Source organism: Prunus dulcis, chromosome 4, assembly GCF_902201215.1.
Source record: "Prunus dulcis chromosome 4, ALMONDv2, whole genome shotgun sequence".
Lineage (NCBI taxonomy): Eukaryota > Viridiplantae > Streptophyta > Magnoliopsida > Rosales > Rosaceae > Prunus > Prunus dulcis.
In genome coordinates, this window is record NC_047653.1 from 6,048,051 (window position 1) to 6,117,590 (window position 69,540).

At 36.5% G+C, this 69,540-nt stretch overlaps 9 protein-coding genes and 1 long non-coding RNA gene across 13 annotated transcripts in view; 3 read left to right on the forward strand and 7 right to left on the reverse strand.

Annotated features, from left to right (window-relative positions):
- Positions 1–3,605: 3,605 nt before the first annotated feature.
- On the reverse strand, positions 3,606–5,038 carry LOC117626268 (fe(2+) transport protein 1-like). Its single transcript, XM_034357940.1, has 3 exons — positions 4,418–5,038; positions 4,018–4,167; positions 3,606–3,911 (listed from the first exon to the last, which is right to left on the reverse strand). Exons 1-3 carry the CDS (start codon positions 5,036–5,038, stop codon positions 3,606–3,608), a joined length of 1,077 nt encoding a protein of 358 aa, XP_034213831.1.
- An 8,919-nt stretch (positions 5,039–13,957) lies between these two features.
- LOC117626429 (BOI-related E3 ubiquitin-protein ligase 1-like) lies at positions 13,958–15,664 on the reverse strand. Its single transcript, XM_034358121.1, has 3 exons — positions 15,367–15,664; positions 14,929–15,277; positions 13,958–14,632 (listed from the first exon to the last, which is right to left on the reverse strand). Exons 1-3 carry the CDS (start codon positions 15,429–15,431, stop codon positions 14,057–14,059), a joined length of 990 nt encoding a protein of 329 aa, XP_034214012.1. The 5' UTR covers positions 15,432–15,664; the 3' UTR covers positions 13,958–14,056.
- A 16,201-nt stretch (positions 15,665–31,865) lies between these two features.
- Positions 31,866–33,114, forward strand: LOC117625701. The gene has a single exon (XM_034357235.1). The coding sequence runs from the start codon at positions 31,991–31,993 to the stop codon at positions 32,873–32,875; it is 885 nt and encodes a 294-aa protein (XP_034213126.1). The 5' UTR covers positions 31,866–31,990; the 3' UTR covers positions 32,876–33,114.
- A 172-nt stretch (positions 33,115–33,286) lies between these two features.
- Positions 33,287–36,319, reverse strand: LOC117624507 (vesicle-associated membrane protein 721-like). The gene is made up of 5 exons (XM_034355799.1): positions 35,898–36,319; positions 35,082–35,223; positions 34,872–34,992; positions 33,964–34,026; positions 33,287–33,669 (listed from the first exon to the last, which is right to left on the reverse strand). The coding sequence occupies exons 1-5, from the start codon at positions 36,085–36,087 to the stop codon at positions 33,520–33,522; spliced, it is 666 nt and encodes a 221-aa protein (XP_034211690.1). The 5' UTR covers positions 36,088–36,319; the 3' UTR covers positions 33,287–33,519.
- Positions 36,320–38,250: 1,931 nt separating this feature from the next.
- LOC117626779 (protein OSB4, chloroplastic-like) lies at positions 38,251–42,239 on the reverse strand. 3 transcript variants are annotated; one of them, XM_034358623.1, is made up of 9 exons: positions 41,748–42,239; positions 41,520–41,658; positions 40,965–41,061; positions 39,635–39,735; positions 39,364–39,502; positions 39,130–39,233; positions 38,904–39,051; positions 38,683–38,747; positions 38,251–38,570 (listed from the first exon to the last, which is right to left on the reverse strand). In XM_034358623.1, the coding sequence occupies exons 1-9, from the start codon at positions 42,089–42,091 to the stop codon at positions 38,427–38,429; spliced, it is 1,281 nt and encodes a 426-aa protein (XP_034214514.1). In that variant the 5' UTR covers positions 42,092–42,239; the 3' UTR covers positions 38,251–38,426. The 3 variants fall into 3 exon arrangements, with proteins under 3 accessions (XP_034214514.1, XP_034214513.1, XP_034214512.1); XM_034358622.1 differs by having other exon boundaries at positions 39,635–39,738; XM_034358621.1 differs by having other exon boundaries at positions 39,635–39,741; positions 41,748–42,237.
- A 315-nt stretch (positions 42,240–42,554) lies between these two features.
- Positions 42,555–43,651, reverse strand: LOC117626780. Its single transcript, XR_004585629.1, has 4 exons — positions 43,452–43,651; positions 43,270–43,322; positions 42,996–43,166; positions 42,555–42,852 (listed from the first exon to the last, which is right to left on the reverse strand). It is a non-coding gene; the product is annotated as an uncharacterized LOC117626780 (long non-coding RNA).
- A 5,279-nt stretch (positions 43,652–48,930) lies between these two features.
- LOC117625185 (probable disease resistance protein At1g15890) lies at positions 48,931–51,464 on the reverse strand. The gene is made up of 2 exons (XM_034356792.1): positions 51,407–51,464; positions 48,931–51,281 (listed from the first exon to the last, which is right to left on the reverse strand). Exons 1-2 carry the CDS (start codon positions 51,462–51,464, stop codon positions 48,931–48,933), a joined length of 2,409 nt encoding a protein of 802 aa, XP_034212683.1.
- A 3,589-nt stretch (positions 51,465–55,053) lies between these two features.
- Positions 55,054–61,799, forward strand: LOC117625914 (zinc finger protein ZPR1 homolog). 2 transcript variants are annotated; one of them, XM_034357505.1, is made up of 16 exons: positions 55,054–55,333; positions 55,440–55,484; positions 55,572–55,612; positions 55,710–55,791; positions 56,233–56,277; positions 57,118–57,174; positions 57,854–57,913; positions 58,001–58,128; positions 58,489–58,753; positions 58,845–58,911; positions 59,193–59,263; positions 59,335–59,424; positions 59,867–59,975; positions 60,125–60,216; positions 60,573–60,678; positions 61,471–61,799. In XM_034357505.1, exons 1-16 carry the CDS (start codon positions 55,190–55,192, stop codon positions 61,584–61,586), a joined length of 1,518 nt encoding a protein of 505 aa, XP_034213396.1. In that variant the 5' UTR covers positions 55,054–55,189; the 3' UTR covers positions 61,587–61,799. The 2 variants fall into 2 exon arrangements, with proteins under 2 accessions (XP_034213396.1, XP_034213397.1); XM_034357506.1 differs by lacking the exon at positions 57,118–57,174 and having other exon boundaries at positions 55,067–55,333.
- A 502-nt stretch (positions 61,800–62,301) lies between these two features.
- On the reverse strand, positions 62,302–65,313 carry LOC117625064 (FT-interacting protein 7-like). Its single transcript, XM_034356634.1, has one exon. The coding sequence runs from the start codon at positions 65,299–65,301 to the stop codon at positions 62,302–62,304; it is 3,000 nt and encodes a 999-aa protein (XP_034212525.1). The 5' UTR covers positions 65,302–65,313.
- Positions 65,314–67,119: 1,806 nt separating this feature from the next.
- LOC117625186 overlaps positions 67,120–69,540 on the forward strand; it is a 2,543-nt gene continuing 122 nt past the window's right edge. Inside the window, exons 1-2 of the mRNA XM_034356793.1 lie at positions 67,120–67,258; positions 67,440–69,540. The exon at positions 67,440–69,540 is cut by the window's right edge and continues 122 nt beyond it. Of these exons, the coding sequence (XP_034212684.1) occupies positions 67,246–67,258; positions 67,440–69,538 (2,112 nt within the window). The 5' untranslated portion in view covers positions 67,120–67,245 and the 3' untranslated portion in view covers positions 69,539–69,540. The remainder of the gene's footprint in view (positions 67,259–67,439) is intronic.

The following is a 69,540-nucleotide window of genomic DNA, read 5'->3' on the forward strand; positions in this document are numbered from 1 at the left end:
TTTCAGCTTCCTGACAATCAGTTATATATATATATATATATATATATATATATATTATTAGAGTTAAACAATCCCTGTAAAAGTGGATTAAAAAAATGAGAATTTAATGATTACCAACCCTATCTTCTTATATTTAATTTGTGAAATTGACTTCCAAGTTCCAAGCATGTTTTTTTGTTTACCCATTTCTTTTGACTGAGATTGGAAATTTAAACCCCTCTCCCAGTCATCATCAGTCTGCAGCCAGCTCAAATCTGAAAACTAGATCCATATATGGAAGGGCGGAATTAGAAATTTTTCAACGGATAGGTTAGCTAAAGTTATTAGCTTAAAATTTAATTATTATTATTTTTTGGTACTTACAATTTTTATAGTCTTTCTAGAAATAAAAGTAAACAATAAATTATATAAACCAAATTAGTTCATAGCTCCATAGACTAATTTTCAATAAGTTTTAACATAAACCAAATAGGTTTAACTCTATAGTGGATTGAACATTTAAGACTTTTTACTTAGATTGACCTTAGGTTCCTTCATGCATTATGAAAAGTTGTTTTACATAAAAATATTGACCAAGTATGAAAAATGGGTTTTTGAAATAATCATTTCCTCAAAATAATTTTTGGCGGCTTTTATTCCTCACACATCAAATAAGAAAACTTGATTTTATGGGATTTTAGTATGAATTGTATATTGACTTAATAAGCCATCATTTTTAGAATCGTATTTTGCACTAAAATCAATTTTTTATATTTTGATTTGGTGGGAATTTGATTTTCTAGTATTTTTATTTGAATCCAAATAGAGGGTACTTCCTTATCTATATTGTAAACTTAAGTAAATGTAAATATATAAATTTTATATACTTTTTTCTTAAAAAATCATACTGGGCTACAGCCCACTGTAGCCATTAGTGTGGTTCCGCAAAAACCAGGAGTTAATTAACAAAAGTTTAATGACTAATTTAAGAAATCTGGAAACTATTTACCACAAAATTCAAATGGTGGCAATGTGAATGCAATGTACCTCTTTGCAGTTTGTACCTAATCGCTTTTCTTGCACAGCTTTACACTTTACAGGTTGACAATCAATCATCAATCATGCTATTAAAAAAATCATCATGTTGCTTATAGAGTTTGGTTTAAGGTGGGGTACTCTTTACCTATAGAGGAAAGGGACTTGACTCTATGATTGCCTTCAAATAGTGACTTGCTCAAAAACGATGTGTCGTTACATTTAAGTAAGGAGGGTCACGAAAAAAGAAGAAGAAGAAACTAACTAATTTATAATAGAGAAATATTCACAAATTATGACATTGGTGATTCATGGTATAATAAAATGTTGTCAAACTGTCTATTTGAAGAAGTGAAGGTAATTTTTGTTTAAATGTAATTTTTTTTTACCAATAAAAAGTGTACATATTTAAGATTTACAGTCTAATTTGGTTACGTAACATTTTTAGATTTTAAAAAAAAAAAGAGAATATTAATGAATAATTAAGAATATGCTCTAAGAAGACATCAAATGAAATATAATACTCAAGTTGGATTAAATTATGGACGGTTCAATTTTGTTTTCTCTTTTTGGAAAATATTAGTTCCAAAATGACAAACCCTTTTGTTAATAAAAGTTCCATGAAGTAGGAATTAGTCGTGTCCATGAGGAAGAGGAATCAAAGCAGTCAACTGCGGTGCATAGTGTATGACTTGTCTTTAGGGTTAATGTTCATCCATTCTATGCTCATCATTTGTCCTGCAATTTTATTCTGTCAAAAATGGGTCCTTTAAGTTTTGACTGGTGCAACAAAACGACAAGTAGCTGGTAGAGATTGGAACTTTCGGTGTTCCAAACGTGGCACTATGTTCTAGTTGACTTATTAGCTTTTTTTTTTTTTTTTGTTTGTTTTTTTTTTAATGGCACCTAACGCAGTGGAAAATATCCTTAATTTGCAGATGAGAAATATTAAGTTCGAACCCCCTCACTTGTATTTTTTAAAAAAATTATTTTGATTTTTTCCCATTTACATTTTCAAGCACATTCTATAAAGTTAAAATGTAAAACCAAATTTACACTTCTTTTGGATGAGTCCAATTTTCCTGTTACCATTTTCCATGTGGCCCCTTGTTACTTATCTAAACTCTGAAACATGTCTCTACACTTAACCTCTAAGTTAACAATGTTAACTTTTAATAAAATTAAAAGTAAAGACAAAAACAAAAACAAATTATTAAACAGCAACCAAAGCTTTGCACCCACTCAACCCCTGCTGCCGACAACTCCTCACCTTCTCTCTGGCAGTGGCCTTGGCCCCCCCAATTTTTTTTTAATTTTTTTATCTCTCCTCTATTATATTATATATAACATATAGAATTTGTAATAAACCACTTATAATTTAAGTTAAAGTTCCCTCTAAAACAAATTAGACATGACTAAATTAGAAATATTTAGCTCTAAATATATAATTATTGAATACTTAGATATTTTATATACTTGTATTTTCTACTTCGACCCGCCTAACTTTACAATTCTAGCTCCACCCTTGTCCCAGTCATGCTTGCCAGAAACACATCTTTTTTCCTTCTCTCTCGCCACTTTTATCATTTTGCTTCCCAAACCCAAAACCCCAACAACATAGTTAAGATCAGGTTTAGAATAGAATAGTTGTGAACATGTCTTCCAAATCCAAAACCCCATCATTCCGTTTTCCAACTTAGAGTCAATCTCGGCCAAGGGAAGAGCCAACATATAAGATGCACATTTGGGGGCTTCGGTAGCTGTTCTGTTGCGTCATTTGATTTTTCTTTAACAATTTGCTTTTGTTTTTGTTTGTAATTTTATTAAAAAGTTAACAATATAGGGATATGTAAGAGTTTAGATAAGTACCAGGAAGGCACAGGGAAAATGATAACAGGAAAATTGAACATCTTTTAGATGTGCCACCATGATGAAGGAAGTAATACAAGCGAGTGAATAGTATTTATTTTCCCTTATATTTTTTATAAAAAATGGTTCAAAGAAGAATGCTCCAAAAAGAAAAAGAAAAAAGTTTCTTAATCCTCTCTATTCCCTTATATTTATATAATACTTTTATAACGGGCCAACAGACTCTCAACAAAAAGATAGAAATTTATCTTTATGAATTATTCATAGCATTTATACGATTTTACGTCATTTCTATCGCGCCTGAATTTTAAGGGTGTTGGGTTATCCAGAACCCAAAATCTACTGCTCCTGCAATTCTAGGGTTTTTCTTTAGCATCCAATAGGCTGTGGCTTTGGGCCTAATTTCCTAATCCATGGAAAACCCATGAGAAATTGAGAAAGCAAAACCACCGTTCAAAAGTTTGAATAAACTTCTCCTTTTCTTTCATATTTCAATTTCCTTTTGTTTATTTATCTGCTCATGAAACTTGAAACAAGGAAGTTTGGCTATTTATAGCACTTGAGGGAATCACAATACAAAAGTGACAACACAAAAAGATCGACCTGTGGAAACATATAACGATCATAAACCTGAAACTAGAGGAAATCAAAACACATATTATAAGTGCAATATATAACATTGCTTTTCAGATCATGGCATCAATAATTTATTGGTCTTATAATTAAGCCCATTTTGCCAATACAGACATGCCACCTGCACCCAAAAGGACCGCCATGTAAGATTTGATCTGGAGCTTGATGCTACGCTGCAACTTTGGACCCATGAAGTCAGCAGCAAGAAGATCAACCAGAGCCATGTAGATAAGAAGGCCAGCTGAGGATGCATTGAGCAGCCCTACTGTGATTAGCGACCTTGGACTATTTTCCTTGTACGATTTTGTAAGGGCCATTCCGATTGCAATTCCGAATGGGGTTGTTGTTGAGAAGAAGAACACCATGATTGCCTTCTTCATGAACTTGTACTCAGCCTGCATGAAATTATATTTGTTCATGAGCTAATTGAAGTTTGAAGTCATTAAGTATATATTAATGGAATATATATATATATATATATATATATATATATATATATACCTGGAGAATGCAACCACCAAGACCCATGCCTTCAAACATTTGATGGAAGCAAAGGGCAGCTACAAGACCTTTAATTGTGCAAGTGTTGTTTGATGCTCCAAGAGAGAGCCCAATAACAACTGAGTGAACAATGATACCCAGTTCTAATACCTGCAACAATACACAAGTAATTATATTTATCCATGTACTATGTTATCTAACTGTCAATCTGGTCAACTACACGTTGAATCGAAAATTCACCTCATCTATAGTTCCGATTAACATTTTCTGAAACTATAGGTTATAACAAACTATGCATAACAAAATTCAGGAAGAAAAAAATTCACTTCACTAATGATTTAAGTTAACAATATATATGGGGCGTCAGACAGTCAGACAAGATAAAAAATTTATTTCTCACCATGGCAACAACGCGATAACGGGGAAGCTGTGAGTCTTCATTTCCTCCCTTGACTATGTCATGACTGTGAGCATGAAAATGACCATGCCCAGCACCCACTGCAGCCATCTCTTGGTCCACCTCAACGGCTGCAACCGTCCCATTATCTGGGATAACTCCAGTTCTGCATCTCTTGCTATAAATACTAGTGGCCATAGAATCCACCATCAAAGTCACAATTGCAGAAAGCATAGCCACAAACCCTGAGAAAGGAAACTTGTGCCACGGGTTTTCTTTCAAACAGTTGGATGATAACATGTCAAAAGAATCAGGCAAGACGTGCATGAACCCCGTGGCAAGGATGATGCCGGCTGCAAAGCACTTGACAATCACAAACAGGTTTCGATCGGGGTGCAACGCGGGTATCGAACGAGTAACAAGAGGCAAGGACACCCCGATCATGCTCGTGACCAAAATTGTGGTGATGGCTATGACTTTGAGCGGCACAGCTCCAGACTTGTCATTGCAGGAGTTGGTTTCTGAGCCGCATTCATCAGACTCTGAATGGACTTGGGGAGTGAGAATGGAGATGAAGATGATGAAGATAATTGGGGTGAGCTTCAAATGTGACTTGGTGGCCATTTTTTTACTCTGACTTTAGCTCACTTAAATAAGTTTTGGGCTCAATGATTTGGAGTGACCTTGGATCATGTTTATATAGAGGGGTCTGAGATTGAGCAATCAATAGTGCCATGCGAACAGAATAAATAAATAATAAGGTGATTAATATTGTTTTAAACGATAATTTCTTGTTTTATACCAACCTGACAAAAGAAAAAGCTCTGTTGATGTGTTCAACGATAAAGGTTTTGCTACCTTCTCAAAAGAAAATTCAGTCTATTGGAGAATTGACATACGTAACAGTTTTATTCTTCATGAATATATTATGCAAGCAGCCGTACATGGAGCTGGTACAGTTGGATAAGGCTTCCAACATTCCAGTTTAATTTCTCAGGTCAACCAATTCTGTGAGATGCCAAGGGTTCAATTATATATATGTGATACTGATTTCCAAGCATAATTTCCATATAATTAGGCTTTCATCATCAAATTAGTTTTTACAGATCAAATTGAGACGGTTTAATTTCTAGATGAAAAGGTCACTCTTATTTTTCTTTTCTCTTCATTCAACCCTGTGAACTTTTGAGTTATACACCAAATATGTATCGTCTGTGTGATTCGACCACCTTCAACAAAGCGAAGACAAACTTCACCGAATCAAAGAGTAATTTGCATTTGCAAATTTCTCACTCTTAATTAGTTGATGTCACAAAATTAATCCTGTAGATAATGATGTCAAACTGAGGAAAAAAAAAAAACAAAAGAAAAAGTCAAAAGATACAGAAAGAGGATTTGTAGGATATCTAATCCAGAAGTAAACGAAGTATATTATGCATAGATTCCATTGTAAGTCGCATATAAATATTTAGGATTGTGTTAAGTAAACGGAGGAGGCATGCTGCATGCCCTAGTTTGTCAGTGAATGAGTAGAGCTCGTGGGGGCTTGTGTTTAGGCTTCTTCAAGTACACGTGGCTAAGGCCACCTAATTGCAAATGTCATAATAGTTTCATGATGAAAATAAAAATGCTAAAGTTAACCACAAGATGTGATGCGGTTGGCAAACTGTCATCTCCAGCTGGCGAGCTACCTAGTGCCTCAATGGCAGGGGTTCGAAACTCATTGGAAGCACTTTGTGGTCATGAGCAAGCCGAATCCAAAGTGGGCATTAATCTCACTCTTCAAATATGAGGACACCTTGTGGTATTTACCAAAAAAAAAGCCAAAGTTCATTAAGGTGTATCATTTTTTAAGTTAGATTTCTGATAAGATTTGTTGGTTTATCATTATTCTCATAAGCTCAAGTATTAAGGAATGTGATTTAACACTTGTTTTATGTTGTAAAAGGATATCTTGATGTACATTTATGCTTTTGAAATCAAATAATTTCATCTGGACAACCAAATGATAGGTATCGAGCATAAGGGATTTGTATAACTCAAGTGGTTAAGAGTGTTTATCCTTACACCCAAGGTCATAGGTTCGATTCCCCCTCACCTAATATTGTTTTATAAAAAAATAAAAAAAATAGCTAATGCCAACTTTTGTACAATTTAAAGTTTTATTAGTGAGATATATTTTAGACATCCTCATTGTTTAATAGCTGTACTTCTTCGTACCGTCTGGAAATGATTAGTTCTTAAGTCCTTTTCTATGAGAAATAGTTTGATTAGAGGCATTAATAATGCCGAATTTTTTTTTCTTTAGTAAACTCCGATCGCTTTCTTCATCTTTAAACAATAATCTGTGACTTGGAAAGTCAAATATATGTGGTCTGCAAGGACTGTAATTTATTCATTCTCTCTTTGTATTCTCTCTAACAAATGTAATTAACTTAGTAATTAAACTAATAGCCAATGCTTATCTTGCAAAATGATGATATCAAAACGTTGAATCAAGTTCAAAAGTAAGACTAATAGAAAACAAATATGGTAAAAGTGATGTCAATTGACACCAATTAGTTTTATTTTTTTACGAAAGAAGTTCTAATTCAATTGCTCTTCACAATGTTGAAAAATGTTCGAAATTTGAATCCTGATTCAGCGTCGATAAAAAAACATGCAGGCTGCAGCTACTGTACAGTGTGGTTTCCCTTTAAGGCCATTTAGCCACAAGGACGTGCCTATGTCACCTGAGAGGACTGACACATAAGCCCACATATGAAGTTTGATGCTGCCTTGCAACTGGGCCCTCATGAAATCAGATGAAGCAGGCTCAGCCCAAATTGGTTTCTAACTGCAAAGGCTTTGTTGGGGGTGGACCGAGCCGGCAAATTGAGTTTAAAATATCCCCTTACTTTTCATTTCCACGCATGTTCATAAACTAGGTGAAGCAAAATTCTTTTTCTTCTTCAAAATCCATGGAGTTATTTTCACATTACATTGTAACCATTCTCTAAAGGATACTGCTTGCCTCTTTTTTTGTAAAGAGATATTCTTCATTCATGTGAATCACAGTTTGACACATATGCAAAAATAATTGATCAAAAATACAAAATAAAAAACTTATGCACACATGTCACACTGCTATTAACAGGAATGCAAAAACTCCTACTTACATGGTAAAGAGGAAAGTATTTTCATTCTCTAAAAAACCTACGATAAATAAATAATTCTTAACCTAAAAGCTAGAACACTTACTTGTACCAAAAGCAAATAAAAAATGTCTACATTTTTTGAACTCTCTCTTCCCCACCAAGGGAAAACTATGTGCCACTAAAATTTTCCTACTTTTTTTTGTTGTGGTTTTTCTTTTTTTCTTTTGCATATTAAAATCTTCCTATGTAGGGTAGTTGAGTTATGGTATGAGCACTTCCAACATGAAGGTTCAAATCAAAAGCAAAGAGTGCTGCCACCAAAGACACAATCATTCAAGTTAAGATGAGATTTGGTCATCTGCACTGACTATATATACCCTAATCACATGCAACTCTTCTTTTCTCTCTGTCCAAATATCATATAATTCAAGTACCCCACATACGACAGTGAGGGTTTCTTCTTGCTTTGCTTGTTTATTTTAATACCTTTTCCAACAGCTCACATTGTCATTGGGTTTTGATAAGCGCGAAGCAAATGATCACTAGCATATTACCGTTGGCTTTTGGAATTGCAGGGATACTGTTTCTCCCACTAAGCCTTTTAAATTGAACACATGGCAGAGTCATTAAGCATTAAATAAAAAATCCCCCCTTTCTAATCTATCTCTAAAAGTTGTCATGCACACATAATTGTTGGCCCCATTTTTATAAAGAAAAATGTGTTGGAGAAGAAAGGAAGCATCCATTAAATCTAAAGACGATGGACCACATTTAGCAGGTGGACAAAAAAGTCAATTCAAAAACCCTCCCATTGGATCCACATATTATAGTATTATTGCATATCGTTTTGTCCACCGCCTCATCTTTAAACACCACAAAACAATTAACTTCACAAAATTAATACCACCTGCAGATTAATCAGGTGGATAAGTAAATCAAATCAAACATTGAAGCACATTTCCATTCATCTTTATAAAAAATAAAAAAAACCCATTAACTTGCAATTTACAGGGACCATATAGGCCCTAGGGTTGTGTGTTCTCTGTCAGATACACAGTTGGCATGTCTATGTCGATGTGGCCATATGTTGCCCTAGAATTGAGCTTATTATAATTGTCACGATGATGCTGTCATAGCATCCACCGCAACCTGTTGGAAAGTAAATAAACAACAGAATAATTAACTTCTCCAAATTTTCAATTCAATTATTTGAATGGGAAAAAGAGTACAAAGTAAAGCGAGTCATCTCAATAGTAATATGATATACATGAGTAAAAACTTCCAGTAACTTGACTTAACCGACAAATTAAAACGATATACATGATTCTTAGAATATGTATGGATAGCCTTCAATGACATTGGCTAAATATTCTATAAAGCAACCAAAACTTGAACATCAAGCGAGGAAAACTTGGTAGCATGCTTACCCTTAGAAATGGTTCAAATACAAGTTGGGTTTTGATGTTGTTTTGACCATTAGCTATTGTGGGACAGGATTGTGAAAGGACCAACATGAGTACATGTGTGAAAAAGCAAAGACAACCACATCTAACATTAGCAAGTTTTTGACCCCACAACAAGATATATGCACATCTTCTTCTTCATATAACGCGGGGATTGAGATTGAGAGCAAGTTTTCAAAGAATAATATCTTTTTGCGAGGAGGAAGAGACAACCCTAAACCAAACAAATACCCCACTTCCTCCCCAAATCTTCCCAATTTAGCACATTATTGTAATCTTGCGTTTGTTGGGGCCTTGTCCACTGCCACTTGCGCTTTTGGATATCTAGCATCAACCAACGTAACGATCACGTGTCACTCAGAAATTAAACGCAATAATTTATATTATTGTTATATTGTTGCTGTGGTCACAATAACAACAACAACAAAAATAGGAAAAAAGAAAAGCTAGGCCTAGGTTCTCTCTCTCAGTCGGTGGCAGACGATAACTCCTAAATTTCACTATGGTTGAGTTACCAATTAGACCACACCACAGTAGCACTGCCAATCCTAATTTTGTCGGTATTGTACCCTCCAGCTTTGCAGGACCCTCTGCTTCATCTGATCTGATCCAAACCCTAAATCATCAGAAAATCCAGTGGTGCCCAACTATGTGGCTCGTACACGTTTTCACCAAAGCAGAGACCTAGCATATATATATATATATATATATATATATATATATATATATATATATGCTAGCTAGCCTGACACAAAGCCATTAACGTACGCTTTCTGCTAGTCTCTTCTCTTTGGCGTATTTTTAGGGTTCTTCTTTTGCACTCTATTTTTTTTCTCTCTCTTTTTCTGAGAGAGTTCACAGAACCCCAAGACCCACGAGAGTAAAAGCTGGTGGGGGCAATCTCACATGTTATTTACAACCTCAAGGCTCTTGCTTTATTTTGTGCACCTAACCTAACATAACATCATCTTTTCTGTTTTTTGTTTCTTCTGATCCATTTGCTGGAAATGTCATAAGTGGTTGCCCAAATGGAGTTGCAGATACCTAATATTCAAGTGAAAAGTTATTTTCCTGTATAACTGTCATTTTTCCCTTTATAAAACATTATTATTGCTCTCGTAAAATTAAAGTAACAAACAATTCTATTTATTTATTTTTTTAAAAACAAGGTAATAACTCAAAGTTTGCAAAAGTAAGAAAATAAATTATGTACGTCGACATAGATAGATCGGGTGCATGGTGCATGCATTATTATTGTTTGTACTATACGTTAGTACAATAATAGAGAAGAACTCATTCAGCGATGTGTAGGTAAAAAAGAACACTGATGTGACCTGATCAATGTAAATTGGAAAGTGAATAATCCAAATTTACAGCCTCAATAAAATTTCAAAGAAGGAATATCTATAATCAATAAATAAGATGAAGTTACAACGTGCTCGTTGCTTTAAATTTGAATTCGATTCCTCTTCTCATACATTATAGTAATTTTCAATTTCTCTCGTTGTAAAAAATTAAATACAAAGGCTTATATGGTTTTCGATCCTATCTATAATCAATAAAATTAGAAACATGTCATACTTTTCGAAATTATATATATGGTACCTAGTCGTACTCGTAGACTGCCATTCACTATCTACCATTTTAAATACACCTGATTTATTTTTAGTATAGTTTCATTCATGGGTTGGCGTGCCGGTGCCACAATGTATTACAATAGCTACAAGACAGAGAAAAATAATATAAATTTAATTTATTTATTTATTTATTTATTTTCTCTTTGCTTGTTCTTGTTTTATGCTTTGGATAGTCAAATCCTTTATGGATAGGCAGTTGCAACATTTGCTGATGAAGCTGCTGTTTCTGAATGATGGATGCTGCTCTGAAACCAAGCAATATTTAACAAATAATAGAGGCCATCCATTTTATGGGTCCCACTAATGTTAATAAGCATCAGTCTGACGTGTCAGGGGGGCATTTGCACTTGCCACATGTCCACGTCATTGCTAAACAACACTCCCCACCCACCCCTAGTTTTGGACACTTGTGAATTCTGAGTGAGCGAAGAAGCCCACTATTTATCCACGTCTCTTTTTCTTGTTTTTTCTTCGTGCATGGATGGAGTGATGGTGGTGGTAAAAAATAAACACACTGTAAAATTTGGGACAAATTATTATTTCTCTGTAGAAAAAGAAAGAGAAAAGTAACTAAGTAAAAACATTATCATTAAAGAGGATCTCAATCTCGTTTTTGTTTTTGTTTTTGTGCTTTTGGGTTGATGGAGAATCAAACGTAAGATCTACTTTTCATCTCACACCACTTACTCATAATGTCAGCATTTTTGTGAATTCAATTGAATGCGATCATTCAAATTTGTTGTTGTAAGTAGATAGAGAATGAATTTTCTCTTGGTGCATGGATTTTGAATTATGAGAAAGCACTTTTCTTCTACAGCTTGTTTAGAAACTAATTCAAAAAATTTTGAATTATGATTTACCTTTCATCTCACCTAGTCTCATATCATGCCATGCCACTTGAGTTGTAAGGTTCATGGTCATTTCAAAACTTCAAAACTAGCTATTGATGGATTTGTTGTTTGTTATTGAACGCTTTCTTTTAATGGTATGCAGTGTTTCAAGAAGCGAGTTTCAAGGCATAAATGACGTTATTTTAATTGTCAGAATTATGGTCATTTGAATTGAATGTCGTCATTTAATTTTTATTATTGTAAGTGGTCAAAGAATGAATGCGTACTTTAAGCATGAGTTACGTGTGGTTGTGAATTGAGATCTGTATTTATTATTATGAAAAAATAAAGTAGTTGCAACAATACATAAATTATTTTGACGCAATATTTTCTTTTTCAAAATTATATAGACTCTGCGATTAATTACGTACGTGATCTGATGTAAATACTCACTAGTCATTTTACCATCAACTTTTTCTTATGTACAAACTGATATGCATTATATATCCCCCTCCATTGTCAATCAAATTCATCTTTATTTGCCATTTGTGCGACTCTCCAATTGTTTATACACAGAGAAAGATGAAACTGCACAGAATCACATGCAAACTGTTCCATAATAGATCCTTTGTTCCGGGGCAGCCGGATGCAAAATATGAGAATGTACTTGTAGATTTTTATATTTGAAGTAAGTATCATTCAAACTGTTTGACTTGCCCTCTGATTGCATCCAGACATAATCTTAATGGCATCACCAAAAGCATTTCTGAGTACTGGTAATAAAATTTTGAGATACCAAACCATTAGTTTTATGAGTCTAGGTTCCTGCTCCTGCTCCCCCGATTTTAATATTTGGGTTCACATTAAACGTATAAAATACCTTCCAGATAACATAGTGACCACAATACAGAGAGAGAGAGAGAGAGAGAGAGAGAGAGAGAGAGAAGTTGGTGTCAATTGATTAGACAAATGAGTAATATGGTGGATACGGGTCGCTTTTTAAGTATAGTTCCTTTGCTTTGCAAGAAATCTGAGACATTGAATGGAAAGAAAGAAGTCACATATATATAAAGAATCAAAAGCAAACATGGAAAAGTTAAAAAGGAAAGGGGTAGAGGATCTGATCAAACATTATCATTTCATTTCATCTGGATTGACAAGTACAACAATATCATGCTTTTTTCCATATCCTATTGCGCATGTTTGATGATTGTCTAATTACTTACACTTCTTTTTAAGCAGAAAGAAGAAAAGCAAATAATAATGTGGTTTGTGATGTTCCCATAAGCATTCCATAAGTGAGGTGTGGATTTTGCCACTAAGACGCATGAGTAAACAAGTCCATAAAAGCTATAGGTTTTATGGGATGAATGATTGCACAAAGTTCTCTCTTATCAAGCAAAGGATTCAAACTTGGCAAATATGCAAGGTGACATATAGCTTGGATTAAGCAAAGTTGGGTTAATTGTAGGTTAAGATTGAGTGATTCGGATTGAGTTCAGTTTGCCAACAATCTTGATTCGTGTTAAATTCAATCTCGATCAAGTTAAGAGATGGTAAACACATACTTAACTTGACTTCTAACCAAATCCACTGTCATTACTGATCTAAATGAATTCGAATTTCGAGTGAACTTCGAATTAGATCATTGTAAACCAACCCAAATTAAATCATTTAATTAAGAGGCATAAACGTGCATGTGAAACCGATTAACAACGTGGAACAAAAACCAAAGGTTATGATGTACTAGTTGAATATGGAGGTCCCCAAGAAAAAAGAACGAAAAACCCTCATAAAAGTATTGAACTCTCTCCCCAAGAAAGAAATGAAAAACTGGTAAAAGTTACCCTACGAAAAATTGGGAAAGCTACAAAGGAAGGAGAGCAATTGAAATAATAATAATAATGGAGGTCCCCACATTGGCGAAGACGATATGATGCTAATTTTGACGTCTCACGATTGTTGGCATACACATTTTTAACCTGCTGCTTTTTTTTATGACATTTTGAGCTCTCTGTCCAAACCCAACAACTCGAAAGGCTTTGGCATTGCTGCATAATGCATGAACAAGACCCCAACAAGAAGAGATAAGAGATGCCCACCATATGCATCTTGTTCTTCACAAAATTCAACCCACCGCCCAAGAAACTTTCCAAAGCTGTGGATGGATGCCTTGCCACACCAGATGGGAAAAGTTAAATTCTGATTAAAAAGAAAAGGAAGATCCAAGTTTTAAAAAAATGGGGGTAGGTATACCGCAATTGTAAAGTGTTTGACAATTTCTTTTTGCCTCTGCTTTTGGTTAACAACTCAGTATCTCTCAATGCAGCCCAAAAAAAGAAGAAAAACCGATTTCCCTTAAATTGCTTTTCTTAAAGCAGTGAGACCAATTAGGTATGAAACTCATCATGCACATTGCTCAAATGGAAAGAAAATAAAAAGTTAAAAAAATGATGGAAATTAAATATACCCAATAGAAACAAAATTTGTAATCCTACTCTTTTTTTTTTTCCCTTTTTGTCCAAAAAGTATTTGACAATATTTTTCTGTTCAATTTCTGAGGACTAAAAAAATCCTAAGAGAAATTAACATGCACACTGGCATTCATGACAGAGTTACATACAGGGCAATTGAGAAGGGTGGACCCACACATTGTACACAGGCACAAATGCCTGCATGGCAGTAACAACACCCTTGACTCCCTCACCCCACACCTCTTACACATCCTATCGCCACCACCACAACCACCGTTTCCGCCGCCTCCAACCACCGCATCACCACCATCAACCGCCTCTTCATCCCGCCCGTAATCGTTGCTGCCGCAGCTCGATTGCGCATCGTCTGCCACCGCGGCGGCTGGGGGGCCGCCACCAGCTTGGTGCTCCTCGCTAACGTGCGCCAGGACTTGCTCTAAATTGGTGCGTAGAGAATTGGCTGCGGCTTCGTTTGTCTGCGCCATGTCCCTCCATATTTGGTTCTCAACGAATAGGCTTTTGACTCGCTCTTGAAGGACCCAATTGAGCTTCCCCATCCTCTGTATCTCCTCGTCTTTCTCCTTCAGTTTCTTCACGATTCTCTCCTGGATTGCCGACACTAACAATCTCGATTGCTGCTTTCTTTGCTCTTCGAGTTCCATTCTCACTTTCTCAGTCTGTCAAAATAGCCATAGAAACCAAAATCAATAGAGGAATAAAATTTTTTTTCTAAATTTCATGACAATGCTCTGTCTCATGGCCAAGAAAACAGAAGGAGATAACAAAAAAAAAATGAAAATCCGGGTTTTTGGATTTTTCATTCATTATGGTGAATGGCACAAGGCTTTATAGAAAACATGAGTGAAAATTTACTACAAGCTTGGCCTAAAACAGGGGAGAGAAACAGAGGAATATTGAAGAAAGAGAAAAAAGAAGGGGAAGATATAAAAGATGGTAGAGGAATCAAACTTACATGTTGGGCGATGAAGCGATCGATCTCAGATTGCTGTTGTTGGATCTGAAAGGCAATGTCTTGGTCCATAAAAGATGAGGCACCAACGGACATTTTGGTCTTCTGAGGGACTGAGAAATTGTTGAAGTCGTTGATTAATTGGTCTCTAGGCCGCTTTCTAGGAGCAGATATGTTGTTGTATGTGAGACCACTCTCCGCCTGCTTGTTCATCGAAGCTTTATTTGCTTCACAGAAAGGCGATTGGTACATGGGAAGCAGATTTTCAGGCATTGTTGCGGACAAAAGCAGGCCAGAGTCCATCTGTGTACTGTAAATATTGGCGTTTCCTTGGTTGGTTTTGATGAAATCTCTGCAAAAATAAAACACAACCCACGTAAGAAAATTGAAAACCAGAGAAAACCCATGTAGAAGAAGGTGATTTGAAGGGCTGGCATGTACCTATTTGGGATTAACTGAGATGGGATAAGAGCCGCATGGTGGAGGTGCTGAGCTTCAACTGCCATGAAGAAGAAAGGTTGGTTGGTTCTGCTATGCTTTTCTTGTGATTCTTCTAGCTCTTCTTGCTCTGTTGTTGTTGTTGTTGTTCGAGAGAAAATATAAAGAGAAATGGAATGAGAGCTTCAAGAGAATGAAGATGAGATGAGGCAGAAAGCACGCAATAGAGGTGGCGACTACAGAGCCTGAATCAATTTATTAGGCTGAGGCAGAGAGAGAGAAAGAGAGAGAGCAAAAGTTAAAGGTGTTCCCAACAAAGAAAAATCCCATTTTTATACAATAAAAAATTTATAACTTTTTTAATTTGAAAAAAGAAATAAAACTTAAAAAAGAATCCCAAACAAAATTAATTGTAAAACATGGAAGTGACAGATTTTGTCAGATTTGGTCCAATTTAAGTTTTGTTGATTTTTCCTTATCCAGAGAAAAAACCTCCCTTCACATTGCATTTACACATGGATTTCCTCTGGTCTTTCCGTAATTAGATCAAACTTCCAGGGATAGTAACGGAACTTCAGGAAGCTGACTGGGTTTTTTATTATCAAAACGCTGTGATTTTTTGCAGTTAATGGCGTTGCAGCATATCCGCCACGTATCCGATTGGCGTGGTGCCCTCCGCAGAAGGCTGCCACGTCACCAAAATGGAGCCAAAGGACTTTTCCTGAAACCAGCACAGCACAGGCACAGGCACAGCAGCGGGGCACTCGTTGTGTACGTGACTTTTTTATCATGGGATTTTGAGGAGAGTGGGGCCCATTGGGCACTGTCCCACGTGTGACGGTGTGTGCGTGTGAGGACAATAAAGCTGACCCACTAGCCACGTCTGGATGGGGCCCCCACTCTGTCCTTTGGAATGGAGGTGGGGACAGACATTGTGGGGTCAACATTTCCGTTTCGCAGCGGTTTCCCCGTTTTGCTACCTTGTCCCCTTCCTTTAACTGGCGGTCTCCGTGTACGGACAAATCAAGGGTGGAGGGTGAGTGATCCGGTGCGGCACGGGTCCACACAGTACTGTGCGCCTTCATTCACTGTCAACAAATTAATGATCGCTTCCAAACTTTTTTAAAGTGTGGTGTTGGGGGTGTGTTTTGTGATTTGTCTGTCTCTTAGTCAAACTGTGCACATAATAATAATAATCTTTGATTAGTAAAATAATTAATTCATAAACATTTGCGTATTAATAGGAAATTAGATCGCATCATGTTTACTTTGAACCACTTAATTAAGAAGTACAGCTACGGATGAACAAATTAGGTTGAATTATGTGCATGCCAATTGAAATTAATTATTGCTTAACCCATAAGCACATGTGATTTCTTTTGGCTAAGGGCCCTATAATCTTTTTCCTAGCTGTTTTATTACCCTTTCAGATACCAAATCCTTAGGGTGGTTAAGGTATGTAACACTCAATAGACTTTTTTTAATTTCTCCAATTGCCAATTAGGGTTAATATATATATATTTTACATTTTTTTAATCTATAAAAAACTTTTATTATGATTTGAACCATTTGTTCAAGTGAAAGTAACTTGAGCCAAAACTCATGGGTTGGGTTAGTTTTTATTTTTATTTTCTAATTATGGGTTAATTTTTATTAACCGAAAAAGAGAAAGAACAAATTAGACTTGCCATAAAAAGATTCCATGCAATGAGATGATGAGACCATTCTGAGTTGTATGCTTATCTCTTGTATTGTAAAACACAACTTGTCCCATGTGAATACTTTTCTTTTTTGTTTTTGTGTTTTTGAGGGTGTAGATCCAAACGAGTGATTAGAAGAAAACTAAACTCTTCCTAAAATGGATTAAAAAAAGTTTGGCTTCTTCTTTCCCATTAAACAAGCATCAAATTCAGTTTATATTGAGTAGGTTATACCTTCTAAGATTCCCTCAAATTAAGAGTAAAACATGAATCAAACATGCCATTAATATAACTTGTAATTAATTTTAATCTCCAAACAATCCGACAGTTAATGGTATGAAATTTTTTATGAATGCAATCTCCCTTCCATTTGACAAATAATGCATATACATATCACATTGTCTATTTTCAATTTTACATGAAATGCAAATTCTTCTCCAATTTTTAGAATTTAGGTCACTCGTAAGGAATGCATCATATGGAGTAATTTTCTAATTACTCCCAAATAATGTCACAGCATTACATTTTTGTTTTATAGTCAAAATCAAGTATATGTTTTTAATTCTCCCATTAAGTTCTTTCCTAACAAGTACAAGAAATATTGAAGTCCTACCAATTTGCACAACCTGCAGTACCAAAAATATAGAGAACATTAACTTAGAGTCAAAGTCAATGGTGAAGTTGCAGCAGATAAAATGACCAGCAATGAAATGAAATTATTGGCATCTAAATTTCTCAGGCACCAAAATTGAATTTGGGGGGGCCAAAATGTGCAACCAAATTATGGGGTATTGACCAAATTGAATTTGAGAGAACAGTAACCCCACCTTGTCTGAAACTATCTAACATCTTCTTTAATTCCCTCACAAACACGCACAATCGAATAGGAAAGAAAAGGAGAGCATAAAGAAAAGGAAGGAAAAGAAAAGCATTTGCCACCAAAAGAAGATAGTAAATGTAAATGTAGACAGATGGATTCCCATATCCACTATCTCTCATCTCTCTCTCTCTCTCTCTCTCTCTCTCTCTCTCTCTCTCTCTCCTTCCTTGTATTATTGCTTTGCATTCATCATCCCATTTGGGCTCATAACGTATGCTTCACTTTAACCACCTCAAAAGAAAAATAAGGGTAAAATACAAACCAAAGAAAAAAGGCATGCAAACACGAAACAAGGAGATAGAAGGAAAACCAAATCATGCATTGACTATTGCATGTTGCACTGTTAAGAATGCTTACATATATTAGTAGTAAAATATCGGCTTAGAATTCTTTCTTTATACAAGCGATATTAAGAGAGGAGAAATTCGAATACAGAATTTTTGAATATATGCATTGGCTTGGAATTGAATATGTAAAAAATTAAAGGCACTAAAAATAAAAAAAGATAAAGTTTATGGTTATGCTTATCTTATCAGATTTGTTTTCCATTTGACAAATACAAAACATACTAATAATAAACCCCTCCTAGCACATGACAGAAAAAGCTTAACGTACATATTATTGTTTAAAAAAAAAAGAGAGGAACATAATGGCATATTTTAGCTTTGTGTTTGTTTTACGAGTTATGATTCTTAGGTGGAGTTTTTATTTTTATTTTTAAATGACATTTTTTATTGAACGGGATGATAACATATTGAACTCACACACACTATACAGATGTTAGAACTCGAACCTAAGATCTTTTTTTAGAAGAGCATTTGATCCAAATTACTACACTAATGGGTCATTTGCCCTATGTGGAGTCTTAATAGTGGCTTAAAACCCACTATTTATTTTCCTTAATTGATTTATAGCTGGTTCAAATTTAGATTTATTTTAGAAGTTTCCAATGAAGTTCCTAGAATTGCATCTACCTTTTCACTTCACATCTAGTGTTGCAAGCATCAATGGCCACTAGCCAGCCATGCCGGCCCTTTATTTCTCCTTTTATATCCGCAGAGGTCGGTTTTATATGCCAACCACTTGGAAGATCCCATGATGATTCTAAAAGTTTTCAAATGTGGGAACCACACAAGTAGGAAAAAAAAAAAATATCATGATGCAAAAGCATCTAGATATGTGTAGTGGTTCTGATAACCAAGAAGCATATCTCCTTGTTTAATGTTATAAGCACTATGATTACTTTCCACTTGGATTATCTTGTTCGAAAAGCTAAAAACTAAATGATAAAAGTAAGAATAACAATGAATTGACGTTTTCATTTGGCTTTATATGGAAAATATGATGGCTTTCACATATGAATTTGAATCATTTCAACAAAAAATAAACAAGAATTAAAATTATTAATTAAGTAGATTCTTGTTTAGTATGTTATTTCTTGATAATTTTGCATTGTGACTATGAATTTGAACTATTGGATATAGTAACTCTTGTTTGAATGCCATGTGTTTGGATTCATAATTGGACAACATGATGTGTAAGATTGCCCGGTAAAAAAAACGTAGTTATTATAGTGAAGTTTTCAAATAACACTATCACTATAGCAGGTAGTTTCATTATATCGATATCATCTCCATATTATGTCGATACTGTCGATAATAAAGTATTATGTTGACATCTAACATTTTTAAAGGGTATATAAATAAAGTATCAATATGCTGTTGGTGCTGTCGATTTGATAGAGTAATGATGTTATTTGAGAATTTTGTAATAGTAAGTGATATTTGAGAGTATTTTCCTTAACTTAATGAAGTAAATATAATCTTGCAAGGAAGAGGTGAAGTAGGATTGGGGAGCTTTTCTGAAGTGGGTAGCTAAATGATCAAAGCTAGTGAAATGGAAGTCATGATAAAGTCATCATGCTTTTATGCTAAAGCAAAAACGAGCACTTGGTCCCTCCAAAAGTCCAAAGATCCGTAATTTGAGGACATATGCTTAATTAAATGTGATTATTGATTTAATTGACAATGAAACCAACCCAATTAGTGAAAATTAGGTCAGTCATTGAGATCAGATGATTCGACACCACTATGTCGTGTTCATGAATGCCGCCGTCTCAATTGTTAATCAAATGCTTAATGTGGAACTTTCCCTAAATTAGCTGAATTTAATATCCTCGGTTGTTTCAGATGATATGCATATGTATGGCCAATACAGCACGCACTTTTCAAGTATTGATGTACTAATACAAACAAGTAAAACCACAATTTATACATTTAAATTATAAATATCTCATTCTTCGATTGTTGATGAATAAATAAAGTTTCTCTCGTGTTGTCGAATTCGTGAATTACTTTATTATAGAGAAAAATAAGAAATTAGTCCGGACGAAGATTCCTATGTTCTCACCTAAAGGCACTTTCAAACACTGTTGAAATAAAGAACTCATTCTACCCATGTTTTAAATAATTAGATTTGGTTGAACTGTTTAATCATGATTCCCATAATGATGGTTTGTTTGAATTTGATCAGTCTAGAATGCAAGAAAAAATTAGTTGAAAAATCATTGTATCCAACGAATTTGATTCCCAACTTTAGACGCACCATAACATGTTTTGTCAAAGAAATAGTTGAAATCTCCCACTCATCCTTGTTCCCTTCACAAGATGAGATGAAGTCTATATAAAGAAAAGGACATCGACAGTCCATATTTTGCCATCTTTTTCCTCCTCCGAGTAATCGACTTTGTATTTGGCATTAATAGGGTTAATATTATTCTTGGCCGCAACTTCGTGCACCGCAGGCTTCCACTCAAATCTATTCTTGGATTTCTGCCTAATTGACAAACAATGCAGCTAAGTAAAATAATTTGAATTCTCTTTGACAACGCAAACAAACACCAAAATGGAACCAAATTGATGGAGACGTGAGGAGGAGAGGTCGTTTTCTTGGAATTTCTCTCCATTGGAAGCTGCAGGACAAAACAACAGGGATTGATAGAGAAAATTTGTGCATATATTATATAGGGCCACAGTGTGGTCACTGGTCACGTACTTTAATCAAAATTATATGCTGCCCTGAAATTGTGGGCCAAAATCTTTTGCTTTCAATCTCTCAATGATATGATTGAATAATGGGGTTATGTTCCTTTTTGAATAGGGTTGATTCCATCTTGGGTTCTAGTCAAAAATTGATGTCTCTCTGTCTTGTCCAAATGAAAACCCCAGAATAATTATATTATACAGTTTTTGTTTATTTATATTGGTATTTTTCAAGCAAAAACTCAATCTTTTTTTTTTTTTGGTCAAGCAAAAACTCAATCTAAATGTCTCTTTCTTTGACTAAGAAAGCCTTAATTTGTAATGACAAGCAATTTTTTGTTTGTTTAAACGAATGTGCTTAATGGGTCCCCATGCCTTTGCTATTTAAAGCCAAAGCACAGCATTATCCCTTTTAATTCAACTTCCAACCACATTCTGCTACGCATCAAAAACCTAGAAAAATAAGTTTGCAATTTTGTTTCTTCTACAAATCTCACTTGCACCCCATTATACAGCAAAACTTATATGAAATGAAAAGGGGATAGCATTGTTTCACTTATTATTTTTAGTCAATCACACTATGTTAAGTGAAAAAATATCACTTGTGGCATAGCGTGATTGAACGAGAATAGTAAAATAATGACATCCCGTTGCACACAAGTGTTTCTCTCTATTATGACAATGTGTCATTGTTAATCGATTATGTATTCGCAATTGAAGGAGGAGCTTGTTAATTAAGATGATATTATACTAAATGAGAAATGAATATATTTATTTACTGTTAGAGCATATATTACAAAAATTACCACTGTGTGGGGTTGAGTTTTTGAGAGATAAAGCTGAAAGCAATTTCACAACTTTGGATTTGATGACTTTTGAAGGCGTGAGGCACGTCAGGAATGATGCATAGAGATATGTATGCTGCTGGAGAAAGCGACCAAAGCTTATCATCCTTTTCTATGTCCACTTTGATGGATTGGGTCTACCTATCCATTATGATTCTTGTGACACACCAACGGTAAAATTAAAAGTTGCACAACCTTGCTGTTAATTAATTCAGAGGATGACTTATTCTACTTTATTAGATTTTTTTATTTTTTATTTTTTTTATTTTTACAATACGATAAACTATTCTAATGTAAGAGGAAGGGAATCGAACTCGGGTTTAAAAGGACGGACATATTTTCCTTGTCCAACTGACATAATTCACATATGCTTAAGTTATTGATAAGCAGGTGACAGAGATTACCTACTTAAATATAGAAATTGATACATTATTAAGCTTTTAATCACGGACTCTTCTTGGTGAAGTGGTATGTGTATATATTCGCCTTTATGACGCCTTTGAGGCCACAATAATCACAAAGTTGATTTTGGCTTTTGATGAGGTGTGCAACATAAAAACAAAACAAAGTCGTACTCACAAAACAAACTTATTTATTTATTTATTTCAATTATTTATTTATATCACATCGTGCTTTCTACATTACCCAAGTATGCATTCGTAGAACTTACAGAAAAAACGAAACAAAACAAAGGTGACGAGAGATTGGACCAATTTTCTATATTTTGTCCTCTTTTTACGTTACTATATTTGTATATTTTATAAATTGTTTTTGGGAATTTCAGAATTGATGAAGTTGAGGGTGGTGGTGGAGGTGGAGTGGAGAAGACGTGGGTGCTATTAATGTTTGACAACAAGATGAGAAAAAAAGTAGATACATAGTTGGCGTCCATACATGGAGTTCAAAGACTTATTGCTTTGGCACAAGCTGAAGGCTAACAGAAAACAAAATTGTCGGCCCAAGATGGATCCCCAATGTCAAGTCAATGTGGTCATGCTCATACCCATTTCTTTAACATGCAATAAGATGGAAGACTACTGTTTGTGTTTGGGGTTGAAATAGAACGCCTACATTATTGTTAATTAGGGTACGACTAACTACTGATTTGTTATTGAATTCTGTACTAACAAATATTATACATGAGAAGAGTCGAAAAAGTGGTGTCAAATTTGATTCTTTTGAAGTTACGATTAAAGGTGTTATTAAATGAACCTTAAAATTAATTGAGGACAGTCTATTATTGAACTTTTTATTGAATTACTAATTTATTCTAATATAAAATTACCACAAATGATATATTGAATTGTGAAATAAATATAATTTTAATAAATGCATCATACTCACCATATTCAACCCTAATCAAACATAAAACCGAAAAACTCTACTTCCAAAATCCTTAGTATTACTTAAATAATTTGTTTCATCGTTATTTAGTAATTGATTGATGCAAACAAGTCTCATGGATGCTTCATACATATCGAGGAAGTCATCAAAAAGAGGTATTAACATCGGTATTTTTGGTTTAGGTTGAAAAAAAATAAATTAAAATTTAGGTTTGTCAAGTGAAGCATCAAGTTCGGCAACAAGGTGAGTTTTGTAGTCTGATGGAGTGTTATGCAGTAAGGTGAGTTTGGTGGTCTGATAGTGTTTGGCAGCGAGCTCTCAAATGAGTTTGGTGTTGTGTGAGATGAGTACGGTCAGATTTAAACGTCAAGTTCAAATAGAGTAGGGATCAGTTTTTCCAAACCAAACCAACCCAAACTAAATTAATTGCAGTTTGATTCTCCTCATATTAATTTGATTTGAGCGGTGTAAACGGGACAAACAGTTTTTACCAATTTCTAAAAATATGTGTGTAGCTAATGTAACGAGTCACTTATTGAAACACAGAGCTCTCTCGAGATAGCAAACATAGCACTAGGTTTTACTTTTGCAAAAGGCTAGTCTCCAAATATGCATAAAAAGCTATATACTTTGCGTTGTCCATATATGCATAAACGACTATAGCAGCGGGCTACGCATTTAGCTGGAAATTTGGATATATAATTGTCTACTTTATTAAGAAGATACCAAAGTTTAGAAATAAAGTGATGTGCAAGATTTCCCAAGTAGAAGAAATGTGAATTCCGAAATCTTCATTGGGATTGAATGAGGCGAGAAGCTTCGATTCCACTGTATTATTTCCTGAAAGCATAATTTGCAGGACATAACTAATTCGTGCATCATGGAATTAGTTGAGAAAATGATATGCCATTATATATGCATGCCTCATGAACAGCAAGCAGTCAGTTCATGTCTGTCTGCTTACATAAATTCAGTACTATATATGCTCCAGGAAAAACCTAATCACATGCACCGGCTGCCTAGCTACTTCACTCTAAATCAAATCCCAATATTTTCAAACCTCCGTACATTGCACATGCGCCATTAACTTAGGAGGGAATTATATATATATATATATATATATTATTGCTTTCGAACATGCATGTCCCTAATTAAATAGGTTCAAAGATCCAACAATCGTATTATTGTCAATAACGATTGAATAATATGATGATTTGTTGCCTAGCTAATAGCATCTTACTCGTTGAAAATAAATGAATTTTTTTACCTACTACAATAGCTTATGAAATAAACAATGTTTGAAATATGAACAAATGAAACTCTGTTCTAATTAGCTAGAGACTTTTGAGATTTAACATGGAGCTAGCTTAACGTTGGAGAATTAATCATATTCAACATGTATTTAATTACTTAAAGCATGTGATGTTCGGGATATGATTAATTATTCCTTGCTAATTTCTTTTAAAATTGTCAGAGATAAGTTCAAGCGTGGACATTTTTGTTAGATAAGTTAATAAACTGATGTGGATATATAATTATTCCTTGCTCTTAATCAAGTCCTTAGTTTGGGAGGTGCGGGTGTCGTGGATTGAGATTGGCGTGGAAATTTTGCAGCCTGTATTAGGAGGTCCAAAGATGTGTTTTTGGCCGAACATGTTGAGGTGCTGGCGGTATGTGAAGGCTTGTTGTGGTGTTTGGAGCTTAGACTTCTCAGCTTTTGGTCATATTATTGAAGATGCTAAGGCTCTCTTGATTCCTCGACTATCGGGGTGATCATCTCTCATGTGCCTCGTTAATGTAATGGGGTGGCTCATTGTTTAGCTAGATGCACTATGTAAATTGATAGTTTTGCTCAATCGAGCAAAAACCCTTTTGAATTTATTTTAGGATGTATCGTAACGAAATTTAGTAATACTCAATAAAGATATTGTTTTGTTAAAGAACAAAAATAATGTGCTGGATATAGGCCTGGAGCGGAATCTGTTGGTTGGATTAGATGACCCAATTTCAAGATTCTCTCATACTTAATTATTGGTCTTAATAACAACAACAAAAGAAAAGAAGAGAATATCATGATATGATCACCACGTAGTAAAACAAAAGAAAAGAATATCAAGATTATTATAGCAGGAGCACTTGCGTATCCGAGTTGGTGTGAGAAGGGGGAATAAAATTCCCCAAATAAAATAATTAATAAATAATGGTGGACGGTCTACTCGAAAGCAACATTTGATGATGCAGATTTGTTGTGGATTTTGCTAAAACTGGATTTGGACCCATTATTTGGGATCTTTTGTCCCTCAGTGACCAGCACGAGACTAATTGGAAACTCAGAACAAGTTAATTATATATTAAACCTTTCTGTTTAGAGATTTAAAATATAATTAGAATGACCATGTTTATCCAAAGCATGCATGTTTGGATGGTGACTGTCACCATTTCTTTTTATTTGAAAACCAAATAAAAATAATAGTGCTCCTCCGACTCCTCGGAATCTTATAATATCACAAAGCTTGTGAGCCTTGTGATTAAAAAAATAAATCTTCGTTTTATTATTTATTCATTGGATGGTGAGGTGGAGAACTCATTGCGACATGCAGAGCAGAGAGACAGACAAAAACAAAAACAAAAGAATGAAACAAAAACATGTTTGTACAGATTACGGTCTTCCCACGCCATTGAAGCACAAATCTTGCTCTCGTCCTCCATTAATTAAGGCGGGATATGAAGCTATCATCTAAGGACGATTATTGTTCACAAGAAATTGAAACAGAAGCTTCCTTATTTGTGTTTTGTGTTTTGTTTTTGTTTTTGCTAAGGATTGAAAGTGAAAGTCGACTGAATTAACATGACCATAACATGTCATGCAATTAATGTGTTATCTAAGTTGTCCCCTCTTTTTTTTTTTAAAAAAAAATTTCAGTCCAAATTGTTGAGAAAAATTAGCAATGCTATCTAAGCAAAAACCCTCTTGAATTTAGTTAGGATGTACGCATAAGAGAAATGTATTTTTTTTTTAAAAAAAATCTGTCCAAATTGTTGAGAAAAATTAACAATACTATCTAAGCAAAAACCCTCTTGAATTTAGTCGAGATGTACGCATAAGAAAAATGTAGTTTACTACATTTAACTTATATATAATAATGGATTCAGTAATTTAATTTGAAAATTAACATGGGTCCCATGATATGATTTATTATCATCATTATTCGTATTATGTATCAAAAAAATCACGTCACAAACAATTTGATTGACGTAATGATGGAAATTTATTCATTATGTTGTTTTCATATTAAGTTAGGATAAAATTATTCTATCTTTTTTGTTTGTTTGTTTACGATAAGAAGAACTTTCATTAAACAACCTCGAAAAGCACCCTACAACATAAGGATTAAGACAAAATGAATTGAAGTAGGAGGCCTAAGATTTTAACTGAAATGCACCATGCATAAGTTTTTTTTTGGTCTCAACCACCATGCATGTTTCCGAGCCATGAGTATCCATTGTTAGAACTGCCAACGGCTTAAAAACCCTAAACCACTCCGTCGTATTATCGAGAAAAAAAAGGTCCCAATGTTGTATTCTTAGTCATTGGCAATTGATGATTCAATTTGAATGATATTAGTAATTTTCATTTGCACTATTTAGCAGCAGTACAATTCTGTATTTAATTATTGGGCATGTTTGAGAGGTTTCTATAGGTGTTGAATTTTATGTTGAAAAAAAAAAAGTAGAACAAAAAGAAAAGTCCAAATTGAGATTTGAAATGTTTTAAAAGTCGTATAGTGAATTTCAATTGAAATGATACTGGCTCTAACCAAGACGGATAAATTATTAGTCCTTTTCACTCACGTTTTTTCTAATTATCACGAATGTTTGACAAGTGTGATCATTGATTTATTTTTCTGTTGAAAAAGAAAAAATATATTAATAAAAAGGTCGCATTGCTTTCACATGCATTTGGATTTGTTTGTGTTGGCCGGCCGTTTAATATTTTGAACCGTCTTCTTCTTTTCAATCTTTTTTTTTTCATTCTTTTTACTCGATTCTAAATGTGCAGTGACAATTTTATTTATTTTATCACTCAAGAATTGTCATACATCAAATCGATCAACCTACGTGGCTTGTTAAAGTATAAAATATTAGATGTCGGTAAGTTGCTCTCTTAATTTTCAATATTTTATAATTCAAGTGGTTAAAAATAGTTATTCTTACATTCGAAGTATTGTGTTTGAATCTCTACTTATCTAATATCGGTTGAACAAGAAACACAAAGTGTACTAATTAAACAATAAAGTAACCCTAAAATACTTTGCTCACATTAACAACCAACTAAACTAATCTCTCTGACAGTTATAATCGCTCTACCAAGCAAATACTTGAACTCGATATTATTGGGAGCTTAGAAGTATCCTCAAGCAAATAAAAGTGGAAATGGAATTTGAAACCTCAATTTGTTGACAAACAATTAACCTTTAATTCTTCGAACTTAACGTCTAATCATTCAAGGCGCGGACCACAGAAAAGTGCAATGAATCTTTGGCCTTTCTTTGTTGCGTGGGGATTTTTGGTTATGACAATCTGTTTATATATGTACTAGATGACATGAACAAGTTGTGGCCTTGACCCATCACCCATCTCCTCATTGTCATCCAAAATATTATAAATATATTTATGATGAATATCGGCACGCATCCAATAAACAAATAATGTCCACTTACGTGGTGCACCATTTTGGTTGAAGAAGAAATGGGAATATTTCACTCTTTTTTTTTGTCTCAAGTTATCTTGTTTCTTGCTTGTAGACGTGAAGATTATTGGCGTTTTGTGACTTGTGAGGTGTTCTTATAGTAATTTGGTTTTGATTGAATATATATAATTTAGGGTTGTCTTTCCTGTTAGATGTGATGTAGCAATTCAGAGAAACTAACCACCCAATTTGTCACCTTCGATTCGATTGATAAAAATGAAAGATGAGATGAAGTAGCAAACCCAACTTTGTTGCTTTCCATACATGCCGTTCTTGACCAAAACAATATCAAATCAATAATTTTGTTTTTATGGCACATCTTTATCACTCTCCAAAACTCATGTGTTTCTACTAACTCTGCACAAAAAATATATAAATTGGAGGTAACGTGCAACACTGCAACATGTATGGCAAATTTAATTAAAAATTAATAAATATAGAAAAAGATAAAGCTGATATTCTTTTCTGGCCTGGTCAAAGAGGAACTTGAATACTAATCTAATTTTGATTTTCAGAAAACACACAAGAAACAATAAGATGGTTTTCTGGGCTCCCCAAAAAAAAAAAAAATTTGAAAAGAAAAAATTGATGGGTTGACAGCATATGTATATATGCGTGTGTCCATATTGAAAAGACAATAACATAACAGGTTAAGAGGACAAGCTCGAAGTTCATACCACATGGTATGCTTGTTGGCTCTGCTCTCTCTGAATTGTGAGGCAAGTATGAAAATGACACACACAACCAACAGCCCCATTCATTTCTTTTTTTATTGTAGTTTTGTGAGAGTGGGCCTAAGAAAGCTGACCTAAATTGGAGGATCTTAGTATCTATCTACTCACTCTCTCTCTCTTTCAATTTAGTCTTTGAATGTTTGATTAGGGATTGGTCCCCAGTAGTGTAAAAATGTAAAGAAATGGAAAGGTGTGTCATAAAGAAGGCAAGTCCACTTTGCAGATATATCCATATTCCATGCACATAGGTGGGGGTGGAATTTGATGGTGATGGAGTGGACAAAGCCTGGCATAAAATATGGATCTACATCAAAAGTTGTGGGCCAAGCAAGTCTGAATTTAAGGTGGGGCCCTGAGGGGACACAATCCAGCTACCAGCTATGTTCATCACCTTAAAATTTTGATGTTGTTGCCTCCCTTTGCTCTCTCTCAACACCACATTTTCACTTTATAACATTGCACCCACTCATATGACAGCATGTGAGAGAGAGAGAGAGAGAGAGAGAGAGAGAGAGTTTATGATAGTCTTCCAAGTAGCACATCCTTTAAGTGGGAATTTTGAGGAGTGCCATTGGTTTTGCTTTAGGAAGATGGATTTGGTAGGATATAAAGAGATGGTGGAGTAGAAGTAAAGGTAGGGCATAATATCTAGGGGTTGGATTATTAATTCCATGTTTGAATTGAATCAAAACCCAATAAAGCTGAAGTATCCAGGAAGGTAAAAACAACATATGAATAAAAGGGGAACCTTTTGCTAGCCATTCTTTTTTCATTGAGTTAGAAAGATGCCCTTGGAAGCACATAATCTTATCCCACCGACAGAAATCGCATATGCTAAAGTCTACAAGGCCACAACCTCTCTTTCATCCCATGATCCCATTTATGCGTTTTCCAAGATTGCAACATCAAACCTAATTAGTGCAGCAGATCAATCATCTCACTTCCTTTTCCCTTTTCTTTTAAACCCTTAAACTTCAAATTCTTAATTGCCAAGATAAACCCAAAAGATGGCCAATAAAACTTTAATGGGTTCTTGAGTTGGAGAGAAAGGGAGAGGTATTGAATTCTTCAAGATATGGTCCAAAGTAGAGGGAATGGTGGGGTTTTCTTGTTTTCGCTTATATTGAAGGGGTTGGAGTTAGGAGTTGTGTTAAAGTTCAAATCTTGATGTAATTAAGTAAACTTTTTTTATTTAATCAAATTGATAGGAACAGATACTTATAATTTAGGGTTCAACCAGCTACTACATTTGAAGTTGAATTTAAATCATCTTCTTAACGCTATTTGCAAACATATTAGGAATAATGGTGACAACATATGGGAACTTGTAAAAGGTTGTCCATATGGGATGGCCATTTTTAAAAACACACACACATATGTAGAGAGAGAGAGAGAGAGAGAAAAAAAACAAAAAAACAAGAGGAAAATAGATGTACGTACTACTCCATTCTAGATGAGCTCCCAACTTTTCCTCCCTTTGAAAGATTCAAGTGTAGCGTTGAAGAGAAGGGTGATGGCATGGAAAGTGACCTAAATCTAAGATTATGGCAGGATTAGCAACCTATATCACACATCAACAAGCTATGAATAAACTTTTGAGCAAAAGAAAATAATAAAAATTAAGTGAGACTTTAGGCACAACTACCATGAGCATTTTAAAAAAATGGGGTTGAAAAGAGTAAATGTCGCCCATCAAACTTTATTGGTCATCCCAACATTGCATGTCGTAGCTATAAAGGAATCAAATGCTGGACCAGAGCATGGTCTCCAAGTCATGTTATTGAATCCAAAGCCAAGAATCTTAGTCAAGTCATACCAGAATCTTCCAAAAGTTAAAACTAATTTAAATGCAAATTCATGGCATGTGAACAAATTCGTAGGTGGATGTGGTGCAATTTTCTAAATGGGATCTAACTTTTCATCAAGCTGAGGCAGGTAGACCGTACTATATAAATCATGATAATGAAGTCGGTCGAACCACATTTGGTCCAAAGTTCATTAAGGAAAAAAAAAAAAAAAAGCCATGCTCATGGATGGTATAGGAGATCTAATAGCTGTTTGAAAATGACGTGTAACAACTATAGTAGAAGCCCCAAATAGAACAAGTCTTTAAGCCAAAATGGTACACATCAATCCCTCCTTACTATGTAAGTAGGAGCTCCTACAATCCTACTAATAGCAGTGGGGCATGTGTGCATAAGTTTTTTTTTAATGAATTATTTTGGCATATGGGTCAAACTGTGATCGCAAGAAAGAGGATTACCTCCTTACAGAGAAGAAGGCAAACAGTATCCTAAATAAAATGAGAGAAGAAAAATGAAATTGGAGTTATCGGCTATAAAGTTGTAGTTTGGTTGCGTTGGCAACAAAGCTAGCCCAAAGCATATGGTCCCAAATTAATTTTTCATTGCACTTTAGTTAGCCCAAAGCCCAATCCACTCTTTTGATCAAGTTGTAGATCCAATTTTGGCTACCTTAAAGCAACTTCAACTTCAACTTCAAGTCTAGCCCAAGTCCAACCCAGCAACCTCATCTTCTAATTGTAATTCCCTTTGCTTGGGCCAGAAATATTATCCTTGTGACTGGTTCAGAATTCCTTGTGAAAGTGCATGTTCCATGAATATATAGTTATATACTTTGTTGTTATGAATCTTTAAACTCCATTGGCAACAATCTCTTTGGCCAGAAACCTTGTCTCCTGGCTATTAGCACATCAAATAAACCTGCTTGTCCATCTAACTTGTAATTCAATCTCTTGGGGAAGGAAGAAGAGGCATTGAAATTGTGAAAACTCCTAGAATCTAATAATACAATTGGACAGTTTCTCTTTGTACTACTCTCATATGGTTTTGGCATGGTTCATTATTGGACAACATTCCATGTTTCTTGTTTTTATTTATTTATTTTTATATTCGATAGAAGAAAATTAATTAGGAGAAGATTGCAATAAATAAATTTTACGTATGTCTTGCGCAAACTACTCACGCTAATCATTAATATATTAATATTCATGTGATCATATTTTAGTATCATATTATAATTTCTCCGTTTTTTCTGATACCGCATGCTACTCGCGTTAATTATTAATACAATAATGTTCTTGTGACCGTATTTTAGTACTACATTATAATTTTTCTGTCTTTTCCGATGGCATTGGATAGGAGGTTGAAAAAATCCATTTTCTCATAATTAATTCAAAATATCTAAGAGTGGCCAATAATAAAAGGGCCAAAGTTGTCGCACGGTTAGAGTTTCGAACCCTAAACCGTCTGCAAGCAGAAAACCCTCTCTTCTCCAATCCACCATCGCCACTACCACCAGTCAGTCACCATCATGTCCCAAAAATCAAAATCAAAACGAAAGACACCAAGACAACAAGGACCCCCAACGACAAGCCCAAACCCAACCCCATCGGAGTTCTCATTCGCCATAGCCAGAATCGCAGCGTCTCAAATCAGTCAATCAGTCGGCTTCAAAGCCACGAAGCCTTCCGCCGTCGAAACCCTAGCCCACATCGCCATCAAGTACATCGAGGCCATAGCTTCCGCCTCAGCCTCCTACGCCGCCATGGCCAATCGCACCAACACTAACGTTTTCGACTTCACCAACGCCCTCCATGACTTGCAGTCGGTGCAAGGCTTCAAAGGCGCCTCCTTTCTCCACGAAAACGGCTTCTGCGTTTTGGGTTCGAGCGTTTTGACCGATCTCGCCAAATTCGTCAGCTGGAACGAGGAAACCCCATTCGCCAGGCCGATTCCGCGGGCCGAGAAATTGGATACAGAGAAACGGATTCCGTTTCCGGTGGAAACGGATTCCGGGAGGGATTTGCACGTGCCAAGATGGCTTCTAGCATTCCCGGATGTAAAGAAAACGGTCGCGAAGAGGGGGAATGGTGAGGAGTTGTGGGAGAATATGGTGGCTGGGAATGGCGGTGGTGGTGTTATGAATGAAAGTGAAAGTGAAAGAGTAAGTGAGAGTGGGAATTGGAATGGGAATGGTGGGAATGAGAAACGGTTTTGCTTGGAATTGGGGGAGGAGAAGAAGATGGGGAGAGTGAGGTTTAGGATTGGATTGGGGGTTGAGGAGGAGAAAGGGGTGGCGGGTTTGGGTTTGAATTTGAGAAGTGGGGTTTGTAGAGGAGGGAAAAGAGTATGTTGGAATAATAACAGTAAAATTGGTTACAATTTTGATGATGATGATGATGATGATAAAAGATAGTTTCAATTTTGATGAACTTTGTAATTGATACAAAAATATTGAATTGTTTTGGAAAATTTTCAGAGTTGTTGTGTTTACTATTTTTTCATCATGTATTTAATAACCAGATTTGGTTCTTTTTGAAGGGCATCCCAGGATTCGAACTTCTGACCTTTATGAGATCAACAACTGCCCTGTTAACCATCGGAGCTAGTGTTTTTGTTTCTTTATTGAACTCAGATTTTACTCATTTAAACGTTTTGGATGGTGTAATATTCCGAATGTTGTATACTATCAATAATATTTCAACAAGCATGGACGTATAATGGAATTCAGCTTTGCAATATAATTCAGAAACACATTACTATCTGCCACAGGAACTTTGCAAAAAAGCATTTAATTCATGAGCAAAGCACTTCAAGATGCGAGACAATACGCTTTAAAGCAATAAGCAATTTGAATTTCTTTTTCTTAGCAAAACATTCTTATGACTAGGTAGTAACATCATATAGGGAGTTCCATTCATTCACACAAAAAATACGTCTTCGCCTTTTGACACATATTTGTAACCAGACTTGCAACAGACACATGATCTTTCTCTTATAATAATACTACATATAATTGCAAAAGTTTGGACTGGCAAGACCAGAAGCTTTTCTTGAAGCTCATTTTCCAAAGTTGAAACCATGGAAAACGGAGAGGATTATGACAAGGATTAGTGCGATCAGGATTCCCAAAACAATCAGCTTCACCTTCATGTTCTGCAGCCACATCTTCCTCCGCATTTTCGTCCCAACATTTCTGAAGTCCTGTGCCTGTAAGCAGATCAAGTTTCCCCCATAAGTAGGTTACATAGAATAACAATTCTTTCAAAGGAAATAAAATCTTGAAAAGATGAATCAATTTCGAACTGTGGAAACCATAGATTCAGAATTAGACTTCATGAACTGTGGAAAGCAATCATAAATTATACAGGAAGTGTTTAAAGCCCTTTTATGAATCATTACATACTTGAGGCCATGTACATACGGGGAAAAATAGATAATTTCAAGTTTTTAAATTCACAGTATTAGTAACATGTGCTTACGCACGAGAGAGAGAGAGAGGACCTGTTGATGAAGGTTCTCAGTCTTATCGACCAAAAGCTCTATCTTTTCCCCTCTATCTAAAACCTGCATCAAAACGCAAGATGAGGACATATGAGTATTCAGAAAGAAAAAAAAAAAAAAAAAAAAACGCTATGAAAAGGCATCATCTTATACTCAAAAAAAATTAACCCTTCACAGTCAATTTGCTGGAATTACTTTTGAATTCTGTTTCTTCTCCAGAAACAGTAAACAAGGTCATGGTGGTTATTAGAATATGGTTTTTGTGGTTTGAGTATTTTAGTCCTTGCTGTTTTTAAGAATGAGTCTATTTTCACAAGATTGAAACAATCTGCATAAAGAACAAGATTGATCATAAAGACTAGCAAAATATACTCCTGGTCAGGTCTGGTCTACAAGTGAGAAAAAAATGGTCAAGTTATTTTTCTTCATGGAGTCTTTTTAAAGAAAAATTTATCTTCCACAGATAATCATAACATTTTTCAAGGCTAGGATACTTTTCCTTCACCTGAACATTGGAAACAAGATGGACCTCTATCCTTAAGACTCATTCCAGATCCAGTTCCTGAGTCCCAACTACCATTACTTGTGCCATAGTGCCCAATAGTGTAGGTAACTTAGGTTCTAACAACATTACAAAAGCGCGCACATGCACATTTATGGACATGTTTGTGTGAGCACATGTGCGTGCACCTAAATGTTCAACAATTTCATCAAGTCGGAGTGAAAAACCCTTATTCCATCAATAGATTCCCAAATCTGAGAAATAGCTGGCCAAAAAAGAGAAAAAATAAAGAAATAAATAGGTGAATTAAGGTAAGTCAGTTGGATTCAATAACATCGTATCCCATCCATGGCAAACAATCTAATAAAAAACAAGTATTCAATACCAATAAACCCATGCAGTGTACCTTTTCAATATTCTCCATCATAACACCTTTAACTTCCGAAACCTGGGCCTTCACCTTTGCAAGCTTGCTTATTTCTTCAGGATGATCAACACAGTACTGCATATGTTCCTTCAATTTTGACCTGCAAGTAATGTAAAACCAAATTAGCTATTTTAACCAGACAAAATTGAATTTGGATGTCTTTCACATGAACCGAATCAGGTATGATACCCAAATTCCTTGTTAAGGCTATTGGCAGGGGCTGTAGCAGCCTTTCCACCACCATATTTTGAAACAAAATCATCTTTGATACGCTCCAGAAAAGCGATAGGTACTTGTCTTCCAGATGATTCATCTGCAACCACACAATACGCTGCAACAAGAAACATCAGTCAGTAACCTATTGAATAAGATAATAGTAAATTATGAACTGACGCTAACAAGAATTTAAAAATATTCGGTTCTAAGTATTTATGAAGATAGCTCAACGAAATGAAAGGAAGCCTATGCAACACAGCATTAGTTCGAATGTTTTAAGAGTGTCACATTTCCTAGCAAATTCAACATCCAAAATGATTAGATATGTGAAAAACCAGGAAATCAAGGCATTGGAAATATGCTCAGTTCAACATTCAAAAAGAAATGAGATGCAATCTACTAATACCTACTCTAGAATGACACTTGATGTTTGAATATAATTGAAAACCAATCACACGGAAACAGCATTCACTCATGCATAGTTGCAAAGCAACAAAAAGATATCTTCTAATGTAAGAATAAGATCCAAGATCTAAAACCTCTAAAGCACAGAATCGAAAACCAGGGCCATAACTCAAAATTCATAAAATGAGCCCAAACATCAGCATCAAGTACAGATCTACGAACAATTAAGTACATCAAACGAACCCTCAACTTCACTTCGGCTTGCGAGCACAACAAAATAAAATGAACAAAGCAAATAATCAACACAACATAAAGTAGTTTCTCCGTCATTTTCCTACGAGAAAATTTTCTCGGGAGGCAAAAATAAAGAAAAAAGGGCATTACTGTAGCCATTGTCGACGAGGTAATTGAAGGTGTGGCCATCGCAGTTGTAAGTGAACTTGTTGTTGGTAGCGGGAAGCTTCTGGAGGCACTGGAACGCTATGGAGTTGAAATTGCCGCTGAATTCCGTGTACTCTGCCAGAATCACAGTGCCTCGTGCTACGAACGCGTAGATCAGCGACTTCTGCCCCATTTGATTTGAGCCTTCCTCTGAGACCACCTGCTTGGCTTAGCTTTTGGTTTCAGAGAGAGGAACAGAGGTTTTGTATTTTCCTTCTTTTTTTTTTTCTCCTTTTGATTTTGTTTTGGATTTTTGGGTTTTGTTTGTGTGAAGCGCTCTTTCTCTCTCTGTGATCTGTCAAGCGCCTTCTCCCACACTGGTTTTGTTTTGGCTCTTTTTGGGAGAGAGAGAGAGAGATAAAGGGGAAAGTTGGGGGGTTTAATGAGGTTTAAAAAGTAGAAAGAGAAGTCTGGAAGAAGAAATGTGAGGTTTGAATCTGATTACGGATTTTAAACTAGAGAGAGAGGGGATTTTGGGGAAAGATTTTTGTGAGGTCGGACTTATCTGTGATTCATAAGCTCTACTTTATTTTTATTTTCTTTCTTAAATATGCTAATTATCATATAAAAATTAGATTCCATCATAGAAGTAAATTTCTACTGTCCATCTGTTTGTTTTTATCATGAAGGCATAAATTATGGTTGTTGATTAGATAAAGTTCTATAAGAATGTGCAATTGTAATTCACAACATGACATTGTGAATATATCACATGTTCAATAAACAATCATCCATTTTTGCAGATGTGGGTTTGATCAGGGCAATAAGCCCGACTCTTGTACCTAAGTTCAAAATTCCCTCTTTGGATTAGATTAATTTTGTAACATTAATTTCTTCCTCTATGAACATAGATAAATAGGTAAACTCGTATTTGAATATGCAGTTTCAATTTTCAATATAGTAACGTAATGTGTAAACATTTGGCATACCGCAATGGATCATGTATCTTAGAATATAATATTTTTTGTAGTTGGAAAATATAATATTTTATTAAAAATTTATAAGATGTAGCATTTATATGAATATTTGTGAAAATGAGTGTGATAATATTTGATTGAAAAGTTTGATTTTTCAATTATTATAACTTTGGGTTCAGATTTTGCATGTAATCAGCCACCAATTAGAGGAGCAACATATGAGATGATACCCAAATCTTATGGAACAGAAAAAAAAAAATTAAAAAAAAAAATCAGAAAATAGCAAAATTTTAGGGATAAAGTCATATGTTTCCTACGCGTGGCATAGTTTAGGTGCTCTTGTAAAAACTACTTTCCTACTTGCGTTGTATGGAATAACAATATTTTACTCTTTTTTTTTAAATATGAAAAAGAAACGTAAAAATAAATAATAAAAAGAGATAAAGCATCAACTTGCCCTACCCGCAACGTCACCAACCACTCACAGTCTCATACCCACACAAGAAAGGAAAGAAGAAAATACAAAAAGGAATAAAGAGTTTCATTTTCTTCTATCATTTTCTCAAAACAGAAATAAATAAAAAAGGGTTCTCCAAGTGATATATATTTTTTGGAGGACTTTTTCTATTAAGATGAGCGATAATATACTAAACTCACATACATTACACGGATACTAGAACTCGAACCAAAGATCTTTTCTGAAGGAGCAGTAGCTCCAAACCACTACACTGATAAGTACTTTGCCACAAATAAGCGACTTAAGCAAAAAACTAGCCAAATTTTATATATTTTTTTTGGGGTCATTGCATCCTTTTTCAAACACTGCAATTAGAATAATATTTGGTAAAGCAAAAAAAGGGAAGACAGATTTCATCCCTTGCTTTTGTACTGGGAGCTGATATAATATTTCATATAAGAGCCTTGCTCCAAGCAGCTAGAGGAAAAAAATAAGGCCTTCCTTCTAGCATATAGAGATATTTAGTCATATATCCATTCTTAGCGCTAATAATATAGATAAACTCTACACCATTTAATTTCTATAAACAAATCCAAACAAAAAAAATGACAGCTAGCCTTGTTGAATTTAATTTTGATTATTAAATTATTTGATACCCTGTTGAATGTTTTGGGTATTTTTATGAAGTTTTAGAGTTGGACTTGTTTTAAGAAATTAATGGCAATTTTATAATTTATAAGAAGTTAAAAGGCTTTTTGTTATGTTATAAATGAGCTTTGAGTGAATTTCTAAAGTCCATTTCATATATTTTTTTTAAAAAAATTAATAATTTAAGCCCCCTATATTGGGTATAATAGTGAATTTCCCTAAAATATACATCCCTGAAGATGTATTTTCTATATAGCATGGTACATTTCAGAAATATATTAAACATGAGCAGGGCAAGATGGAAGAAGTAAATAATCATCCATGTGGTCTCCGACGCTACTATAAACAGGTGCAATAAGTTGCAAAACATCAGAATAATTGGAATATCAGGACAGCCAAAATCCATTTTCCAGGATTTGCTCAAACACAACTAACAGATGCTTGCTTGTTTCATGCGGGAGGCGTATTGCCAATCGTCACAGCTTGCTTAGTTCTTAAAGGTGGCAGCTTAGGTAGCACCCATGCCGGAGAACTGCTGAGCCATAGTGCTTCACCAGTTTCTTTGTGTTTAAAGTCCGGACCATTTTTGTTCCGCTGTGAGCATTAAAAAAGTAGCAAGGCAACAAATTAATTACAGAAATAATTCTTTTTGGGGGGAGGGGGAAGGGAAGGTAGCGTAAAAAACAGATCAAATTCAACAGATTACCTTTTCCAATCTATTATCCCACCATTTACCCGGGTTTTCCACCAAGTCCTTCCAGGACTCATCACCTGAATTGAGTGGGATTAAAAAAGCAGATATCTGATTGAATAGGTTATGAAAAATCCACAACCCTTCACTGCATTAAACAGTGGCATAAAATGATAGCAGAGTACAAGTTGGACAGATAGTGCGGCGTAGTTTATGACAAACTTGTGCAGGCTCACCTCTACTCTCCTTTGCTTGTTTTGACTTCTGAATTTGAACACCAAACTCCATGCCTTCAAGTTCTGACAAAACCGGCTGTGGTGCCTTGTTAAGCCAGAGTGCATGACTACCATCCTTGCTCTTGAAATCAGGGTAGTTCGGGTTTACCTGTAAAGGAAACAATTATGTCATAGCTTTTACCAACAAAATCAGTCTGATATCAAAGGCATTTGAATGAATCATCACCAATCCATTGAGCTTGGGTTTGCGGTAATCCCGCCACTGTTTTGGATTATCAAGAAGGTCTCTCCAAGGACCTAACGTAGAATCCCCATCTTTCTTCAAGCTGGCTGAAAAACAAGTCAGTCCTTTCTCATCAGTAACAAGATTAAAAGTAATAAAAACACTCTAAACATATAATTAATCAAGTAAACCAAGCATTATAAAAAGACATGTGGAATTTTGGTGTCAAGCAATTACTTTCACAACTATCTGATATAGGTTTCTGATCAAATGTTGTGGAATCTAACTTATTTCGGATCCATTCAGGAGTTGAGTCGTCAATCCGAAGTACTTCGCCATTATTCTTCCGTTCAAATGCTGCAGCCTTCGGATTATCCTGCGCACAAATTATAATGGATTATACTTAATTGTTTAACATATCAAAGGATCAACATCCCCATTTATTTAAAACATAAATGGTACTAAAGAAAAAAAAATCAATTGAAATAACCCATATAAAAATTGCTACCTCTTTCAACCTGATGTCCCACCACTCATGAGGCTTGGCAAGGAGATCTTTCCACGTGAGGAGATTTTTCCATGATTTCTCCACGTCCTCCTTTACACCCGCTGCTACTATAAAAGTATGTATGAAAATTGTTAGAGGTTGTTAAATGGTAACTAGGGTATCATTTTTAGTTTGACTTCAATGACCGTTAAGTCCACTGTATTATTGATGCTGAACAAAAAACATAATTTTCCACATAGTAAAGAAGTCATATTATCTAAAATTATAAATTCAAAATAACTAGAAGAGAAATATTCTAGTAGGAATTCAAAATGTGCAAAAGATTAGTATGCTGAAGAAATCTTAAATAGGAAACCAAGGAACCAAGCTTGTGACAGTCAAGAGACTCAAAAAGGTGATGATAACCTAACAAACCTAATAAACTCAACCTCAGAAATTTATCAATAACACATTTGGCGGTGCTATTGCTTTCCGTGTTCACAAGAATTCGGTGGACATCCAATTTCGCACAAACCTAGAATGTTTCACTATATTGAAAGCTATTCTCAAACTGACTGTCGTGGTCCCAAATGTAAACGAGCTAAACCAAGTTTTTGAGGAAGTTCAGTTAGGGTCAGATTGGAAATTACACAACCAAATACGCTGGTTGGATTTCAGTTTCTGTATTTTAGTACCTACCAATCCAAGCAAAGCTGAATGTCTAATGTAAACAGTTTATGAAAATCTAGAACAACAGTTTACTATGGTAAAACATAAAAACAAACAAACTACACAGCACTCCATACTAACTCCTAATTACCCCAAACCTTGTAGCACAAAGGTATTTCTCCAACATTCTTCTTGATAGCATCTTCTAATGAAGTAGATAGCACCTCCAAAGGTGAGGAGGGATTTAGGTGTGAACATTAGACTTTTTAACGGAGACAAGAAAAATTGGAAGTAGAAAGAGTAAAATGAGGAAGGCATAAGAAAAATGCAAACGACCACATCCACAAACAACATACAAAGTTGCAAACATGCCAGCATAAAAGGAACAGGTATAAACTCTTTCAACAGATATAAACATTATATTTCAAATCAAAGTAATCACTAATTGAATGTTGTAAATCACAAATGCATGCTACATCTGAAATATAAAAATAAAAGGCCAACAGAAGTATGGATTAATGAAATCAAATTCATGCACTCTAGTGGCAATGTTTTCAGCATGTCAAATCCCCCAGGGTTCAACATTACATAGGAAAGGTAGCACTAGATCCTTGAGTGCATGATGACCATCCAAGTACTATAAGGTGACAAAACAGGCTGAGAATCACTTAAAAGAATTTACCTGTGTGATCAATGGTCTTTTCTTCTTGTCTGTCATCTTTAGAGCTTTTTTTCGTTTGAGAAGATTCTTCGACAAAATAAAGAGTATGCACCATAACCTAATGTTCGATACATGTCAGTACAAACCAATAAAAAGAAACGACAGGGAAAGAGATAAAATACTGAGCAAAATTTTTCTACCAGCCACATTTGCTAAAACAAAGTATGAAATCACAGTAATATTTGCTTCTAACCATGTGACATAAGCCTCAGAATTACAAGCAGCAAGAACGAAACTACGAAAACTGCAGAATTAAAATAAACTCAACCATACTAATAAATTGCTCAATGCAAGTTTGAGTTAAGGCAGCATTGGCTTCTTTTGACACAGAGATGCCCCGAGATTACAGAGTCGCCAATATAAAAGACATCCAGTTAATTACATCAGGAAACAAAGTGATAGCACAGATGTCAATCCAAACTCAACACTTACATTATCTAAGTGAAATTACGTGTACCCACATTTCTAGCAACCACAGAAACTGGAAATTCACCTTAAAGAGTCCATAGATGTTACCTGAAGAGGGGTCTGGCCCTTACTAGCATTTAGATGAAGCAAATCCGACCTCAAACTTCCAGCTACAAACACAAAGTCATTCTCTTTCAAATGCAAACTGGCAATATGAGCCAAGTCACCCTCAAATATTATGGGCATCCTGGAAATAACAAAACCCAACGCAAAATCAAAATCTCCTACAAAATGACAAAAAAAGAAACAAACAAAAGTAATTAAAATCAACAATACTTTAGAGGATGAGACGAAGATGAAGAAGAGGAGAGAATGGTGGCAGCCCAAAGGTTCCCATCAGGGGTGGCTTGGGATTGAAGAGGGGTATGCACGTGACCAATGAGGCGCACTGAATTGGCAACCTTCGGCTGGAACGGGACTTCGACCGGCCTAGGCCAATCGACCTTTGGCGGTGGTTGTCGTGGTGGTTCGGAAGGAGGAGGTTTAGTGATGGTTTTAGTGTTTTGGGTTTTGGGTTTAGTTTTTCCAGTGGTGGTGGCGTAGTGAGATTGCAGAAGCTGTAGGGGACGCAAGGGAAGAAGGCGTTTTTTTGTGGTTATTGCTCTGCATATTGAATTCATGGCCAAAATCAACCTTCGGGTTTTTGGTCCTGCGCTTCTGGGGTTTTAGGAACGGAGACTGGAGAGGACCAAGGTAGCCGTATGCTTTTGTGATTGGTACCGTGCGATACGCTTTTTAAGCAAACACAGCATGGTTTAGGGGAACATCCGTAAATAGGACCGATATACCTAAGCCAATTGCCAAAGTATCACAACTTGGCACATGCGGGTCCAGTTAGACAAGAAATTGTGTCTGCCTATTACATTCAAATTCGATTTCCCCTTTTGTATATCAAAATTTAAGAGGAGGGATTCAAACTTGAGCCAACTGTCGTGATAAGCTAGTTTAATCCATTAATGTGTTACAACTTAAAATTCAAAGCAAAAGAATCGAAGCAGAGTATGGTTTTTGAAACAATCCAAGGAAATAATTGAAAATTTTAGGGCACATGATTGCAAAAGAATCCATCATGTAGTACTAAACAAGTACATATTATTCATGCAACAAACATATCATATATGTCTTCCTTCTGAGAGTTCCACGCTATTCTCATTCATGTCACAGAGGAATTAATGAAACGATTGTACATTACAACATATGGATCAATTGGTCGAGCAAGGAAGGTCTGTGTGTCTGTGCATCAACCAGATCTTATTAACCTAAGTCAGGTTGCGTCCCGAATTATTACAACAGTTGAAAAAGGGTAGATAAAAAGTACTTTGTTATGGAACTCAAAAGAAGGTACGTAGGAGAAAAATAGGTTCAGTCCTTCCTCATGATCCTACAGATATAATGAACTGTATCATCAGAAACAAAACATGTGTATGTATATATATATAAAGAACAGATTGTCTCTAGAACACACACACACACACACAAAAACAAACAAAGAGAATTAATTGTTTGGTCTGTCTAACATATTACCTTCTGCATAATTTTGAGGTGTGGACATGATGGATGCAGCAACTTTCTACAGCACTGCAGCCCGAATGTCCTTGTCTCGCTTAGACTGCGGGGAACTCATAGCTGTCTGCAGATTGCTAATGTGATGAGGAGTAAGCTGAGTAGTCGATTGCAGGAAAACCCCCTTATGATCTGAATTTTAAAAAAAAAAAAAAAAAATTGAAAGGAAAGGTGAATTACCAAATCGACAGTTATTGTATGAAACATAAATTTGTTTGTGGGACAAAGGACGTACCGAAGCTGCTATTCCTGTTCATCATCCGTTTGGAGACAGAGAACGTACTGAAGCTGATGTTTTCATGAAAAATAAGTCGAAAACCAGAGTTAGTTAGCAGTTTTCAATTAATGTAAAGGGGAATTGTGAAAGCAACAAGTTGTCTAACGAACTTAACTTTGATGTGCAAATGAAAGACTAACCTTGGATTGGGTTGGTGAGAAGTTATGATCTCCATCTTCAGTTCAGGAAAGCTCCAAATGGTTTGCTCCTGGTCAGGATTATTACCCTTCATTTTTCCCTCATATTCGGTCTTGTTGAGTTCAAGTGGATCAACCAACACCAACTCTTTGGGCTCATTTGCCTTATTGTAATTGTTCACTTGACGTCGCCTGATGGAGATCTTTTTGAGTTTTGGCAAGGATTGCAACATCTCAATCCTGAATAAGTAGACCAAATTTTCACAGTCAGAGATATGGATGACTTTTAGGTGATCAAGATGAGGTTGAAGCTGAAATGGAAGTAGGTCGCCACTGTCTCCTTTGGACTCTATCAAAGCCTTCATCTTCGGACACTTTTCAACTGAGATTTTTTCGATGTTTGGAAGGTTGTACAATGTGTCTCTCTTGAATAAATAGACCAAACTTTCACAACCAGAGATATTGATGACCTTCAGGCTATCTAGACTATAACTTGGCAGCCAATGTAGATCCAAATTTCTGATTACATGCAGCTCATAGGTCTCTCCTGGGAGTGTGACTGGTTGTCCTTTCACATGGGAGTCGCTTTTGATGAAAAGTATGCTGTTTTTGCGAATCTTACTTGAATTGTGAATTCGTATATTGCATTAATTGATAATATTGGTACACAAGGTAAGATTTTATACAGAACCTATGTGCTATTCTAAGTAAGCAGATCCTAGAATAAAGCTAATTATATTTACATCCTATAATCACTCTATCCTAAGAGTTGACAATATCGGAAGCTCCAATCACTCTCAATCAGATTGTGTAATTGATTTTCCTTTAACACTCCCCCTCAAGTTGGAGTGTGGATGTCAATGACACCCAACTTGCCTAGATGTGTATGAAAAATAGGCGCACGTAGTGGCTTAGTAAATAAGTCTGCAACTTGCTCCCCTGTTCTGACATAGGAAGTTTTGATTTCTCCTTTTTGAATCCTCTCACGAACAGTGTGACAATCGATCTCAATATGCTTTGTACGTTCGTGATACACAGGATTTGCAGCTATGTGTAGGGCGGCTTGGTTGTCACAGAATAATCTTGCCGGTTGGGGATGCTTAACACGCAAATCTTCCAATAAATATCGCAACCAACTTAATTCACAAGTAGCTGCGGCCATAGATCGATACTCCGCTTCTGCGGATGAACGAGCTACTGTAACTTGCTTCTTGCTTTTCCAGGACACCAACGAGTTTCCAAGGAAGATACAATAACCAGTCACTGATCGACGTGTAATGGGGCAACGAGCCCAATCTGCGTCACAGTAACCAATTAAATGTAATTCACTTTGGGAAGAAAACATCAAACCTTGTCCAGGAGCTCCTTTGAGGTATCGAAGAAGTCGATACGCTGCATCAAGATGATGTCGTTGTGGATCTTGCATGAACTGACTCAACGTGTTGACAGTATATGCTATTTTTGGTCTTGTGATGGTCAAATAGATCAATTTTCCAACTAAGCGTCTATACCTCGCAGGTTCGTGAAGTGAACTGCTACCTGCATGTGTTAATACCAAATCTGCCTCCATTGGAACCTTCGTGGGTTTAGCACCAAGTAACCCAGCTTCCTCTAATATGTCCAGTGTATATTTCCGTTGGCAAATTGTGATTCCAGCTTTTGAACGTGCGACCTCGACTCCAAGGAAATACTTTAGAGTTCCAAGATCTTTAATTCGAAATTGACTGCTAAGGAAAGCCTTTAGGTTCTTAATTTCTGCCTCATTATTGCCTGTAATCACCATGTCATCAACATATAACAATATAATGGTGAGTGAAGTACCCTTGACTTGAGTGAACAAAGAGTAATCTGCCTTAGATTGGCAGAAACCGATGGTACATATTGCCGAAGAGAATTCTCGAAACCAACTTCTGGACGCCTGTTTAAGACCATATAAAGATTTATGGAGTCGACACACGACGTTCTCCCCCTGTCGACGACAACCCGGGGGAGGCAACATATAGACCTCCTCTTGAAGTTCACCATGAAGAAAAGCGTTTTGGACGTCCATTTGATGTAAGGGCCAATCGCGGACAACAGCGACAGTCAATAGGCAACGCACGGTAATGAGCTTGGCCACCGGTGCGAAGGTCTCTTTGTAGTCGATACCTTCACGTTGGGTGAAACCTTTGGCAACGAGACGTGCTTTGTAGCGTTCAAGAGTGCCATCGGACCGGTACTTGAGTTTGAAAACCCATTTGCAGCCGATGGGTCGTTGTCCAGGCGGAAGAGGAACAAAACTCCAGGTTTTATTGTCTTCGAGGGCCGTGAGTTCAGCCTGCATTGCAGCAATCCAGTGGGGATCTTGACAGGCCTGCTCATAGGTAGTAGGCTCCACCAAGTGGGAGATATGAGAAATAAAACACTGATATCCAGGAGATAAGCAGGAATAGGAAACATACCTATGTAATGGATGACGCGTGCTGGACATGGATCGTGAGGGGGCCTCTGTGGGCGTGAGCAAAGTTGAGTGATGAGCCACATAATCTTTGAAGTGGGCTGGTGGTTTGGTGAGACGAGTAGAGTGGCGAAGAGGGGCTTGGTGAGAAATGGGTGGTGCAGATGGTTGAGGAAGAGAGATGCTGGAAGGGATGGGTTCAGGTGATCTGTCGGCAAGTGGTGTGTCAGCAGGTGAGATAAGAATTGGTGTTGGTGGTGATGAAGGCTCGAGGTTGGTTTGGGAAATAGGGACAGCGGTGTGTGGTGAATCAAGCACCATGTGATGTAGGCCAAGAGTGGAGGTGGTGGGGTCATGTGAATTGGAGCCATGTGCTGGATGGATGATGGGAGTAACATGCATGTCTTTTTGGCCTATAGTTGGTAAGGAAGTGTAAGGAAATGTATGCTCATGAAAGATGACATCACGTGAGATAAAGAATTTATGTGTGGCTAGATCATATACCTTATAACCTTTTTGGCCAAGAGGATAACCAAGGAAAACACAACGGCGAGCACGGACGTCAAACTTATTGGTGGGTGTGAGGTTGGTGGCATAGCTAAGGCATCCAAAAACGCGTAAGTGCGTATAAGTTGGTGGTGTGTTGTGCAAAAGTTTGTATGGAGATTTATGAGAGAGCAAGGGTGTTGGCAAACGATTGATGAGATAACAAGCAGTTTGGATACTTTCCCCCCAAAATTGTAAAGGTAAGTTTGCCTGAAACCTAAGAGCACGACCAACATTTAAAAGGTGCCTATGTTTACGTTCAACCACCCCGTTTTGTTGTGGTGTGTAAGGACAAGAATGTTGGAAGAAGGTGCCACATGAGTCTAGGTAAGAACGCATGGAAAGAAATTCACTACCATTATCCGTACGAAGAGCTTTAATGTCACTTTGAAATTGTGTTTTGACCCAAGAGAAAAAGGATTTCAAAATTGTTTGTGTGTCAGATTTGAAATTCATAAGATGTACCCAAGTAAATCGAGTGAAATCATCCACAATAGTGAGAAAATATCGTGCCCCAAAGTGTGTTGGGTTCCTGTGAGGTCCCCAAATATCACAATGAATTAAGTCAAATGGTGCGGAAGTTTTAATTTCACTACGATGAAAGGGTAAACGAGTTTGCTTTGCTAAAGGGCAAACTTCACAAATGTGTTTGGAATCAAACATTATTTCAACATTATTCTTGGCTAACAAAAGTGAAGGTGCGGATGATGGGTGCCCAAGGCGCCGATGCCATAGGCTGGTGGTATGATGGATGTGGTTGGCGAGGTGAGGGTTTTGTCTTGGTGTAAGATAATAGAGCCCATCAAAATGTTTGCCCAGGCCAATCACCCTCCTCGTATCCATGTCCTGCACAACACAAAAATCCGGATAGAATGTCACTATACAGCACAAAGCTCTTGTCAATTTACTAACATACAACAAATTGACACGAAACTTTGGTACATAAAGAACTTTATCAAGAGATAGATCATGTGACAATTTCATAGAGCCAATATTTTTTATTTCTGCTTGCCCCCCATCTGGTAAACCAACGGAGTCATACTGAGCATCAATGATGTTGTGTGTTGGTGGTGAATGTGATATATGGTCGGTTGCTCCACTATCAACAATCCAATATAGAATCGAGTGTGGATCTGTTTGTGCGATATTGCATTTAGGCGAGAAGATACCTGTTGCGTTTGCAAGTGGTTGTCCATTACCATTACGGAGCATGGCAATGATCTGATTATACTCCTCGGTAGTGAACATAGGACAGTCAGAAGCATTAGACTTGGTGGTTGCAGCAGCGTTGATAGCCTCGACATTGTTGACTGTGGATCTCTTATTCTTGGGCTTTACGTTCTTGCCATGCCATTTGTGTCCTTCTGGAAACCCAATAATGTAGTAGCAATGGTCCACCAAGTGTCCATCTCCGTCGCAGAAGGTACATTTAAGTGACTTACGTGAATATGTGTTGGAGGACTGTTTGTTGAATGACGGCGGCGCTGGGGTTCGCTGCACTTGCATTGCGTGAGAGTTCATCCCTAGATCTCGGCGACTGGCCACATCCATCTGCCGTTCATGTTGGAGAATGAGGCCATGAACTCGGCGTGTGTCAGGGAGTGGATTCATCATTAGAATCGAGCCTCGTATAGTCGAGTAGGAGTCGTTCAATCCCATCAGAAACTGCATAACTCTTTCTTTTTCTTCCCGTTCAGCGAGTTCTTTCAAGCCTGCACAAGTGCAAGTGAGTGGGTCATGGCAGGACGCTAACTCGTCCCACAAGGCTTTCATCTTGGTGTAATAGGAAGATACTGAGAGCTGCCCTTGACGATTTTCAACAATTTCTTGTCGAATCTGGTAGATCCTTGAGTCACTGCTCTGTGAAAACCTGTCCTTGAGATCGTTCCAAACTGCAGCAGCAGATTCAGTGTACATGATGCTGTTGGCAATGTCTGAGTGAACTGAGTTCACAATCCACAGTGTTACCATATCGTTGCATCTTTTCCAAGCTGCATATTTTGCATCCTTGGATGATGGAGCTGTAATGGTTCCATCAATGAACCCAATCTTGTTCTTTGCGCTGAGACCCATGCTTATGGCACGGCTCCATTGCCCATAATTGTTCCCATCAAGTGGTTTGGAAGCTAGGATAAGTCCAGTATGGTCTGAGTGGTGTATGGTGTATGGGTCTGAGAATTCCATGGTATTCTCATCTGGTTTCATGTTTTTGGTTGGTTCTGTCATGGTGTTTGTGAGAGATCTGTGGTGGTTATGGGAGGACTACGGTGGTTATGGTGGCGGAAGCGTGATAGAGTCACCAAGATCGGTGCTCTGATACCAACTTGAATTGTGAATTCGTATATTGCATTAATTGATAATATTGGTACACAAGGTAAGATTTTATACAGAACCTATGTGCTATTCTAAGTAAGCAGATCCTAGAATAAAGCTAATTATATTTACATCCTATAATCACTCTATCCTAAGAGTTGACAATATCGGAAGCTCCAATCACTCTCAATCAGATTGTGTAATTGATTTTCCTTTAACAATCTTTGTTTCATGAGTACAAGAAACATCACCTAAATAGACTTTCAATTTGTATAGATGATGAGTCTTGGAAACGACATAGCTGTTAAAGGCTTCTACATCTGGGAACTTGGCCTGAAGAATAGCTAAGCGACTAAGAAATCCCAACTTCTCAATACTACTTGCTCCTTTCAACAAAGAACCCGCGACAGAGTCATCATTAGTTATCATCAACACTTCTTCTAGACTGACTAATGCATGCACAACTTCTGCTCGAAATTCTCCCACACATGTACGAGACAGGTTTAGGCGAATAAGCTTGGTTAGTTTCTCCATTCCATCGGGCAATTTTGTTATAGGAGTATCAGAAAGGTCAAGAAGAAGAAGTTCCTCAGAGTTTTCCAAAGAGGGCAGGGATTTCAAGTTGGGACAATTGCGCAGAAGAAGTGCCGTTAGTTTTTTCAAGTAAGAGGCTGACTGTGGAAGGGTAGAGATGTTGGTATGAGAAAGGTCAAGAACTATGAGGTTAGGCATATTACAAAAGAAATTTTCGTGCAAATGAATGATGGGGTTGTTCTGCAGAAGTAATGTGGACAGATTGGAAAAGTTGGGCTGTTCCATAATCGCTCGAATCTTATTTGTCATCAATGAGGCTCTCTCTACTCCAGACAAGTACTTTTCCTGTTGCAAGTGCAACTGTGCATGGGGAAGCTTCTCGCCAGCTTTGATGAGAAACTGACCAGGGTTGGTAAGATGGACTGCCATTTTCCTAGCTAAGTTGCGCATCTTGATCATGCGGTGTTTGCCTTTAACAGCAAGAAGGCCTTGTTGATCTTGAGGACTGTCTATTTCTTCCACAAGGTGTGCTCTTATGAGTTCATAGAATATCTTTTTTGCTTGTCCCATATCTTCTATGTGTCCGCTTCTCTCATTGCCGTTGATCAAACCCTCCCAAAACCAATACTCGACTAATTCCTTTTTCTCGATCAGATGACCACTTGGGTATAATGCACAGTAGAGGAAACATTTCTTCGTTTCTTCCTTCAAGGCATCGTAGCTGTCTTTCAAAATGTTAAATGCTTTTTCATTCATGCCATCCAAGATATCTGGAGACTCTTTTAACATGTCAAATGTTGCATTCCATGCAACAACGTGGTCGACATGAGAACCACCATTGTTCTTCAATTCTTTCAAGGTTTGTGCCAGCCAGATGATGGTAAAGGGCAAACATTCCCATTCATCTATCATTTTCTTTGCATTAGCTCGAGTATCTTCCCTTAATTTTGACAATTCAATGCCAGCTTCGATCTCAAACAATGTTTGCGCCTCTCCACTCGACAGAGGCTGGATCTTAACATATGTACCAATTCTGATGTCGAGACACACGGGAAGTGATCTCGACACGATTATGATCTTGCAGCCATTTTCCTTGGTTGGCACTGGAATCCCGATTAACTTGAGAGGGAAATCATTCTGCATATTATCTAAAATGATCAGAAACGTTAACTCATTCAGCTCATTTGCCAGTGTGTCTGCCCTACTCTCCCCAGCAGTTTTCAAGTCGATTTTTAGTTGCTCTGCAATTTTGTTTTGCAAGTTATCAATGGATGATTCAGTTCCTTCGTGCTCTACAGTCACCCAAATGACTTTATCAAAGTGATCCCTCGGGCTGTTACCAGGAATTGGTAACGTGGACGGTGATGATGAGGCCATACTGCAAGCTTGGTAGTCATTCAGTATGCTGTCGTTGACTGCAGATACAATTTCTGTCTTCCCCGAACCAGGCATTCCATGAACACGTATCGTCTGAAAACCCTTCCCTGTTACATACCCCTTAATCTCTTTGATCTTATTTTCTGCCTCTCCCAAAAGCCTTGTTCTGCTGCTGCCTCTCAGCCGTCCCACCACAACCGATTGATCCACAAGGAGGAAATCTTTGCCCTCATTATGCACTGCATCCAACTGTCCAATGAAATCTTCAATTTCTTTCCCAGCATTGTACTGTGAAAAACACTTTGGTGCTTCGTAGAAATGATTAATGTCACTTATTTGCTCTCGAAAATGCAACGGATCAGCATCCTTCATCAGCTTCTCTGCCGTTTCCAGCCACTCGAAGTTTTTGAATGACTTGAGCACCACCTTGCCCTTGGACTCTCGTTTTACTTCATACAATCGTCGCCCTAGATCATTCCATTTACTCTCCAAAACCTCTAGTCTTTCTCTGCGTTTCTTGAAAAAATGGTAGCGCTTCGTCACGTTTTCACGGATACAGGGTGCAGATATCAGATTTATAACTACGGTTACACAGCCACAGACGCTGGCAATAATTGCAACGGTTCCTGCAATTCAAGGAAGAGCCAAGATTACATAATTAAGTTGCAATAACTATAGGACAAATACAAGCCTAATAGAATACTTATACATTACAATATAAACAGTAACCAGATTTATGTAGCACATCTACCATGGAAAGTATAGCTTAGAACAAAAAGGCTCAACTTTTTCATGCAAATGCAAGCCATGATTGCGCCATGAAATGTAGTGCTGATAAAGATAGTGAAAATATATATTATTCTGTGATGCTTTGGTGTAAATGTAATGCTCATTATTTAGTGAAACCCGAAAACACCTGACTTGGGTAAACCACTTTACATTGTGTGTTTTTAGTTGTGTGACTTTCTGGTCTTTACTGTTGTTCCAAATTTAGGCATCAACAATAATATAATCACGCTATTAAAAAAAAACTAATAAATAATTCGCTAAGAGTAGCGTACCAGCTGTCATTATAGCCTGTTTTAGTCACTCTTTAATCACAGATTTATGGTTTAGTATCTCTCGTAGATTAGAGGACAATGCGAACCCTACAAAGAAAAATAAAGAAAAATAGTTAAAAATAATATAACAAAAGCAAATAACAAACTTCACTTCATTGATGAAGCTCCTCACCTCTCTTAACCAACATCTAAGAGCATCTACAATCATGCTCTCTATTTTTTAGTTAAAATTTAGCTAAAAACACACAAAAGTTATTTTAGGAGCTCTCTATAAAATTTCAATTTCAATCATACTCTCTAGTTTAGGAAGTCATAAATGCTAGAATTATATTTTAATTCAACATAAATGATCCATCTCTATGAAAAAAATAATATAAAAATAGACAATATTGATTAAAGGTTTTAAAATATTCATTAAATAAGGTAACATTAAATTATAGGGAGTCACTAGGAGTTCATTATCTCTCCTCATATTTAGAAGCTCCTAGAGATCTCCTTATTTTAGGAGCTCCTAAAGGTTTCTCTATTTTAGGAGCTAGATAGGGAGTATGGTTGGAGATGGGTTTTCTTACTTCCTCCTTAAATTTTATCTAAGGAGGTGGCTTAGAGAGTCCATTGTGGACGCTCTAAAAATATGACGTCTTTACTAGGGTGCAAGTTGGATTGAAAATTCGGATTCCAACTAGAAAATTTTCGATTTTGGCGAGTTCAAATGAATTTCGACATCCAAAAGTTCGGAAAAAAATTGGATTGGAACTAGAGTATTTCAAGATTCAGAAAATTCCGAATTCCAAAATATAATGAGGGTTTAAGTTTAAACTACACATAATGACTAGTTTCATGTTGAATTTGATGTGACTTAATGACCAAATAGAAATAGACATCTATTTCATAAGGGATAATAACATATAATAGTTTTTTGAGCTTTTCCATATGATTTTTCAATTTTGAGCCAATTTTAACTTTTCAAATTGTTAGACATGTTTAAATTTTCAATCATTTTAAAAAAATTTCCAAAAAGAATCCAAAAATTACGAGTTTTCTAAATTGGAATGGATGTTGAAATTCCGAAATTTTTTGGAACGTTATTGGAAAAATAATTTTGATTCCGAATTTTTTTGAATGGAATGGAATCCCTTGATTCCGATTCGAGTTAACTAATTAATAAGTTAATATCATATGATCTAAGCTATTCATTTTTAGGTCCTCAGGGACCATGATGACCCAAATTCATTAAATCACAAAATCGTTGGTCATCTAGTTATGATTGAATAAATAAATAACCACAACATCTTTTATTTTCACAACGTAAAATATCGACGATAATACAAATGATATTGAAAAAGGGAAAATCGAGATAATCCTTAAATGAGAACCTAATAAATAAACAAGGTCATGGTATTTCATCTTGAAGTCAAATCCAATATAAAAATAAGTTGGGTATGGTAAGGTAGGTTAGGGGGGAGAAAGATTAACCTTGTGTTTCAAAGAACTGGTAAGGAACGCTTTTTATGGCATTTCAACAACCAAGTCATCTGCAACAAAAGTGAATAACATAAAGAAAAGTTCTGTAAAACAAACAGACAGACCAACCAAGTCATCTCCAACATTCTTATAAAATAGTAAAAGCTAATAACATAAACAGAAGAAGTATATGAGACGACGAAACCAACCTGTAGGCAGTGTATATGAGAGCTTTTCTTTGTTCTGGAGCAGAAGAGAGTGATATCTGAGAGAGATTTTCAGATATTTCATGGCTTTATAACCACTGGAATTGACAGAATGCTTGTGGACTTCCTGAGTCGTTAAATAAGATTAATTAATTTTCGGGTCATTTTTAACAATAATAATAATACTTTTTTTTAATTCATTCTTGTTACGTTCACCAAATAAATATTGTAATCAAAAGCGACCTCCAGGGTCTCTCCTCTTGAACATTTTGTGAGTTGTCCGCTTGTATACAACTTGGAATAGAAAAAAAAAAAGAAAAAAACAAAGGTCGTATTGGCTTTTTCTAAGGGAAACTTCAACATGCAACCAACGTTATAATTATTATTATTTTACTCTGATATTGAACACGTTCAATTAATTTATGTCAACTTGTTATTATTAATTAATGTTACTCATTATCATGGGACGAACAAAATTTAGATGATATCTAAGACTCTCAACTAGATATATTAGCATTTCAAAGTTGTCGAAAAGTCTATTAAAATTAGCATTTTGCTTCGTTAATGTTAACAAAATTAAATGCCTTGTGAATCTATCATTTTTTTTCTCAATTAATGTTAGCAAATATTATTTTATTTGAATTTTTTTATAGCAATACTCCATGAACTTGTGGACTTTCGATTTGGCTACGACATCAACGCTGCTACATGTTTTTACCCATATGATTGACAAAACAAAGATATGAGCAATATAATTGATGAAAAAGATTTGAAAGTGAATAATATCTCCCCAAGTTGAATTTTCAGTCATTCCCAACCACAAATATGACAATTTAAAGAAAGAATTGCCTTGTCTCATCATTTTATCCATTTTCAATATTCTTATTGTCAATTAAACACCAAGATATATTGTATAAAAAAACACTTCATACCACCGCAAAAGATGTTACCAAATGCCAACGGGGTATAACTTAATTAAAAAGGGGCTTAACTTGTAGATCAAAAGTTTCAGGTTCAAATCTCCTCAACATCATAATTGTGTGTGTGTGTATGTGAGAAATTCCCATCCTCTATAGACTATAGTTTAATTAGACTATCACTTATACTTAAAAAAAAATAAAAAATAGAAAATAGATGATGCCAAACACATTACATTAATCCATCCATTTTATTAAAAACATACATGGAAAATAAATAAATTATATAGGCTAGTTGGCCTTTTAAGAAGAAAAAATAAATAAAAGCATTTTGCACAAAGATAACATGTTTAATCATGTTTTGTGAGACTTGACCTGCACACTTCATTTTTCATACGTATTGAGTACTTTATTACATGTTTTGATTTTTTTATTATCGAAAATAAGTAAATTTTATTAACTTGAAATATTGGTTACAATAAGATCATCAAGAATACAGTTCATTAGCCACACATGACCTTCTTTATGTGTTGGATGACGATTTTCATAAATTACGTTATATTTGATGTACTAATTTTTTTTTTGGTTGACAAATAAATTGAAACGAAAATAAGTAAAAATAGAAAAACTAGGTGGCGGTTCAAGCCGGCTTTGGTCCACTAGGCCGGTCCATGTAAACCCTGTTTTAGAATGCTTGTGAAACTTCTGGTACTTTCTCAACGGTTGTATTGTAATTTGTATGCAACGCGTAACGCGTAGGTCAGACTTCAAATAATAGAGTTCAGAGTTAGTTCTTCTTTCTTCAACCAAAGCCCTGTGATTCTGCCGCCAACAAAACCACAAACTCGCATACAAATCACAGATAAAGAAAGCAACTGAAGATAAAATGGAAGGAGGTATTGGTGGTAGCCAAAGCAAAGACCAAAATCAAATCGTGGATGTGAGGTCGGTGGTCGAATCCGTCTCCGCCGAAGACTCCGACGCCCCTCTCTACCAAGTCGAAAGCCTCTGCATGCGTTGCGGCGAAAACGTACTCTCATTCTCTCTCTGTCTCTATGTATCTTCATTTCTGCTTAGGTCTTCTCTATTTGGATTTGTATTGTGATTAAATTTGTTAATTTTATTGTTATTTTCAGGGCACTACCAGTTTTCTGCTGACTCTAATTCCTCACTTCAGAAAGGTAAGCCTCTAATTTGTTTATAATTGATTGTCAACTTCTTCTTCTTCTTCTTATTTATGTATACATGAAATTGTTGTTGGTATGCAGATTTTGTTGTCTGCGTTTGAGTGTCCGCATTGCAATGAGAGGTAAAGCTCTGTGATGATAATTTGCTCAATTTTTCATTGGTTTAGTGAAGTTTTGTTTTTTTGCTTTAAAAAAAACAATTCTGTTGTGCTGCCGCAGGAATAACGAAGTTCAGTTTGCTGGTGAGCTCCAACCTAAGGGTTGTTGCTATCAGTTGAAAGTGCCTTCCGGGGACCCCAAGGTTAGAGTAATCAAAATTTTATAACTTGACATTATATGGGTCATTTTATCTCTCATGTATGTCCAAAATTTGTGGTCTTTAACTAAAATTGATCATGTTGAAGACACTAATAAGTAATAATCACAAAGCACTTATCTATATGTTTTCTTTTTCTTCCTTATTTCAAATTTCTTTTCTTTTTTCTTTGTTTTGGGTTTGAGTTTGATAATAGTGGTTGTTGGAACCGATTCTTAGAGATTTGAAAAGAAGAAGTGCTGTGATAATCTCAAGTATCAACTAATAATTTCTATTCCAAAAGGCTTGTTTGATTGAAGTTAGTGATCCGTAAGGGAATGCAGACTGAATTTCTATGACACCACACAATGCACTATATTTTTCTAAAGTGTATTGAACAGTCCCCTCCTTCAGGATTGTAGAATTGATGACCTCTTTTATATGCAGATGCTTAATCGACAAGTGGTGAAATCTGAGTTTGCTACTATTAAGGTACATGAAATAGATTCTGATTGCAATGCTCAATGCAGATTTTTTTTTTTTTTTCCATCTTGCATTTCATTAACTCACAGGTTTTTTTAAACCTATTCAATTAGGTTGATTGTAAGTTTCTTTTTATTTATATATTTATTTAAATCTTCATGTTATCCGAGTGTGGCTGGAGAGCTTATTAGATTTGGTAGTTCAGAGTACCATAATTAATGTTTATTATTTTTTCAAACTTCTTAATCTTTAATTGGATGAATGCTGTGATACAGTTGTAGTTTAAATTTATCTTATGCTGGTACATCCATACATAAAGGGTCTGGTTGTAGTTTAGTTAGTTACTTTAGTTGTAAGGGTTCCACATTATGGCTGTGGAGACCTGGGCTTGATCCCCGTAGTGGCCCATCAACTTTTTCTTTGTGTAGATAAAGGAAGCCCGTTGAGTTGAGTTTATCCTGTACACAAGTACTTCCAGATCTTAGGTAATTAGGTTATCAAGTGATGAAAAATATTAACATGGTAGGCTTTGTTTTCGGTTTGAAAAAGGGCTATGGATAAAAAAAAAAAAACTGAGGATTGATCTAGAGTTTTTTAATGGATACTCATAAAAAAGATTCTGTTTTCTTGTATGTGTTATAATGCCCCTTGCAAGATGATCAAGAATAGCAATAAAAAATTGCAATATGTAATAATAGTATTAATAATCATAATACAAACAACAGTAATCCAAAATGCTAGATTTAGTCACATTAAAATAGATTTTTTTTGTTATTATTCCTTGTGGGTTTGTCTATTTCAACAAGGTAATGAGTTTTGCATTCTCTTTCATCCTTCTTGCTTATGCAGATTCCTGAATTAGATTTTGAGATCCCTCCAGAGTCTCAGCGTGGATCTCTGTCAACGGTATTTTTTTTAATTCCCCCTCTTTTCTAGTGGAGTTGTAATAACTTGCTGCTCAGTGGATAAACTCCATTCACCTGGATTCATTTTTATTTTCTGGTAGATTTTGTGGTCGGTAATGATATCTTATTTTTGAAATTTTATAATCCCTGTGTGGCGATATCAGTGCAGATTGTATTTTGTAGTGTAACAGATTTAATTAACTTTTGTTTTTCCCTTCCAGTCAAGTTAATCCTTTTCTTTTATCCCTTTTGGAGCAGGTAAATTGTTTCCGTAATAGGTGAAAAGATAAAAGGCTTGGTTTAAATCTGTTTATATGTAAAGGGTGCTGACTGGAAGTAAAACTATTTTTACATGTCATTGGCTCTAGTTTTAGTATGTACTTTAGGCATAGGCACGAGGGTGCTATCTAGGCAAACTTTATTTATTTATATCTTTGGGGATGGGTAGGCTTGGGTGGTTGATTCTCGGAGAGAATGGGTAGGCATGTATTATGAATGCACCTTCAGTTTGGACCCTGCATCACCTTTTTAAATATGTAGCTTGTTCTTTGGTGTATAATATCTCATATCTTTTGTGTCTTAATTTTTTCTTCTTCTTATATATCTTCCAGAATTACCTACCTACCTTCCACCTCCATCCCCTCTCTTTTCAAATATCTTATGTTTGTCTGATAATTTAGGTGGAAGGTATATTGTTACGAGCAGCGGATGAATTGCAGGCACTCCAAGAAGAACGCAAGGTTCATGCACAAGTCTTTCATTTGTTGTTTTCTAATATAACATAGTTTTCTTTTTAATATTTACGTGCTATCTTCTGGGCTTTCCAGAAAGTGGACCCTCAGACAGCTGAAGCAATAGACCAGTTTTTGTTGAAGCTGAGAGCCTGTGCTACAGCAGATTCATCCTTCACCTTCATCCTTGATGATCCAGCTGGAAACAGCTTTGTTGAGAACCTGTAAGAGATTTTTAATTTGAAAAGAGCACCTTTTTGTTATTTTATTTTGGTCCTCGGGGGAGCTTTCATTCTGTCAGTATATGGTTTAGGTTGGATTTTTTTTATTATAAAAGGAATGCAGTTAATGTCGTATAAAGGACTTTTACCTCCATAAGCCCACTTTCCGTTCCCTTTCTCTCTTACATTTTTCAAAGTAGTAGAAAAGAAATTTAACCATTCCTATAATTCCTCTTGGAGGTAATATGTCAATTGCTTTGCATTTGGGTTGGACTCGGGATTCTTGTTAATATATTTTGAAACTTCTTTTGCTTTTTGTTTGGACCTCTCGCTGACTGAAGATATAAAATATCATGTGTCCAGGTTTGCTCCATCCCCTGATCCATCTTTGAGTATCAAGTTTTATGAACGAACGTCAGAGCAACAATCAACATTAGGGTATGTTGTGGAATCGTCACAAACGGGAAGTGTTCGTGATGCAGCATCAACAGAAGCAGTTGGTACTTCTGACCAAGTACAAAGAGCCCCACATGGATCAATTGGAGCAGCAGCTGGTCATCGGGCCATTGCTCAGAGTAATAGTGCAGAAATTGCTGAATCTTTGTTTCGATACACGGCTCCAGAGGAGGTACACAACTATTAACCATTCTATGCATTAGAATTATGCATTATCAGCATTTGTAGATTTTGAAATATTTGGTGTATTGTTTGTTTGACAGGTGATGACTTTCCCATCAACATGTGGAGTTTGTACTGCAAGGTGTGAGACTCGAATGTTTGTCACCAGTATCCTTGGTGTCTTTTTACCACCCTTGAGATATATGAATCAATAAGTTGGTTCTCTTAGATAGTGGTTTTGATGTAATTGTTGTTAGTTTTGTGAAAACTGATTTTCTGATTTAAATGTAATCCAATGGCCTACAACTAGACAAGAACGCATCCAAAGCAAAGATAAAAATGATTTAGTTCATTGTTACTGTAACTTAAATACATTCCTTTTTCTTTCAAGAATGTTAATATCTCTAGGACTTTTTTTCTTTGCAAGATTTTTTCTTAACAATTTACAGACATTCCATACTTCCAAGAAGTAATTGTCATGGCATCCACTTGTGACGCTTGCGGTTATCGCAATTCTGAGGTTTGTACTGATCTGCTTGTTTTCTTTTTCTCTCTTCCGTGCTTTGGTGGTAATTGTGCTCTCTTGTGCAGTTGAAGCCTGGTGGACGAGTTCCTGAGAAAGGGAAGAAAATTATTCTCCGTGTGGAGAATGTTAAGGATCTTAGTCGTGATGTAATAAAGGTCTATCACCTTGTTCTTATTGTATCTCATCATCATCTTATGATCTGTTCATTTTACTTACATATGCCACTATATCAGTAAGCTGTGCTTGACATTGCTTTTTATTTTTATTTTTTAAAGTTGACTTGTCCTAATGGCTACCATTTATATTTTTTTACTGCAATTTCTGCACAAGAGTATGGAACTTTAGATTTCCAGTAGACAGAAATGTGTGAAAAAGATGGAGAGTATCAATGGTGTAAAATAAAGGTTTTGTTTCGCAATTGCTGGTGGTACTAAGCGATCTACTGATAAATACTATAAGAATGTGACTAAAAGTGTTTTTCCACTTAGACATGGGATAGATTGGGTTGGTTACTTTCCACTTAGAGATGTTTAGTACCTTTGTTTTTGGTATAAAGTTGCAAAGCATTGTCTGACAAACTATATCATGTTGGCTCAGTCAGATACTGCAAGCGTGACAATTCCAGAAATTGAGTTGGAGCTGACGAGTGGCACTCTGGGAGGGGTTGTTACAACTGTTGAAGGCTTGATCATGAAAATCAGTGAAAGTAAGTATTGATTTCTGTCTCTGGCTGCGATTTCTTTTATATGATTCTTTTAATTCCCCCGTGAGTATCTTAAAAAGTGGATTTTGACATTGACTTGTATTTTGCGGTACCTATGTACCTGATTAGTGCCTTTATGATTTGTCCTGCAGGCCTTGAGAGGGTACATGGATTTAGTTTTGGTGATAGTCTTGATGAGCATAAGAGAAGCAAGTGGCTCAACTTTCAAGCAAGCCTAAAGAAGGTACTGGATGTCCTGTCAGCAGAACATATATAGAAAAGGAATATGTAGGCTGAGCTTTTAATTTCTGTAATAATCTTTTCATGAATCAATGGAACATAGGTGGACCAGAACTCCTTTGCAAGAAAGTTATTTCAAAAAATAATTAAATAAAAAAAAAAAAAAGGATGGACAGAATTTCCTATATAAGCATGTCAACCAAAAGTATATTGTAATTCTGGTGTTTGTTACTCCTTGGGATTTAAAAGGTTCTTGGGACATTCTTTGTCACAAACAATGATAATGTGTAGAAAGATATTGTTTGTTATTTTTTTGGTCGGTACTAGTTTGTTCCTTGACCTCTCTCCCTTTGGTGGCAGCTTTTGTGTTTAGAAGCGCCTTGGAATTTAATTCTTGATGATGCATTGGCTAATTCTTTTGTTGCACCGGGAACTGACGATATCAAAGATGACCATCAGTTGATGTGTAAGCCTCCTTCTTTCCATCTTGACAGTACACTTTCAAAATAGAATTTATTTTTTCCTCCATTTTGTGTTCTCAGAGAAAACGTATCTCATGGTTAAAATTATTAGATTTTGACCATTACGTGAAATTGAAATGAGGCTATTACCAGTACATATTTTCTTTTTAACCGTCTTTGTCTGGATCGGGTTTTTGGTTGGTCATCAAGATTCTGCAATTTCAAACTGTTTTTGTGTGTGTGTGTGTGTGTGGTTGTAATTGAGTTGTTTTTCAACATTTTCTACATATCCTGCAAAAGAAATACTTTCGTATAACTGTATCACTCCTGTGTTGCCGTACGCATCTCAGGTTGTGAGGTGCCTCAGGAACACAACCAAATATGCATTCAAGCAGTTCTAGCTCCCTTGGCCCCCAATTAAATTGATTATCTTTTTCAACCAGTAATGATAAAATTGGATGGATCAGAAATTTAAAAGGCTGCTTAATGGGAGAAAAAAAAATTCGTGGACTTTACAGAGGTTTATTGTTCTATATTTTAATTTAAAATATAAAAGCAGCGGAAGAACCTGTTGGAAGAACATTGAAATAAGGACTGACTTTTCAAGTCATATATCTCGGTCTAGTACTTGTGTGACGTTGAGAATTGGTTTGTTCAAACCCCTTTATTTGAGGGAGCATAAATAGGAGGATGAAGGGTTTAGAATCTAGGAGCTTGGATTAGTTTAGTACATATGTTACTATTGCTTTCGTTTGTTTAAATTTTGCTAACAAGTTTCTTGTGCTGGCTGCCTCCAGTTGAGGAATATGAGAGGTCATGGGAGCAAAATGAGGAATTGGGTCTGAATGACATTGATACCTCTTCCGCCGATGCTGCTTATGACTCTAAGGATGCGACTACAGAAGAGAAGTAAGAGATGTAAATTTATTACTTTTTCGCCTTCCCCATTTTCTCTGAGGGGAAGGAATGCCATGCACTAACTTGAGCTTGTGTAAAACGTTAAATTGTGAGAGCAGTTTAATTACCATTTGAGCTCATGCTGGTTGGTGGATACTGTGTTACACTTGCACCATTTGACTATATTTTTTATTTATGGTATGCCTCTGAGGGTGTCTTCACGACCTTACTTATGGTGTGCTCATCCAAATAGAAGCTTGAAGCACTTGCTATTTTAGGTTGTGCTTGCTACAAACACGTCCAAATAGATTTTAGGTGGATTTCTTGTTTAGATTAATTGGAGATGATCAACAGGTTTATACTGGGATAAGATAGCTTATAGAAACTTAATACTAGTATAGTTGAGACGAAATTATTTTGTGGATTTATGGTATATTTATTCATTTGAAATGGGAGAAGTCATGAATACGGGGGGAAGAGAGAGAGAGAGAGATTATCGTCCTCCAATCAGTCTAAGGTTTCATATTTAGGGTATAGAATGGTATGAAGATAGCTCAAAACTCTAAAAGTAAAACCTGAAATCTAACCAATTAACGAGTACGAAACAGAAAAAAAAAAGGGTTTTGATTCATGACCTTCCAAATATAGCTTCATCAACCAAAAGCAGACATATGAAAAGCTCAACTAAATTCATGGTTCAGCACTTAGAGCTACAAACATTAGTAATCTAATTATAACAAAATATCAGCCTTAGCAGGCAGCCTGCGGAAGAAGTTGATTGGTCCTGAAGGCCAGCTGCGGCGAAACCTTGGAGGCATCATTATAAGCAACCATGCCAGTGCTACCACCACGTGGATTGGCGTGAAATAGAAAACTAAGGCAGCTACAAAGCAGAATGTTACAAACAGGGCCGTAGCTAGCGAATCTCGCCAGCTTAATAGTGCCTGAATTCGCTCCCCATAGACAGCAACATCACCAGCTAGAGTCTGAATTCTACCAGCCACACTCCTCAAGCGATCATATCTCATTCTCACAATGTCCGGACGCCGAGTGGTTGGAAACGAGTCAAATTCCTCATCTAGCTCGTCGGGGTGCGCTAACTCAGCGTATGACAAGCCTGTGCTTATGTGGGGAGGATAAAGAGGCCGGAAGCGGAAGTTCCATAACCCAGTTAGAAACAGGTAAATAAAAATTGTGGGGAAAATTAGTTGCGGGAACCGAACAAGCATAAAGAAGAGAACATGGACAAGCACCGTCATTATAGGATTCTTCCACATGCAAATTTCACTAAACCATTTGAATAGAGCAAACAATCCTGATAAAGTCGACATAACCCTGAAGAAATTTGCTTTGCTCCGTCGCAAGCTAAACATATGGACGTCGATGTCACACATGTATCTCACCACTTCCTTCCTGAGCGGGAGCTCATCTTGAACTAGCCATGCAGCAACTAGGTTGACAGCTTGGAAATGTAACCTATCAGACTCCATATCACTGATTGGGCTTACATAGTGCATCTTTGGTAGAAGCGGTTGTGAGTATATGTAAAGCCTGTTTAGAAGAGAGGGACACAAAAACCGAATTGCCAAATGCAACTCCCCCATCTTCTTAACACCTGATGGGTGCAGAGCCACCAGTGGATATGAGTGTGTGTATATCCGGCCTACTTCTAGTGTTGAGATGCGAATTCGAACCCTCCCAATTTTCTGGTGTTTGTAGTAATTACCACTATTATTAGTATTAGAATCACCATGAACCTCACTGAGCAGCTCGCTATTGTCAAATACCCCTACGGTAAGGACTGTAGCAGGATCAAAAACCTCCCAGTTGTACTGTTCATTGTATTTTGGAGACAGGTTGTCAACAATGGTTCTTGTCCGGACCCATTTATCACCGTACTTTGCTACACAGTATGTATCTGCTGTGCCCCTGTCATCACGTGGTTTAATCGGTTGAATCCCTACAACACCTAGAATTCCGAGCTCTAAAACCCCAATGGACGGCCTCCTGAGCTGCTCCGCTGTGGGGCGGAAATCACTACTGTAATAAGCTGTCTCATCGAATACATGGTATCCTCCTTCTATACAAATCCGGAGATGGACGCGGCTTGAGAATGTGTCATCTCCGGAGTTGGACTCTTGAAGGAGAACCTCATTGGTTGCATCATCAGGATGATCAGTAACCGACGACTTTTCTAGATTAAACCACCGGCTGGGAATGCTGCGGTCATCGACACGCATTTGTACATCATGCAGCTTTATCAAGGCGCTCCCAATAAGGGTGTCTTTATTACCCACACGATCCTCAACTGAGAGGACCAAATCTGGAAAGGGGTCATCAGTCGTGACAAATAAAAATTCTTCATTCCAAATGGGGTTTAGGTTCTGATCCTGAACTGGTTTTGTTCTTAAATCCTGGTTTCCCATCTTTAACCTGACATATGCATTTGGCAAATTGTCATCCTCCCTTACAAACAGGTCTTGTGCTTCTATTATATTAACTCGCACGTACCACAACCTTGGTGCCTGATAGATCTTTGAGCGTATTACTGTGGAGTCAATCTGTGACTGTGAGCTATGCAAGGGAACTGCATCAGAATGCCATGCCTCTGAAAAAGCAGTGTCTGCTTGGGTACCATACCAGACTGCGAGCATAACCTCACCTTTGATCCTTCTTACTCTCTGCCCCTCAAGCGGGTACCATTTTGGCTCCAGAGGACTTTCAGGTGGGACTATTGTTGGAACCACATGGAGGGGAAAAGTTACGTACCCCACAATGTCATCATCTTGGCTCGGATCCTTGTGCTTTATCAAAACTTCCAATTCACGCATTTGCATCCTCTCCTTTGAAAATGCAAAAACCTGGTTCCATACTGGATTTTTCTGCTTTTCAAAGTGCTTTGTAGTCCCTTTATAGTTTCCGGCTTTTACCTCAACGAATGGATTAAGACTGCCTGTTACACCCCTTGAAGGAAGATCACGAGCATTAACGACCTTTACATAAAGAATATCCATCCGTTCAACTAGATCATAGGCGCTTGCAGTCTTGGGTCCGTTAATAAAACGGCCAGCGACAACCTGTCCACCTCCAAGGTTGGGGCTTGTCTCCTTAAGTGCAAAGCCACACGTATCATCCTTGATTGAAAATGGCGGGGCACCTGGACGTTGTCGTGGTTGGTTCTCATGATGACTTGGATTAGGAAGACGGTGAGAGGTGTGCCTTGTCTCAGCTTCCTCCGCATTTCGTGTAGCAGGATTTGAAATTCCCTGAGTCATCAACTGTTCTTGAGCTGTTGGGGTGGATGAGGACATGTTTGATGGTTCAGGACCAGTAACATAAACCTTGAGGGTGAGCTCTCCTCTCACATGTGAGAAGATGCCACGCTTTTCCAGAAGGAAGTCTGTGGCAATATCATCAGAATATGTGGAAAGAGAATCCCCAGGGATTCTAATCTTCCCAAGAAACGACTTGGTCTTGAAGTAGGTAGGCTTGACACTGTGGTAGACATAGGCATCCAGTCGAAGTTTGTCGAGATGGGACGATTCAGAAATGTTGAAGTAGAAGCTTTCATTCCAAACTGGATTTAGGTCCTTTTCTTTAACAGTGGTGCGTAGCCTCAGACCATCAAAGCTAAGCTCCACAAAGGCACTGCATGAACCTTCATCATCTTCAGGATAAAGATTGTGGGCACCAACCACAACTACCCCTAGTTTATGGGGGTTGCTCATCATCACAGTAACATATGTGTCTGCGCACTGAAGAAATGGAAAATAACTACAACCACCTTACCTGCAAAAAGAGAATTATTATATTAACTGAGATACTGATATGTATATTATACATGTGTGTAATTGCTTGAACTGACGTGAAACCGAGGATGCTGATGAATTAATTAGGCGAAAATTTGTAGAATCAAGGCAGAACATTAAAATGTTCAAAAAATCAAACAAACTAAGGAGTTACTCTTTAATTGAAAAAAAAGAAAGAAAGAAACTTAACATAAAACGAATTCATAACTCATTGCCATAATATGAATGCACCAGATAGAATTGTTTACCTGATGACAAAAAAACTGCAACAAGGGAAACGAAGGCAACAATGACCACAAAAGGGTGAAGTACTTAAAATGGTTGCAACAAAAATAGTGCAAATCAGTCACTATATATAAGTGGGCATATGCAGGATTTTGGATATATATATATATATATATATACACATATACGGATAAACTGATACATAGATTTCAAACGGTTTTCTTTGTTTTTTGTTTTGGAAAATAAGATTTCAATTGCTTAATAATGTTCAAGTGTGAGTCAATAAAAGAAAAACTCTTCTTAAAAAAGAAAAGAAACAGTACATAAAAATCAAGCTTCTGTTTACTTCTACAAACATACCTCTTCAGGCTGGGCATACAGCAGCATCACCTTGTCTGGTCCTCGCAAATTGTCCTACAAATATAAATTGCCATTGCAAGGCCATTACTTCCACAGACTTCAGTCAAAGGACATGAGTAGAGTTTATGAAATGTTGACGAAGAAAATTCAAAATAAACAGGCAGATGACAGAGGAGCAAAAGATAGAATATCACACAATTTGCCATTGAAAATGCTTAATTAGAGAGACATGAATTTTTAATTAGAAACTTGACTGCTGCAATTGGTGAACATTAAAATATTATTAAAATTACGCTTTGATCTAGTCTTACATGCGTGAACTCTGACATTTTATTGATTTTGGAGTCGTTTCCTTGATAAATTTTCATGCCAAGTCCATATTTTAGTATTGAATATTTGTCCAAGATTCCTAAGTTCCCAACTGTAAGTCAAGTCAAATGGAGTAATTGGGCTTCATTTCGATAAGTGGTTGTGTTGGGTGAGGTGTATTAGGGAACCTCCTACATCAAAGGAGATCAGTTCATCACCAACTCAATCTGCTCCATCAATTGATTCAGTTAATTAGATACATGTATCTGTGGTAGGTTAGCTATAATTAGATACATGTATTAGATACATGTATATGTGGTAGGTAGCTATAATTAGATACATGTATATAATTAGATATATGTGGTAAGTAGCTATATTCAAACTGTATATATTCATAGACCTGTACCTGTAAACAAATCAATGAAATACATCAATTAATCTCAGTCCTTTTAAGGTGAAGGGTGGTTTGGGAAGGGATGGTTCTACAAATGTAATTTGGCCTTAAAGAATTCATCGCTTATCAAACTACAACTGGGGTTTTGTCTTTAACACGACACTGCCCAATTGGATGTGTAAACTGTAATTGTAGGGAAAAAAGAAGAACTCTCTAACCTAGGACATTGTCGAGTGGTGATTTTCTTTTTTGGCCTTTTCTTGGTCAATGAGATGTGATTTTGAATTGTATGTTTATTGTATAAACTTGAAATATGGTCTTGATTGACAGAAGAGAATCCCAAGAAGAGATTGGTTCTTGTTGATGCCAAGTCATTGCTTAGTATTGGATGGTTCACTTAAAAAAGTGCAAGATAGAAAAGAAATCACATTGCTTAGTATTGGATGCTTTACTTTGTGAGAGACCTTCCTCTCTCTGGAGTCTGGAACCGCCATATACGGCCTGAAAACTAAACAAGCAGAAATCGCAAGTCTTGCTGCTTTTCTGCTGCGTTTCAATTCGTTAAAAAGAGAGGAATCATGTTAATCACAGGTAAGATTACTAATTCATTTGCTCCTTCTTTTTGTTAATTAATCACTTCTTTTTTACACTTGAAGTAAGAGTTAACTGTCCTACAATGAGTATACAAACTTAAAATTAATGCTTTTTTTTTTAAATATACGTTCTGATGTTTTGAAAAGAAAAAAATAAAAATAAAAATTTGCTTTTCCAGTTGTTAGCAGTTTGATCTTCACAAACCAGCGGAAGACAACGCAACTTATCCCTGAAAGTTTGAGAAAACTCTGGAACGAATGGGAGCTTCGGGGCATGGTTCTAGCTAGCCTTGCATTGCAAATTATCCTCATCCTGATTGGCAACTGGAGAAAACATTCAACCAGTAACAAACTCAGAATTCTTCTGTGGCTCTCTTACCTGTCAGCTGACTCAGTTGCAACAGTTGCACTTGGCATACTCTCCAGCAATCAAGAAGACTCTCAAGGTGATTCCGTAAACCCGAAAGTTGTAATAACTGCATTTTGGGCACCCTTTCTTCTCTTACATCTTGGTGGCCCAGATACTATCACTGCTTACTCTTTAGAAGACAATGAGTTGTGGCTTAGGCACTTGCTTGGGCTATTTGTCCAGGTGGTTGTAGCTTTATATGTCTCTTTCAGAGCATGGTCCAGTAAAGAGTTAAATTTTTTGGCAATACCAATGTTCATAGTTGGGATGATCAAGTTTGGGGAGAGGACTTGGGTTCTAAGATCGGCAAGCAGTGAGCATTTTAGAGATTCTATGCTTCATGATCCTGACCCAGGTCCCAATTATGCTAGATACATGGAAGAATATTGTTCAAAGAGAGCCCAGGGCTTCAGGGTTAACTCAGTTGAACTAGGAGGGGATAACTCACTAGTTGATGCAGTTGACGACGGTACCCAAAATGTGCAAATTTTAGACAAGTCCTACGACTTCTTTGAAACATTCAAACTGCTTTGTGCTGATCTCATCCTCAGCTTCCATGATATAGTACACAGCCACTCCTTCTTAGAAAAAAAAAACTCCGATCAAGCTTTCGAAGTTATTGAGTTTGAGCTAGGATTCATGTATGATGCCTTTTATACAAAGTCAGTTCTGGTTTATTCTGGTCTGGGTTGCATTCTCCGCGGTATTACTGTTTCTATAACAGTTTCTGTATTCATAGCCTTCCTGTTCTCAAAGAAGCAAGCATACAGTGGAGTAGATGTAATTATCACATATATATTGTTGATAGGAGCAATAGTCCTAGAATCTTATGCTGTAGCATTGCTGCTTTCCTCAGACAGGACAAGGCTATGGCTGAATAAGCACAAAAATATGGTGGCACGTCTCATGGTTCTCTTGCGCTGTGCCGTTTCGTCAGTCCCTTTGGGTTATAACAAGAGGTGGTCTAATACCTTGGCACAATACAACCTCATCACATTTTGTCTTAAGGCTAAGCCAACGAAATGCATTTCTGTCCAGAAGTTCTTATTCATTTATCAGTTGTTAGAGAAGTATCGATACAAAGAGTTGGTGGATATCCCCACTGAGTTGAAGGAGTTGATATTTGAGCAGCTCCAAGAGAAATCAAGGATTGGTTCCAATGTTGAGGCTAGCAAACGAAAACAAGTATGTGCTCGAAGGGGTGACCAGGTGCTTCAAAAAGCACATTGTCTAAAGGAACTTGGCTGGACCATCAATGAGGTTGAGTTTGATCAAAGCATCCTTCTCTGGCATATTGCAACAGATCTATGTTATTATTCCGATGTGAATAGAAACTCGAACTCGGTTCCTAGTGAAAATTGTGAAGACAGTAAGCTGTTATTGAACTATATGATGTATCTTTTAGTCATGTGCCCCTTCATGCTACCAAATGGGATTGGACAGATAAGGTTTAGAGACACATGTGCTGAGGCTGAAGAATTTTTCAAGGAAAAGAAAATAATGAAATCGGGTGAAAGGAAAGCATGCACAAAGCTACTGGATGTGTGCACAGACATCCTTCCATCTAAAGTGAAAGGAGATAGAAGCAAGTCAGTTCTATTTGATGCATGCAGGCTTGCTAAAGCTTTGCAGTCCCTGGAATCAGATAGAGGGTGGAGTAATGAGAGAAAGTGGGAGTTTGTAAGTCATGTGTGGGTGGAAATGCTCTCTTACGCTGCCAATCAGTGTCGATGGAGTGGTCATGCTCAGCAGCTCAGGCGAGGAGGAGAGCTGCTCACCCATGTCTGGCTTCTGATGGCACATCTGGGTTTAACTGAACAGTTCCAAATTTCAGAGGGCCATGCTAGGGCAAAACTGATTGTGGAGTAAAA

Excerpts from the sequence above, each read along its gene's own strand:
- LOC117626268 (XM_034357940.1), bottom strand. The coding sequence starts at position 5,038 with ATGGCCACCAAGTCACATTTGAAGCTCACCCCAATTATCTTCATCATC. Across the intron at positions 4,168-4,417 it reads GTTATCGCGTTGTTGCCATG|GTATTAGAACTGGGTATCAT; the intron begins GTGAGAAATAAA and ends GTATTGTTGCAG. Across the intron at positions 3,912-4,017 it reads TTGGTGGTTGCATTCTCCAG|GCTGAGTACAAGTTCATGAA; the intron begins GTATATATATAT and ends AATTTCATGCAG.
- LOC117626429 (XM_034358121.1), bottom strand. The coding sequence starts at position 15,431 with ATGGCAGTTGAAGCTCAGCACCTCCACCATGCGGCTCTTATCCCATCT. Across the intron at positions 15,278-15,366 it reads TCTCAGTTAATCCCAAATAG|AGATTTCATCAAAACCAACC; the intron begins GTACATGCCAGC and ends TTATTTTTGCAG. Across the intron at positions 14,633-14,928 it reads ATCGCTTCATCGCCCAACAT|ACTGAGAAAGTGAGAATGGA; the intron begins GTAAGTTTGATT and ends CTATTTTGACAG.
- LOC117625701 (XM_034357235.1), top strand. The coding sequence starts at position 31,991 with ATGTCCCAAAAATCAAAATCAAAACGAAAGACACCAAGACAACAAGGA.
- LOC117624507 (XM_034355799.1), bottom strand. The coding sequence starts at position 36,087 with ATGGGGCAGAAGTCGCTGATCTACGCGTTCGTAGCACGAGGCACTGTG. Across the intron at positions 35,224-35,897 it reads CCTCGTCGACAATGGCTACA|CGTATTGTGTGGTTGCAGAT; the intron begins GTAATGCCCTTT and ends TTCTTGTTGCAG. Across the intron at positions 33,670-33,963 it reads CTGAGAACCTTCATCAACAG|GCACAGGACTTCAGAAATGT; the intron begins GTCCTCTCTCTC and ends ATCTGCTTACAG.
- LOC117626779 (XM_034358621.1), bottom strand. The coding sequence starts at position 42,091 with ATGAATTCAATATGCAGAGCAATAACCACAAAAAAACGCCTTCTTCCC. Across the intron at positions 38,748-38,903 it reads ACAAGCAAAGGAGAGTAGAG|GTGATGAGTCCTGGAAGGAC; the intron begins GTGAGCCTGCAC and ends CACTCAATTCAG. Across the intron at positions 38,571-38,682 it reads GGGATAATAGATTGGAAAAG|CGGAACAAAAATGGTCCGGA; the intron begins GTAATCTGTTGA and ends TAATGCTCACAG.
- LOC117625185 (XM_034356792.1), bottom strand. The coding sequence starts at position 51,464 with ATGGCTTGCATTTGCATGAAAAAGTTGAGCCTTTTTGTTCTAAGCTAT. Across the intron at positions 51,282-51,406 it reads TCTAAGCTATACTTTCCATG|GAACCGTTGCAATTATTGCC; the intron begins GTAGATGTGCTA and ends CTTGAATTGCAG.
- LOC117625914 (XM_034357505.1), top strand. The coding sequence starts at position 55,190 with ATGGAAGGAGGTATTGGTGGTAGCCAAAGCAAAGACCAAAATCAAATC. Across the intron at positions 55,613-55,709 it reads TGTCCGCATTGCAATGAGAG|GAATAACGAAGTTCAGTTTG; the intron begins GTAAAGCTCTGT and ends GTGCTGCCGCAG. Across the intron at positions 57,914-58,000 it reads CACTCCAAGAAGAACGCAAG|AAAGTGGACCCTCAGACAGC; the intron begins GTTCATGCACAA and ends TGGGCTTTCCAG.
- LOC117625064 (XM_034356634.1), bottom strand. The coding sequence starts at position 65,301 with ATGATGAGCAACCCCCATAAACTAGGGGTAGTTGTGGTTGGTGCCCAC.